Source organism: Balaenoptera physalus (genome assembly GCF_965194825.1).
Source record: "Balaenoptera physalus genome assembly, chromosome: 14".
Classification (NCBI taxonomy): Eukaryota; Metazoa; Chordata; class Mammalia; order Artiodactyla; family Balaenopteridae; genus Balaenoptera; species Balaenoptera physalus.
The window spans coordinates 100260856-100332944 of NC_138893.1; positions in this window are offsets into that span (position 1 = coordinate 100260856).

Below are 72089 nucleotides of genomic sequence, written 5' to 3' on the forward strand. Positions count from 1 at the left end.
TGGGTTTCTCATGCATGCTTTCGATGTAGGAAGATGCCCTTGAACCTGGAGATTTGGGACCCATGGGATGGGTACCACGCAGTATTACTTTAAAGGGTCTGCGTTTGCTCACCCAATCTCACCAAACCTCTCAGCCCCAAGAGTGTCCACCCTTATGTCTCAATCAACTGTGGGTCTAGATATGGTCAATCCAGGTGGCATCACAGCCCCTGAACGAATTTTGTAAGAATTTCTCTCTCTTTCACTGTCTTTGTTTCACGGGTTTTTAAAAGTAATTGATTTTTATAATGGGGTTTACCTGCTTTTCACTGCTGTGTTTTGGCCGCTTTACACCCACTGGACTCACTTACAGAGAGATATCAATGCATAGGTTTTAAGATTCTTACTAGTCAGATATATTCTTGGGCGGTGAATAGGGGGTGTTGAGTCCAATTCACTGAGCAAGGAGTAGGTCTTGTCTATTACCTATTGGGTTTATGGAACGGTATCTGAGCTAATTTGAAACCCTTGTTTTATGCATCACCCCACCTCACCTTTCCCGTTAAGCAGCCATAGTGTGTTTTCTAAACGTGTTACCCAGCTCTGATTTGTAATTCAGTTCAAGGGTAGCGGTTTTTATATTCCCTCTATAAGTGATATCTTATGATAAGTATCTTTTTCTGTGTGACTTATTTCACTTAGAATCGTCCTACCTAAATCCACTCATCTTGCTGCTACTAGCCTTATGACGTTGATTTCATGGCTGAGTGATATTCCATTGTACATAAGGACCACAACTTCTTTATCCATTTTTCTCTTTCCTGGGATATTTACGGTGTAACGAATTGGAGGTTCTTGTCAACAGAACAGCCCTAAACTTTGGGGTGCCTGTGTCTTGCTGATTTTTAGTTTTCCCAATTTATACGCCCATGATTGGAAGTGCCCTATGCTCCCTAAGCTGATTTTTTTCGATGTTTCAGGACACACCGTGCACTTCTCCAGAGTGGCTGTTGGCAATTTACATCCCGCCCATCAGTGTAGCCAGGCTCCCGTTTCTCCATGGCCTGTCTTGCATTTCTGGTTTTGACACTTTATTCAGCATGGCCCTTTTGACCGATGGGAAGCGAGACTTCTTTGTAGCGCTGATTTGCCTTTCCAGGTTGCTTGGTTGGCCAAAAAGGGCGTATGCGTTTTTTCCTGAATATATTCAGGAAAAAACGCATACGCCCTTTTTGGCCAAGGGCATCATTGTCGAGGTTTTTCCGCTTTTCCTGTGCTTTAAAGGCGATTCGAATCTCCCTCCTGAAATCTGTTTCCTGCAATTCTGCCTTGCTTTCCAATCCTCTTCGTTGCCTTCCCTGAATATATTTGTGGACGAGAGTCATCATTTATAAGTCTTCAGGTTTGTGAATTGCAGTGCCCCTGAGCTCCATTTTTCAACTCGCTTTCTTGGGAGCTGGCCGCAAAAGCGCAGGATTGCTTCAGGCCCTATTCCGGTCCAGGGCGGCAGGCTGAGCCTGTGGTTAATTCTTCTTCCTGATGGGAAAATAGAGTGACCTGTGCCTGTCCCAACACCTAGAGCTAGTCTCTCATTGGTTCCCCCTCTTCCCGTTCATCCTCAGGACAAATTGCAACCTGTACGGAACAGGAGGTTAAAGGTGCTGATTCTCCAAGGAGGGAGATTGCTAGTAAAGTGGCTGGAATGGCAAACCCGAGCACAAGGAGATGAGAAATGAGGTGCGTTTTGAAAACCTTTCGGGATCACACAGTGTACCATCTTCTGGGTTTCTCATGCATGCTTTCGATGTAGGAAGATGCCCTTGAACCTGGAGATTTGGGACCCATGGGATGGGTACCATGCAGTATAACTTTAAAGGGTCTGCGTTTGCTCACCCAACCTCACCACACCTCTCAGCCCCAAGAGTTTCCACCCTTATGTCTCAATCAGCTGTGGGTCTAGATATGGTCAATCCAGGTGGCATCACAGCCCCTGAACGAATTTTGTAAGAATTTCTCTCTCTTTCACTGTCTTTGTTTCACGGGTTTTTAAAAGTAATTGATTTTTATAATGGGGTTTACCAGCTTTTCACTGCTGTGTTTTTGCTGCTTTACACCCACCTGACTCACTTACAGAGAGATATCAATGCATAGGTTTTAAGATTCTTACTAGTCAGATATATTCTTGGGCGGTGAATAGGGGGTGTTGAGTCCAATTCACTGAGCAAGGAGTAGGTCTTGTCTATTACCTATTGGGTTTATGGAGCGGTATCTGAGCTAATTTGAAACCCTTGTTTTATGCATCACCCCACCTCACCTTTCCCGTTAAGCAGCCATAGTGTGTTTTCTAAACGTGTTACCCTGCTCTGATTTGTAATTCAGTTCAAGGGTAGCGGTTTTTATATTCCCTCTATAAGTGATATCTTATGATAAGTATCTTTTTCTGTGTGACTTATTTCACTTAGAATCGTCCTACCTAAATCCACTCACCTTGCTGCTACTAGCCTTATGACGTTGATTTCATAGCTGAGTGATATTCCATTGTACATAAGGACCACAACTTCTTTATCCATTTTTCTCTTTCCTGGGATATTTAAGGTGTAACGAAGTGGAGGTTCTTGTCAACAGAGCAGCCCTAAACTTTGGGGTGCCTGTGTCTTGCTGATTTTTAGTTTTCCCAGTTTATACGCCCATGAGTGGAAGTGCCCTATTCTCCCTAAGCTGATTTTTTTCGATGTTTCAGGACACACCGTGCACTTCTCCAGAGTGGCTGTTGGCAATTTACATCCCGCCCATCAGCGTAGCCAGGCTCCCGTTTCTCCATGGCCTGTCTTGCATTTCTGGTTTTGACACTTTATTCAGCATGGCCCTTTTGACCGATGGGAAGCGAGACTTCTTTGTAGCGCTGATTTGCCTTTCCAGGTTGCTTGGTTGGCCAAAAAGGGCGTATGCGTTTTTTCCTGAATATATTCAGGAAAAAACGCATACGCCCTTTTTGGCCAAGGGCATCATTGTCGAGGTTTTTCCGCTTTTCCTGTGCTTTAAAGGCGATTCGAATCTCCCTCCTGAAATCTGTTTCCTGCAATTCTGCCTTGCTTTCCAATCCTCTTCGTTGCCTTCCCTGAATATATTTGTGGACGAGAGTCATCATTTATAAGTCTTCAGGTTTGTGAATTGCAGTGCCCCTGAGCTCCATTTTTCAACTCGCTTTCTTGGGAGCTGGCCGCAAAAGCGCAGGATTGCTTCAGGCCCTATTCTGGTCCCGGGCGGCAGGCTGAGCCTGTGGTTAATTCTTCTTCCTGATGGGAAAATAGAGTGACCTGTGCCTGTCCCAACACCTAGAGCTAGTCTCTCATTGGTTCCCCCTCTTCCCGTTCATCCTCAGGACAAATTGCAACCTGTACGGAACAGGAGGTTAAAGGTGCTGATTCTCCAAGGAGGGAGATTGCTAGTAAAGTGGCTGGAATGGCAAACCCGAGCACAAGGAGATGAGAAATGAGGTGCGTTTTGAAAACCTTTCCGGATCACACAGTGTACCATCTTCTGGGTTTCTCATGCATGCTTTCGATGTAGGAAGATGCCCTTGAACCTGGAGATTTGGGACCCATGGGATGGGTACCATGCAGTATTACTTTAAAGGGTCTGCGTTTGCTCACCCAACCTCACCAAACCTCTCAGCCCCAAGAGTTTCCACCCTTATGTCTCAATCAGCTGTGGGTCTAGATATGGTCAATCCAGGTGGCATCACAGCCCCTGAACGAATTTTGTAAGAATTTCTCTCTCTTTAACTGTCTTTGTTTCACGGGTTTTTAAAAGTAATTGATTTTTATAGTGGGGTTTACCTGCTTTTCACTGCTGTGTTTTTGCCGCTTTACACCCACTTGACTCACTTACAGAGAGATATCAATGCATAGGTTTTAAGATTCTTACTAGTCAGATATATTCTTGGGCGGTGAATAGGGGGTGTTGAGTCCAATTCACTGAGCAAGGAGTAGGTCTTGTCTATTACCTATTGGGTTTATGGAACGGTATCTGAGCTAATTTGAAACCCTTGTTTTATGCATCACCCCACCTCACCTTTCCCGTTAAGCAGCCATAGTGTGTTTTCTAAACGTGTTACCCAGCTCTGATTTGTAATTCAGTTCAAGGGTAGCGGTTTTTATATTCCCTCTATAAGTGATATCTTATGATAAGTATCTTTTTCTGTGTGACTTATTTCACTTAGAATCGTCCTACCTAAATCCACTCATCTTGCTGCTACTAGCCTTATGACGTTGATTTCATGGCTGAGTGATATTCCATTGTACATAAGGACCACAACTTCTTTATCCATTTTTCTCTTTCCTGGGATATTTAAGGTGTAACGAAGTGGAGGTTCTTGTCAACAGAGCAGCCCTAAACTTTGGGGTGCCTGTGTCTTGCTGATTTTTAGTTTTCCCAATTTATACGCCCATGAGTGGAAGTGCCCTATGCTCCCTAAGCTGATTTTTTTCGATGTTTCAGGACACACCGTGCACTTCTCCAGAGTGGCTGTTGGCAATTTACATCCCGCCCATCAGCGTAGCCAGGCTCCCGTTTCTCCATGGCCTGTTTTGCATTTTTGGTTTTGACACTTTATTCACCATGGCCCTTTTGACCGATGGGAAGCGAGACTTCTTTGTAGCGCTGATTTGCCTTTCCAGGTTGCTTGGTTGGCCAAAAAGGGCGTATGCGTTTTTTCCTGAATATATTCAGGAAAAAACGCATACGCCCTTTTTGGCCAAGGGCATCATTGTCGAGGTTTTTCCGCTTTTCCTGTGCTTTAAAGGCGATTCGAATCTCCCTCCTGAAATCTGTTTCCTGCAATTCTGCCTTGCTTTCCAATCCTCTTCGTTGCCTTCCCTGAATATATTTGTGGACGAGAGTCATCATTTATAAGTCTGCAGGTTTGTGAATTGCAGTGCCCCTGAGCTCCATTTTTCAACTCGCTTTCTTGGGAGCTGGCCGCAAAAGCGCAGGATTGCTTCAGGCCCTATTCTGGTCCCGGGCGGCAGGCTGAGCCTGTGGTTAATTCTTCTTCCTGATGGGAAAATAGAGTGACCTGTGCCTGTCCCAACACCTAGAGCTAGTCTCTCATTGGTTCCCCCTCTTCCCGTTCATCCTCAGGACAAATTGCAACCTGTACGGAACAGGAGGTTAAAGGTGCTGATTCTCCAAGGAGGGAGATTGCTAGTAAAGCGGCTGGAATGGCAAACCCGAGCACAAGGAGATGAGAAATGAGGTGCGTTTTGAAAACCTTTCCGGATCACACGGTGTACCATCTTCTGGGTTTCTCATGCATGCTTTCGATGTAGGAAGATGCCCTTGAACCTGGAGATTTGGGACCCATGGGATGGGTACCACGCAGTATTACTTTAAAGGGTCTGCGTTTGCTCACCCAATCTCACCAAACCTCTCAGCCCCAAGAGTGTCCACCCTTATGTCTCAATCAACTGTGGGTCTAGATATGGTCAATCCAGGTGGCATCACAGCCCCTGAACGAATTTTGTAAGAATTTCTCTCTCTTTCACTGTCTTTGTTTCACGGGTTTTTAAAAGTAATTGATTTTTATAATGGGGTTTACCTGCTTTTCACTGCTGTGTTTTGGCCGCTTTACACCCACTGGACTCACTTACAGAGAGATATCAATGCATAGGTTTTAAGATTCTTACTAGTCAGATATATTCTTGGGCGGTGAATAGGGGGTGTTGAGTCCAATTCACTGAGCAAGGAGTAGGTCTTGTCTATTACCTATTGGGTTTATGGAACGGTATCTGAGCTAATTTGAAACCCTTGTTTTATGCATCACCCCACCTCACCTTTCCCGTTAAGCAGCCATAGTGTGTTTTCTAAACGTGTTACCCAGCTCTGATTTGTAATTCAGTTCAAGGGTAGCGGTTTTTATATTCCCTCTATAAGTGATATCTTATGATAAGTATCTTTTTCTGTGTGACTTATTTCACTTAGAATCGTCCTACCTAAATCCACTCATCTTGCTGCTACCAGCCTTATGACGTTGATTTCATGGCTGAGTGATATTCCATTGTACATAAGGACCACAACTTCTTTATCCATTTTTCTCTTTCCTGGGATATTTAAGGTGTAACGAAGTGGAGGTTCTTGTCAACAGAGCAGCCCTAAACTTTGGGGTGCCTGTGTCTTGCTGATTTTTAGTTTTCCCAATTTATACGCCCATGAGTGGAAGTGCCCTATGCTCCCTAAGCTGATTTTTTTCGATGTTTCAGGACACACCGTGCACTTCTCCAGAGTGGCTGTTGGCAATTTACATCCCGCCCATCAGCGTAGCCAGGCTCCCGTTTCTCCATGGCCTGTTTTGCATTTCTGGTTTTGACACTTTATTCAGCATGGCCCTTTTGACCGATGGGAAGCGAGACTTCTTTGTAGCGCTGATTTGCCTTTCCAGGTTGCTTGGTTGGCCAAAAAGGGCGTATGCGTTTTTTCCTGAATATATTCAGGAAAAAACGCATACGCCCTTTTTGGCCAAGGGCATCATTGTCGAGGTTTTGCCGCTTTTCCTGTGCTTTAAAGGCGATTCGAATCTCCCTCCTGAAATCTGTTTCCTGCAATTCTGCCTTGCTTTCCAATCCTCTTCGTTGCCTTCCCTCAATATATTTGTGGACGAGAGTCATCATTTAGAAGTCTGCAGGTTTGTGAATTGCAGTGCCCCTGAGCTCCATTTTTCAACTCGCTTTCTTGGGAGCTGGCCGCAAAAGCGCAGGATTGCTTCAGGCCCTATTCTGGTCCCGGGCGGCAGGCTGAGCCTGTGGTTAATTCTTCTTCCTGATGGGAAAATAGAGTGACCTGTGCCTGTCCCAACACCTAGAGCTAGTCTCTCATTGGTTCCCCCTCTTCCCGTTCATCCTCAGGACAAATTGCAACCTGTACGGAACAGGAGGTTAAAGGTGCTGATTCTCCAAGGAGGGAGATTGCTAGTAAAGCGGATGGAATGGCAAACCCGAGCACAAGGAGATGAGAAATGAGGTGCGTTTTGAAAACCTTTCCGGATCACACGGTGTACCATCTTCTGGGTTTCTCATGCATGCTTTCGATGTAGGAAGATGCCCTTGAACCTGGAGATTTGGGACCCATGGGATGGGTACCACGCAGTATTACTTTAAAGGGTCTGCGTTTGCTCACCCAATCTCACCAAACCTCTCAGCCCCAAGAGTGTCCACCCTTATGTCTCAATCAACTGTGGGTCTAGATATGGTCAATCCAGGTGGCATCACAGCCCCTGAACGAATTTTGTAAGAATTTCTCTCTCTTTCACTGTCTTTGTTTCACGGGTTTTTAAAAGTAATTGATTTTTATAATGGGATTTACCTGCTTTTCACTGCTGTGTTTTTGCCGCTTTACACCCACTGGACTCACTTACAGAGAGATATCAATGCATAGGTTTTAAGATTCTTACTAGTCAGATATATTCTTGGGCGGTGAATAGGGGGTGTTGAGTCCAATTCACTGAGCAAGGAGTAGGTCTTGTCTATTACCTATTGGGTTTATGGAACGGTATCTGAGCTAATTTGAAACCCTTGTTTTATGCATCACCCCACCTCACCTTTCCCGTTAAGCAGCCATAGTGTGTTTTCTAAACGTGTGACTCTATTCTGTTTTGTAATTCAGTTCAAGGGTAGCGGTTTTTATATTCCCTCTATAAGTGATATCTTATGATAAGTATCTTTTTCTGTGTGACTTATTTCACTTAGAATCGTCCTACCTAAATCCACTCATCTTGCTGCTACTAGCCTTATGACGTTGATTTCATGGCTGAGTGATATTCCATTGTACATAAGGACCACAACTTCTTTATCCATTTTTCTCTTTCCTGGGATATTTAAGGTGTAACGAAGTGGAGGTTCTTGTCAACAGAGCAGCCCTAAACTTTGGGGTGCCTGTGTCTTGCTGATTTTTAGTTTTCCCAATTTATACGCCCATGAGTGGAAGTGCCCTATGCTCCCTAAGCTGATTTTTTTCGATGTTTCAGGACACACCGTGCACTTCTCCAGAGTGGCTGTTGGCAATTTACATCCCGCCCATCAGCGTAGCCAGGCTCCCGTTTCTCCATGGCCTGTTTTGCATTTCTGGTTTTGACACTTTATTCAGCATGGCCCTTTTGACCGATGGGAAGCGAGACTTCTTTGTAGCGCTGATTTGCCTTTCCAGGTTGCTTGGTTGGCCAAAAAGGGCGTATGCGTTTTTTCCTGAATATATTCAGGAAAAAACGCATACGCCCTTTTTGGCCAAGGGCATCATTGTCGAGGTTTTGCCGCTTTTCCTGTGCTTTAAAGGCGATTCGAATCTCCCTCCTGAAATCTGTTTCCTGCAATTCTTCCTTGCTTTCCAATCCTCTTCGTTGCCTTCCCTCAATATATTTGTGGACGAGAGTCATCATTTAGAAGTCTGCAGGTTTGTGAATTGCAGTGCCCCTGAGCTCCATTTTTCAACTCGCTTTCTTGGGAGCTGGCCGCAAAAGCGCAGGATTGCTTCAGGCCCTATTCTGGTCCCGGGCGGCAGGCTGAGCCTGTGGTTAATTCTTCTTCCTGATGGGAAAATAGAGTGACCTGTGCCTGTCCCAACACCTAGAGCTAGTCTCTCATTGGTTCCCCCTCTTCCCGTTCATCCTCAGGACAAATTGCAACCTGTACGGAACAGGAGGTTAAAGGTGCTGATTCTCCAAGGAGGGAGATTGCTAGTAAAGCGGATGGAATGGCAAACCCGAGCACAAGGAGATGAGAAATGAGGTGCGTTTTGAAAACCTTTCCGGATCACACGGTGTACCATCTTCTGGGTTTCTCATGCATGCTTTCGATGTAGGAAGATGCCCTTGAACCTGGAGATTTGGGACCCATGGGATGGGTACAATGCAGTATTACTTTAAAGGGTCTGCGTTTGCTCACCCAACCTCACCAAACCTCTCAGCCCCAAGAGTTTCCACCCTTATGTCTCAATCAGCTGTGGGTCTAGATATGGTCAATCCAGGTGGCATCACAGCCCCTGAACGAATTTTGTAAGAATTTCTCTCTCTTTCACTGTCTTTGTTTCACGGGTTTTTAAAAGTAATTGATTTTTATAATGGGGTTTACCTGCTTTTCACTGCTGTGTTTTTGCCGCTTTACACCCACTTGACTCACTTACAGAGAGATATCAATGCATAGGTTTTAAGATTCTTACTAGTCAGATATATTCTTGGGCGGTGAATAGGGGGTGTTGAGTCCAATTCACTGAGCAAGGAGTAGGTCTTGTCTATTACCTATTGGGTTTATGGAACGGTATCTGAGCTAATTTGAAACCCTTGTTTTATGCATCACCCCACCTCACCTTTCCCGTTAAGCAGCCATAGTGTGTTTTCTAAACGTGTTACCCAGCTCTGATTTGTAATTCAGTTCAAGGGTAGCGGTTTTTATATTCCCTCTATAAGTGATATCTTATGATAAGTATCTTTTTCTGTGTGACTTATTTCACTTAGAATCGTCCTACCTAAATCCACTCATCTTGCTGCTACTAGCCTTATGACGTTGATTTCATGGCTGAGTGATATTCCATTGTACATAAGGACCACAACTTCTTTATCCATTTTTCTCTTTCCTGGGATATTTAAGGTGTAACGAAGTGGAGGTTCTTGTCAACAGAGCAGCCCTAAACTTTGGGGTGCCTGTGTCTTGCTGATTTTTAGTTTTCCCAATTTATACGCCCATGAGTGGAAGTGCCCTATGCTCCCTAAGCTGATTTTTTTCGATGTTTCAGGACACACCGTGCACTTCTCCAGAGTGGCTGTTGGCAATTTACATCCCGCCCATCAGCGTAGCCAGGCTCCCGTTTCTCCATGGCCTGTTTTGCATTTTTGGTTTTGACACTTTATTCACCATGGCCCTTTTGACCGATGGGAAGCGAGACTTCTTTGTAGCGCTGATTTGCCTTTCCAGGTTGCTTGGTTGGCCAAAAAGGGCGTATGCGTTTTTTCCTGAATATATTCAGGAAAAAACGCATACGCCCTTTTTGGCCAAGGGCATCATTGTCGAGGTTTTTCCGCTTTTCCTGTGCTTTAAAGGCGATTCGAATCTCCCTCCTGAAATCTGTTTCCTGCAATTCTGCCTTGCTTTCCAATCCTCTTCGTTGCCTTCCCTGAATATATTTGTGGACGAGAGTCATCATTTATAAGTCTGCAGGTTTGTGAATTGCAGTGCCCCTGAGCTCCATTTTTCAACTCGCTTTCTTGGGAGCTGGCCGCAAAAGCGCAGGATTGCTTCAGGCCCTATTCTGGTCCCGGGCGGCAGGCTGAGCCTGTGGTTAATTCTTCTTCCTGATGGGAAAATAGAGTGACCTGTGCCTGTCCCAACACCTAGAGCTAGTCTCTCATTGGTTCCCCCTCTTCCCGTTCATCCTCAGGACAAATTGCAACCTGTACGGAACAGGAGGTTAAAGGTGCTGATTCTCCAAGGAGGGAGATTGCTAGTAAAGCGGCTGGAATGGCAAACCCGAGCACAAGGAGATGAGAAATGAGGTGCGTTTTGAAAACCTTTCCGGATCACACGGTGTACCATCTTCTGGGTTTCTCATGCATGCTTTCGATGTAGGAAGATGCCCTTGAACCTGGAGATTTGGGACCCATGGGATGGGTACCACGCAGTATTACTTTAAAGGGTCTGCGTTTGCTCACCCAATCTCACCAAACCTCTCAGCCCCAAGAGTGTCCACCCTTATGTCTCAATCAACTGTGGGTCTAGATATGGTCAATCCAGGTGGCATCACAGCCCCTGAACGAATTTTGTAAGAATTTCTCTCTCTTTCACTGTCTTTGTTTCACGGGTTTTTAAAAGTAATTGATTTTTATAATGGGGTTTACCTGCTTTTCACTGCTGTGTTTTGGCCGCTTTACACCCACTGGACTCACTTACAGAGAGATATCAATGCATAGGTTTTAAGATTCTTACTAGTCAGATATATTCTTGGGCGGTGAATAGGGGGTGTTGAGTCCAATTCACTGAGCAAGGAGTAGGTCTTGTCTATTACCTATTGGGTTTATGGAACGGTATCTGAGCTAATTTGAAACCCTTGTTTTATGCATCACCCCACCTCACCTTTCCCGTTAAGCAGCCATAGTGTGTTTTCTAAACGTGTTACCCAGCTCTGATTTGTAATTCAGTTCAAGGGTAGCGGTTTTTATATTCCCTCTATAAGTGATATCTTATGATAAGTATCTTTTTCTGTGTGACTTATTTCACTTAGAATCGTCCTACCTAAATCCACTCATCTTGCTGCTACTAGCCTTATGACGTTGATTTCATGGCTGAGTGATATTCCATTGTACATAAGGACCACAACTTCTTTATCCATTTTTCTCTTTCCTGGGATATTTACGGTGTAACGAATTGGAGGTTCTTGTCAACAGAACAGCCCTAAACTTTGGGGTGCCTGTGTCTTGCTGATTTTTAGTTTTCCCAATTTATACGCCCATGATTGGAAGTGCCCTATGCTCCCTAAGCTGATTTTTTTCGATGTTTCAGGACACACCGTGCACTTCTCCAGAGTGGCTGTTGGCAATTTACATCCCGCCCATCAGTGTAGCCAGGCTCCCGTTTCTCCATGGCCTGTCTTGCATTTCTGGTTTTGACACTTTATTCAGCATGGCCCTTTTGACCGATGGGAAGCGAGACTTCTTTGTAGCGCTGATTTGCCTTTCCAGGTTGCTTGGTTGGCCAAAAAGGGCGTATGCGTTTTTTCCTGAATATATTCAGGAAAAAACGCATACGCCCTTTTTGGCCAAGGGCATCATTGTCGAGGTTTTTCCGCTTTTCCTGTGCTTTAAAGGCGATTCGAATCTCCCTCCTGAAATCTGTTTCCTGCAATTCTGCCTTGCTTTCCAATCCTCTTCGTTGCCTTCCCTGAATATATTTGTGGACGAGAGTCATCATTTATAAGTCTTCAGGTTTGTGAATTGCAGTGCCCCTGAGCTCCATTTTTCAACTCGCTTTCTTGGGAGCTGGCCGCAAAAGCGCAGGATTGCTTCAGGCCCTATTCCGGTCCAGGGCGGCAGGCTGAGCCTGTGGTTAATTCTTCTTCCTGATGGGAAAATAGAGTGACCTGTGCCTGTCCCAACACCTAGAGCTAGTCTCTCATTGGTTCCCCCTCTTCCCGTTCATCCTCAGGACAAATTGCAACCTGTACGGAACAGGAGGTTAAAGGTGCTGATTCTCCAAGGAGGGAGATTGCTAGTAAAGTGGCTGGAATGGCAAACCCGAGCACAAGGAGATGAGAAATGAGGTGCGTTTTGAAAACCTTTCGGGATCACACAGTGTACCATCTTCTGGGTTTCTCATGCATGCTTTCGATGTAGGAAGATGCCCTTGAACCTGGAGATTTGGGACCCATGGGATGGGTACCATGCAGTATAACTTTAAAGGGTCTGCGTTTGCTCACCCAACCTCACCACACCTCTCAGCCCCAAGAGTTTCCACCCTTATGTCTCAATCAGCTGTGGGTCTAGATATGGTCAATCCAGGTGGCATCACAGCCCCTGAACGAATTTTGTAAGAATTTCTCTCTCTTTCACTGTCTTTGTTTCACGGGTTTTTAAAAGTAATTGATTTTTATAATGGGGTTTACCAGCTTTTCACTGCTGTGTTTTTGCTGCTTTACACCCACCTGACTCACTTACAGAGAGATATCAATGCATAGGTTTTAAGATTCTTACTAGTCAGATATATTCTTGGGCGGTGAATAGGGGGTGTTGAGTCCAATTCACTGAGCAAGGAGTAGGTCTTGTCTATTACCTATTGGGTTTATGGAGCGGTATCTGAGCTAATTTGAAACCCTTGTTTTATGCATCACCCCACCTCACCTTTCCCGTTAAGCAGCCATAGTGTGTTTTCTAAACGTGTTACCCTGCTCTGATTTGTAATTCAGTTCAAGGGTAGCGGTTTTTATATTCCCTCTATAAGTGATATCTTATGATAAGTATCTTTTTCTGTGTGACTTATTTCACTTAGAATCGTCCTACCTAAATCCACTCACCTTGCTGCTACTAGCCTTATGACGTTGATTTCATAGCTGAGTGATATTCCATTGTACATAAGGACCACAACTTCTTTATCCATTTTTCTCTTTCCTGGGATATTTAAGGTGTAACGAAGTGGAGGTTCTTGTCAACAGAGCAGCCCTAAACTTTGGGGTGCCTGTGTCTTGCTGATTTTTAGTTTTCCCAGTTTATACGCCCATGAGTGGAAGTGCCCTATTCTCCCTAAGCTGATTTTTTTCGATGTTTCAGGACACACCGTGCACTTCTCCAGAGTGGCTGTTGGCAATTTACATCCCGCCCATCAGCGTAGCCAGGCTCCCGTTTCTCCATGGCCTGTCTTGCATTTCTGGTTTTGACACTTTATTCAGCATGGCCCTTTTGACCGATGGGAAGCGAGACTTCTTTGTAGCGCTGATTTGCCTTTCCAGGTTGCTTGGTTGGCCAAAAAGGGCGTATGCGTTTTTTCCTGAATATATTCAGGAAAAAACGCATACGCCCTTTTTGGCCAAGGGCATCATTGTCGAGGTTTTTCCGCTTTTCCTGTGCTTTAAAGGCGATTCGAATCTCCCTCCTGAAATCTGTTTCCTGCAATTCTGCCTTGCTTTCCAATCCTCTTCGTTGCCTTCCCTGAATATATTTGTGGACGAGAGTCATCATTTATAAGTCTTCAGGTTTGTGAATTGCAGTGCCCCTGAGCTCCATTTTTCAACTCGCTTTCTTGGGAGCTGGCCGCAAAAGCGCAGGATTGCTTCAGGCCCTATTCTGGTCCCGGGCGGCAGGCTGAGCCTGTGGTTAATTCTTCTTCCTGATGGGAAAATAGAGTGACCTGTGCCTGTCCCAACACCTAGAGCTAGTCTCTCATTGGTTCCCCCTCTTCCCGTTCATCCTCAGGACAAATTGCAACCTGTACGGAACAGGAGGTTAAAGGTGCTGATTCTCCAAGGAGGGAGATTGCTAGTAAAGTGGCTGGAATGGCAAACCCGAGCACAAGGAGATGAGAAATGAGGTGCGTTTTGAAAACCTTTCCGGATCACACAGTGTACCATCTTCTGGGTTTCTCATGCATGCTTTCGATGTAGGAAGATGCCCTTGAACCTGGAGATTTGGGACCCATGGGATGGGTACCATGCAGTATTACTTTAAAGGGTCTGCGTTTGCTCACCCAACCTCACCAAACCTCTCAGCCCCAAGAGTTTCCACCCTTATGTCTCAATCAGCTGTGGGTCTAGATATGGTCAATCCAGGTGGCATCACAGCCCCTGAACGAATTTTGTAAGAATTTCTCTCTCTTTAACTGTCTTTGTTTCACGGGTTTTTAAAAGTAATTGATTTTTATAGTGGGGTTTACCTGCTTTTCACTGCTGTGTTTTTGCCGCTTTACACCCACTTGACTCACTTACAGAGAGATATCAATGCATAGGTTTTAAGATTCTTACTAGTCAGATATATTCTTGGGCGGTGAATAGGGGGTGTTGAGTCCAATTCACTGAGCAAGGAGTAGGTCTTGTCTATTACCTATTGGGTTTATGGAACGGTATCTGAGCTAATTTGAAACCCTTGTTTTATGCATCACCCCACCTCACCTTTCCCGTTAAGCAGCCATAGTGTGTTTTCTAAACGTGTTACCCAGCTCTGATTTGTAATTCAGTTCAAGGGTAGCGGTTTTTATATTCCCTCTATAAGTGATATCTTATGATAAGTATCTTTTTCTGTGTGACTTATTTCACTTAGAATCGTCCTACCTAAATCCACTCATCTTGCTGCTACTAGCCTTATGACGTTGATTTCATGGCTGAGTGATATTCCATTGTACATAAGGACCACAACTTCTTTATCCATTTTTCTCTTTCCTGGGATATTTAAGGTGTAACGAAGTGGAGGTTCTTGTCAACAGAGCAGCCCTAAACTTTGGGGTGCCTGTGTCTTGCTGATTTTTAGTTTTCCCAATTTATACGCCCATGAGTGGAAGTGCCCTATGCTCCCTAAGCTGATTTTTTTCGATGTTTCAGGACACACCGTGCACTTCTCCAGAGTGGCTGTTGGCAATTTACATCCCGCCCATCAGCGTAGCCAGGCTCCCGTTTCTCCATGGCCTGTTTTGCATTTTTGGTTTTGACACTTTATTCACCATGGCCCTTTTGACCGATGGGAAGCGAGACTTCTTTGTAGCGCTGATTTGCCTTTCCAGGTTGCTTGGTTGGCCAAAAAGGGCGTATGCGTTTTTTCCTGAATATATTCAGGAAAAAACGCATACGCCCTTTTTGGCCAAGGGCATCATTGTCGAGGTTTTTCCGCTTTTCCTGTGCTTTAAAGGCGATTCGAATCTCCCTCCTGAAATCTGTTTCCTGCAATTCTGCCTTGCTTTCCAATCCTCTTCGTTGCCTTCCCTGAATATATTTGTGGACGAGAGTCATCATTTATAAGTCTGCAGGTTTGTGAATTGCAGTGCCCCTGAGCTCCATTTTTCAACTCGCTTTCTTGGGAGCTGGCCGCAAAAGCGCAGGATTGCTTCAGGCCCTATTCTGGTCCCGGGCGGCAGGCTGAGCCTGTGGTTAATTCTTCTTCCTGATGGGAAAATAGAGTGACCTGTGCCTGTCCCAACACCTAGAGCTAGTCTCTCATTGGTTCCCCCTCTTCCCGTTCATCCTCAGGACAAATTGCAACCTGTACGGAACAGGAGGTTAAAGGTGCTGATTCTCCAAGGAGGGAGATTGCTAGTAAAGCGGCTGGAATGGCAAACCCGAGCACAAGGAGATGAGAAATGAGGTGCGTTTTGAAAACCTTTCCGGATCACACGGTGTACCATCTTCTGGGTTTCTCATGCATGCTTTCGATGTAGGAAGATGCCCTTGAACCTGGAGATTTGGGACCCATGGGATGGGTACCACGCAGTATTACTTTAAAGGGTCTGCGTTTGCTCACCCAATCTCACCAAACCTCTCAGCCCCAAGAGTGTCCACCCTTATGTCTCAATCAACTGTGGGTCTAGATATGGTCAATCCAGGTGGCATCACAGCCCCTGAACGAATTTTGTAAGAATTTCTCTCTCTTTCACTGTCTTTGTTTCACGGGTTTTTAAAAGTAATTGATTTTTATAATGGGGTTTACCTGCTTTTCACTGCTGTGTTTTGGCCGCTTTACACCCACTGGACTCACTTACAGAGAGATATCAATGCATAGGTTTTAAGATTCTTACTAGTCAGATATATTCTTGGGCGGTGAATAGGGGGTGTTGAGTCCAATTCACTGAGCAAGGAGTAGGTCTTGTCTATTACCTATTGGGTTTATGGAACGGTATCTGAGCTAATTTGAAACCCTTGTTTTATGCATCACCCCACCTCACCTTTCCCGTTAAGCAGCCATAGTGTGTTTTCTAAACGTGTTACCCAGCTCTGATTTGTAATTCAGTTCAAGGGTAGCGGTTTTTATATTCCCTCTATAAGTGATATCTTATGATAAGTATCTTTTTCTGTGTGACTTATTTCACTTAGAATCGTCCTACCTAAATCCACTCATCTTGCTGCTACCAGCCTTATGACGTTGATTTCATGGCTGAGTGATATTCCATTGTACATAAGGACCACAACTTCTTTATCCATTTTTCTCTTTCCTGGGATATTTAAGGTGTAACGAAGTGGAGGTTCTTGTCAACAGAGCAGCCCTAAACTTTGGGGTGCCTGTGTCTTGCTGATTTTTAGTTTTCCCAATTTATACGCCCATGAGTGGAAGTGCCCTATGCTCCCTAAGCTGATTTTTTTCGATGTTTCAGGACACACCGTGCACTTCTCCAGAGTGGCTGTTGGCAATTTACATCCCGCCCATCAGCGTAGCCAGGCTCCCGTTTCTCCATGGCCTGTTTTGCATTTCTGGTTTTGACACTTTATTCAGCATGGCCCTTTTGACCGATGGGAAGCGAGACTTCTTTGTAGCGCTGATTTGCCTTTCCAGGTTGCTTGGTTGGCCAAAAAGGGCGTATGCGTTTTTTCCTGAATATATTCAGGAAAAAACGCATACGCCCTTTTTGGCCAAGGGCATCATTGTCGAGGTTTTGCCGCTTTTCCTGTGCTTTAAAGGCGATTCGAATCTCCCTCCTGAAATCTGTTTCCTGCAATTCTGCCTTGCTTTCCAATCCTCTTCGTTGCCTTCCCTCAATATATTTGTGGACGAGAGTCATCATTTAGAAGTCTGCAGGTTTGTGAATTGCAGTGCCCCTGAGCTCCATTTTTCAACTCGCTTTCTTGGGAGCTGGCCGCAAAAGCGCAGGATTGCTTCAGGCCCTATTCTGGTCCCGGGCGGCAGGCTGAGCCTGTGGTTAATTCTTCTTCCTGATGGGAAAATAGAGTGACCTGTGCCTGTCCCAACACCTAGAGCTAGTCTCTCATTGGTTCCCCCTCTTCCCGTTCATCCTCAGGACAAATTGCAACCTGTACGGAACAGGAGGTTAAAGGTGCTGATTCTCCAAGGAGGGAGATTGCTAGTAAAGCGGATGGAATGGCAAACCCGAGCACAAGGAGATGAGAAATGAGGTGCGTTTTGAAAACCTTTCCGGATCACACGGTGTACCATCTTCTGGGTTTCTCATGCATGCTTTCGATGTAGGAAGATGCCCTTGAACCTGGAGATTTGGGACCCATGGGATGGGTACCACGCAGTATTACTTTAAAGGGTCTGCGTTTGCTCACCCAATCTCACCAAACCTCTCAGCCCCAAGAGTGTCCACCCTTATGTCTCAATCAACTGTGGGTCTAGATATGGTCAATCCAGGTGGCATCACAGCCCCTGAACGAATTTTGTAAGAATTTCTCTCTCTTTCACTGTCTTTGTTTCACGGGTTTTTAAAAGTAATTGATTTTTATAATGGGATTTACCTGCTTTTCACTGCTGTGTTTTTGCCGCTTTACACCCACTGGACTCACTTACAGAGAGATATCAATGCATAGGTTTTAAGATTCTTACTAGTCAGATATATTCTTGGGCGGTGAATAGGGGGTGTTGAGTCCAATTCACTGAGCAAGGAGTAGGTCTTGTCTATTACCTATTGGGTTTATGGAACGGTATCTGAGCTAATTTGAAACCCTTGTTTTATGCATCACCCCACCTCACCTTTCCCGTTAAGCAGCCATAGTGTGTTTTCTAAACGTGTGACTCTATTCTGTTTTGTAATTCAGTTCAAGGGTAGCGGTTTTTATATTCCCTCTATAAGTGATATCTTATGATAAGTATCTTTTTCTGTGTGACTTATTTCACTTAGAATCGTCCTACCTAAATCCACTCATCTTGCTGCTACTAGCCTTATGACGTTGATTTCATGGCTGAGTGATATTCCATTGTACATAAGGACCACAACTTCTTTATCCATTTTTCTCTTTCCTGGGATATTTAAGGTGTAACGAAGTGGAGGTTCTTGTCAACAGAGCAGCCCTAAACTTTGGGGTGCCTGTGTCTTGCTGATTTTTAGTTTTCCCAATTTATACGCCCATGAGTGGAAGTGCCCTATGCTCCCTAAGCTGATTTTTTTCGATGTTTCAGGACACACCGTGCACTTCTCCAGAGTGGCTGTTGGCAATTTACATCCCGCCCATCAGCGTAGCCAGGCTCCCGTTTCTCCATGGCCTGTTTTGCATTTCTGGTTTTGACACTTTATTCAGCATGGCCCTTTTGACCGATGGGAAGCGAGACTTCTTTGTAGCGCTGATTTGCCTTTCCAGGTTGCTTGGTTGGCCAAAAAGGGCGTATGCGTTTTTTCCTGAATATATTCAGGAAAAAACGCATACGCCCTTTTTGGCCAAGGGCATCATTGTCGAGGTTTTGCCGCTTTTCCTGTGCTTTAAAGGCGATTCGAATCTCCCTCCTGAAATCTGTTTCCTGCAATTCTTCCTTGCTTTCCAATCCTCTTCGTTGCCTTCCCTCAATATATTTGTGGACGAGAGTCATCATTTAGAAGTCTGCAGGTTTGTGAATTGCAGTGCCCCTGAGCTCCATTTTTCAACTCGCTTTCTTGGGAGCTGGCCGCAAAAGCGCAGGATTGCTTCAGGCCCTATTCTGGTCCCGGGCGGCAGGCTGAGCCTGTGGTTAATTCTTCTTCCTGATGGGAAAATAGAGTGACCTGTGCCTGTCCCAACACCTAGAGCTAGTCTCTCATTGGTTCCCCCTCTTCCCGTTCATCCTCAGGACAAATTGCAACCTGTACGGAACAGGAGGTTAAAGGTGCTGATTCTCCAAGGAGGGAGATTGCTAGTAAAGCGGATGGAATGGCAAACCCGAGCACAAGGAGATGAGAAATGAGGTGCGTTTTGAAAACCTTTCCGGATCACACGGTGTACCATCTTCTGGGTTTCTCATGCATGCTTTCGATGTAGGAAGATGCCCTTGAACCTGGAGATTTGGGACCCATGGGATGGGTACCACGCAGTATTACTTTAAAGGGTCTGCGTTTGCTCACCCAATCTCACCAAACCTCTCAGCCCCAAGAGTGTCCACCCTTATGTCTCAATCAACTGTGGGTCTAGATATGGTCAATCCAGGTGGCATCACAGCCCCTGAACGAATTTTGTAAGAATTTCTCTCTCTTTCACTGTCTTTGTTTCACGGGTTTTTAAAAGTAATTGATTTTTATAATGGGATTTACCTGCTTTTCACTGCTGTGTTTTTGCCGCTTTACACCCACTGGACTCACTTACAGAGAGATATCAATGCATAGGTTTTAAGATTCTTACTAGTCAGATATATTCTTGGGCGGTGAATAGGGGGTGTTGAGTCCAATTCACTGAGCAAGGAGTAGGTCTTGTCTATTACCTATTGGGTTTATGGAACGGTATCTGAGCTAATTTGAAACCCTTGTTTTATGCATCACCCCACCTCACCTTTCCCGTTAAGCAGCCATAGTGTGTTTTCTAAACGTGTGACTCTATTCTGTTTTGTAATTCAGTTCAAGGGTAGCGGTTTTTATATTCCCTCTATAAGTGATATCTTATGATAAGTATCTTTTTCTGTGTGACTTATTTCACTTAGAATCGTCCTACCTAAATCCACTCATCTTGCTGCTACTAGCCTTATGACGTTGATTTCATGGCTGAGTGATATTCCATTGTACATAAGGACCACAACTTCTTTATCCATTTTTCTCTTTCCTGGGATATTTAAGGTGTAACGAAGTGGAGGTTCTTGTCAACAGAGCAGCCCTAAACTTTGGGGTGCCTGTGTCTTGCTGATTTTTAGTTTTCCCAATTTATACGCCCATGAGTGGAAGTGCCCTATGCTCCCTAAGCTGATTTTTTTCGATGTTTCAGGACACACCGTGCACTTCTCCAGAGTGGCTGTTGGCAATTTACATCCCGCCCATCAGCGTAGCCAGGCTCCCGTTTCTCCATGGCCTGTTTTGCATTTCTGGTTTTGACACTTTATTCAGCATGGCCCTTTTGACCGATGGGAAGCGAGACTTCTTTGTAGCGCTGATTTGCCTTTCCAGGTTGCTTGGTTGGCCAAAAAGGGCGTATGCGTTTTTTCCTGAATATATTCAGGAAAAAACGCATACGCCCTTTTTGGCCAAGGGCATCATTGTCGAGGTTTTGCCGCTTTTCCTGTGCTTTAAAGGCGATTCGAATCTCCCTCCTGAAATCTGTTTCCTGCAATTCTTCCTTGCTTTCCAATCCTCTTCGTTGCCTTCCCTCAATATATTTGTGGACGAGAGTCATCATTTAGAAGTCTGCAGGTTTGTGAATTGCAGTGCCCCTGAGCTCCATTTTTCAACTCGCTTTCTTGGGAGCTGGCCGCAAAAGCGCAGGATTGCTTCAGGCCCTATTCTGGTCCCGGGCGGCAGGCTGAGCCTGTGGTTAATTCTTCTTCCTGATGGGAAAATAGAGTGACCTGTGCCTGTCCCAACACCTAGAGCTAGTCTCTCATTGGTTCCCCCTCTTCCCGTTCATCCTCAGGACAAATTGCAACCTGTACGGAACAGGAGGTTAAAGGTGCTGATTCTCCAAGGAGGGAGATTGCTAGTAAAGCGGCTGGAATGGCAAACCCGAGCACAAGGAGATGAGAAATGAGGTGCGTTTTGAAAACCTTTCCGGATCACACGGTGTACCATCTTCTGGGTTTCTCATGCATGCTTTCGATGTAGGAAGATGCCCTTGAACCTGGAGATTTGGGACCCATGGGATGGGTACCACGCAGTATTACTTTAAAGGGTCTGCGTTTGCTCACCCAATCTCACCAAACCTCTCAGCCCCAAGAGTGTCCACCCTTATGTCTCAATCAACTGTGGGTCTAGATATGGTCAATCCAGGTGGCATCACAGCCCCTGAACGAATTTTGTAAGAATTTCTCTCTCTTTCACTGTCTTTGTTTCACGGGTTTTTAAAAGTAATTGATTTTTATAATGGGATTTACCTGCTTTTCACTGCTGTGTTTTTGCCGCTTTACACCCACTGGACTCACTTACAGAGAGATATCAATGCATAGGTTTTAAGATTCTTACTAGTCAGATATATTCTTGGGCGGTGAATAGGGGGTGTTGAGTCCAATTCACTGAGCAAGGAGTAGGTCTTGTCTATTACCTATTGGGTTTATGGAACGGTATCTGAGCTAATTTGAAACCCTTGTTTTATGCATCACCCCACCTCACCTTTCCCGTTAAGCAGCCATAGTGTGTTTTCTAAACGTGTGACTCTATTCTGTTTTGTAATTCAGTTCAAGGGTAGCGGTTTTTATATTCCCTCTATAAGTGATATCTTATGATAAGTATCTTTTTCTGTGTGACTTATTTCACTTAGAATCGTCCTACCTAAATCCACTCATCTTGCTGCTACTAGCCTTATGACGTTGATTTCATGGCTGAGTGATATTCCATTGTACATAAGGACCACAACTTCTTTATCCATTTTTCTCTTTCCTGGGATATTTAAGGTGTAACGAAGTGGAGGTTCTTGTCAACAGAGCAGCCCTAAACTTTGGGGTGCCTGTGTCTTGCTGATTTTTAGTTTTCCCAATTTATACGCCCATGAGTGGAAGTGCCCTATGCTCCCTAAGCTGATTTTTTTCGATGTTTCAGGACACACCGTGCACTTCTCCAGAGTGGCTGTTGGCAATTTACATCCCGCCCATCAGCGTAGCCAGGCTCCCGTTTCTCCATGGCCTGTTTTGCATTTCTGGTTTTGACACTTTATTCAGCATGGCCCTTTTGACCGATGGGAAGCGAGACTTCTTTGTAGCGCTGATTTGCCTTTCCAGGTTGCTTGGTTGGCCAAAAAGGGCGTATGCGTTTTTTCCTGAATATATTCAGGAAAAAACGCATACGCCCTTTTTGGCCAAGGGCATCATTGTCGAGGTTTTGCCGCTTTTCCTGTGCTTTAAAGGCGATTCGAATCTCCCTCCTGAAATCTGTTTCCTGCAATTCTTCCTTGCTTTCCAATCCTCTTCGTTGCCTTCCCTCAATATATTTGTGGACGAGAGTCATCATTTAGAAGTCTGCAGGTTTGTGAATTGCAGTGCCCCTGAGCTCCATTTTTCAACTCGCTTTCTTGGGAGCTGGCCGCAAAAGCGCAGGATTGCTTCAGGCCCTATTCTGGTCCCGGGCGGCAGGCTGAGCCTGTGGTTAATTCTTCTTCCTGATGGGAAAATAGAGTGACCTGTGCCTGTCCCAACACCTAGAGCTAGTCTCTCATTGGTTCCCCCTCTTCCCGTTCATCCTCAGGACAAATTGCAACCTGTACGGAACAGGAGGTTAAAGGTGCTGATTCTCCAAGGAGGGAGATTGCTAGTAAAGCGGCTGGAATGGCAAACCCGAGCACAAGGAGATGAGAAATGAGGTGCGTTTTGAAAACCTTTCCGGATCACACGGTGTACCATCTTCTGGGTTTCTCATGCATGCTTTCGATGTAGGAAGATGCCCTTGAACCTGGAGATTTGGGACCCATGGGATGGGTACCACGCAGTATTACTTTAAAGGGTCTGCGTTTGCTCACCCAATCTCACCAAACCTCTCAGCCCCAAGAGTGTCCACCCTTATGTCTCAATCAACTGTGGGTCTAGATATGGTCAATCCAGGTGGCATCACAGCCCCTGAACGAATTTTGTAAGAATTTCTCTCTCTTTCACTGTCTTTGTTTCACGGGTTTTTAAAAGTAATTGATTTTTATAATGGGATTTACCTGCTTTTCACTGCTGTGTTTTTGCCGCTTTACACCCACTGGACTCACTTACAGAGAGATATCAATGCATAGGTTTTAAGATTCTTACTAGTCAGATATATTCTTGGGCGGTGAATAGGGAGTGTTGAGTCCAATTCACTGAGCAAGGAGTAGGTCTTGTCTATTACCTATTGGGGTTATGGAACGGTATCTGAGCTAATTTGAAACCCTTGTTTTATGCATCACCCCACCTCACCTTTCCCGTTAAGCAGCCATAGTGTGTTTTCTAAACGTGTGACTCTATTCTGTTTTGTAATTCAGTTCAAGGGTAGCGGTTTTTATATTCCCTCTATAAGTGATATCTTATGATAAGTATCTTTTTCTGTGTGACTTATTTCACTTAGAATCGTCCTACCTAAATCCACTCATCTTGCTGCTACTAGCCTTATGACGTTGATTTCATGGCTGAGTGATATTCCATTGTACATAAGGACCACAACTTCTTTATCCATTTTTCTCTTTCCTGGGATATTTAAGGTGTAACGAAGTGGAGGTTCTTGTCAACAGAGCAGCCCTAAACTTTGGGGTGCCTGTGTCTTGCTGATTTTTAGTTTTCCCAATTTATACGCCCATGAGTGGAAGTGCCCTATGCTCCCTATGCTGATTTTTTTCGATGTTTCAGGACACACCGTGCACTTCTCCAGAGTGGCTGTTGGCAATTTACATCCCGCCCATCAGCGTAGCCAGGCTCCCGTTTCTCCATGGCCTGTCTTGCATTTCTGGTTTTGACACTTTATTCAGCATGGCCCTTTTGACCGATGGGAAGCGAGACTTCTTTGTAGCGCTGATTTGCCTTTCCAGGTTGCTTGGTTGGCCAAAAAGGGCGTATGCGTTTTTTCCTGAATATATTCAGGAAAAAACGCATACGCCCTTTTTGGCCAAGGGCATCATTGTCGAGGTTTTGCCGCTTTTCCTGTGCTTTAAAGGCGATTCGAATCTCCCTCCTGAAATCTGTTTCCTGCTATTCTGCCTTGCTTTCCAATCCTCTTCGTTGCCTTCCCTCAATATATTTGTGGACGAGAGTCATCATTTATAAGTCTGCAGGTTTGTGAATTGCAGTGCCCCTGAGCTCCATTTTTCAACTCGCTTTCTTGGGAGCTGGCCGCAAAAGCGCAGGATTGCTTCAGGCCCTATTCTGGTCCCGGGCGGCAGGCTGAGCCTGTGGTTAATTCTTCTTCCTGATGGGAAAATAGAGTGACCTGTGCCTGTCCCAACACCTAGAGCTAGTCTCTCATTGGTTCCCCCTCTTCCCGTTCATCCTCAGGACAAATTGCAACCTGTACGGAACAGGAGGTTAAAGGTGCTGATTCTCCAAGGAGGGAGATTGCTAGTAAAGCGGCTGGAATGGCAAACCCGAGCACAAGGAGATGAGAAATGAGGTGCGTTTTGAAAACCTTTCCGGATCACACGGTGTACCATCTTCTGGGTTTCTCATGCATGCTTTCGATGTAGGAAGATGCCCTTGAACCTGGAGATTTGGGACCCATGGGATGGGTACCACGCAGTATTACTTTAAAGGGTCTGCGTTTGCTCACCCAATCTCACCAAACCTCTCAGCCCCAATTGTGTCCACCCTTATGTCTCAATCAACTGTGGGTCTAGATATGGTCAATCCAGGTGGCATCACAGCCCCTGAACGAATTTTGTAAGAATTTCTCTCTCTTTCACTGTCTTTGTTTCACGGGTTTTTAAAAGTAATTGATTTTTATAATGGGGTTTACCTGCTTTTCACTGCTGTGTTTTTGCCGCTTTACACCCACTGGACTCACTTACAGAGAGATATCAATGCATAGGTTTTAAGATTCTTACTAGTCAGATATATTCTTGGGCGGTGAATAGGGGGTGTTGAGTCCAATTCACTGAGCAAGGAGTAGGTCTTGTCTATTACCTATTGGGTTTATGGAACGGTATCTGAGCTAATTTGAAACCCTTGTTTTATGCATCACCCCACCTCACCTTTCCAGTTAAGCAGCCATAGTGTGTTTTCTAAACGTGTGACTCTATTCTGTTTTGTAATTCAGTTCAAGGGTAGCGGTTTTTATATTCCCTCTATAAGTGATATCTTATGATAAGTATCTTTTTCTGTGTGACTTATTTCACTTAGAATCGTCCTACCTAAATCCACTCATCTTGCTGCTACTAGCCTTATGACGTTGATTTCATGGCTGAGTGATATTCCATTGTACATAAGGACCACAACTTCTTTATCCATTTTTCTCTTTCCTGGGATATTTAAGGTGTAACGAAGTGGAGGTTCTTGTCAACAGAGCAGCCCTAAACTTTGGGGTGCCTGTGTCTTGCTGATTTTTAGTTTTCCCAATTTATACGCCCATGAGTGGAAGTGCCCTATGCTCCCTAAGCTGATTTTTTTCGATGTTTCAGGACACACCGTGCACTTCTCCAGAGTGGCTGTTGGCAATTTACATCCCGCCCATCAGCGTAGCCAGGCTCCCGTTTCTCCATGGCCTGTTTTGCATTTCTGGTTTTGACACTTTATTCAGCATGGCCCTTTTGACCGATGGGAAGCGAGACTTCTTTGTAGCGCTGATTTGCCTTTCCAGGTTGCTTGGTTGGCCAAAAAGGGCGTATGCGTTTTTTCCTGAATATATTCAGGAAAAAACGCATACGCCCTTTTTGGCCAAGGGCATCATTGTCGAGGTTTTGCCGCTTTTCCTGTGCTTTAAAGGCGATTCGAATCTCCCTCCTGAAATCTGTTTCCTGCAATTCTGCCTTGCTTTCCAATCCTCTTCGTTGCCTTCCCTCAATATATTTGTGGACGAGAGTCATCATTTAGAAGTCTGCAGGTTTGCGAATTGCAGTGCCCCTGAGCTCCATTTTTCAACTCTCTTTCTTGGGAGCTGGCCGCAAAAGCGCAGGATTGCTTCAGGCCCTATTCTGGTCCCGGGCGGCAGGCTGAGCCTGTGGTTAATTCTTCTTCCTGATGGGAAAATAGAGTGACCTGTGCCTGTCCCAACACCTAGAGCTAGTTTCTCATTGGTTCCCCCTCTTCCCGTTCATCCTCAGGACAAATTGCAACCTGTACGGAACAGGAGGTTAAAGGTGCTGATTCTCCAAGGAGGGAGATTGCTAGTAAAGCGGCTGGAATGGCAAACCCGAGCACAAGGAGATGAGAAATTAGGTGCGTTTTGAAAACCTTTCCGGATCACACGGTGTACCATCTTCTGGGTTTCTCATGCTTGCTTTCGATGTAGGAAGATGCCCTTGAACCTGGAGATTTGGGACCCATGGGATGGGTACCACGCAGTATTACTTTAAAGGGTCTGCGTTTGTTCACCCAATCTCACCAAACCTCTCAGCCCCAAGAGTGTCCACCCTTATGCTTCAATCAACTGTGGGTCTAGATATGGTCAATCCAGGTGGCATCACAGCCCCTGAACGAATTTTGTAAGAATTTCTCTCTCTTTCACTGTCTTTGTTTCACGGGTTTTTAAAAGTAATTGATTTTTATAATGGGGTTTACCTGCTTTACACTGCTGTGTTTTTGCCGCTTTACACCCACTGGACTCACTTACAGAGAGATATCAATGCATAGGTTTTAAGATTCTTACTAGTCAGATATATTCTTGGGCGGTGAATAGGGGGTGTTGAGTCCAATTCATTGAGCAAGGAGTAGGTCTTGTCTATTACCTATTGGGTTTATGGAACGGTATCTGAGCTAATTTGAAACCCTTGTTTTATGCATCACCCCACCTCACCTTTCCCGTTAAGCAGCCATAGTGTGTTTTCTAAACGTGTGACTCTATTCTGTTTTGTAATTCAGTTCAAGGGTAGCGGTTTTTACATTCCCTCTATAAGTGATATCTTATGATAAGTATCTTTTTCTGTGTGACTTATTTCACTTAGAATCGTCCTACCTAAATCCACTCATCTTGCTGCTACTAGCCTTATGACGTTGATTTCATGGCTGAGTGATATTCCATTGTACATAAGGACCACAACTTCTTTATCCATTTTTCTCTTTCCTGGGATATTTAAGGTGTAACGAAGTGGAGGTTCTTGTCAACAGAGCAGCCCTAAACTTTGGGTTGCCTGTGTCTTGCTGATTTTTAGTTTTCCCAATTTATACGCCCATGAGTGGAAGTTCCCTATGCTCCGTAAGCTGAGTTTTTTCGATGTTTCAGGACACACCGTGCACTTCTCCAGCGTGGCTGTTGGCAATTTACATCCCGCCCATCAGCGTAGCCAGGCTCCCATTTCTCCATGGCCTGTCTTGCATTTCTGGTTTTGACACTTTATTCAGCATGGCCCTTTTGACCGATGGGAAGCGAGACTTCTTTGTAGCGCTGATTTGCCTTTCCAGGTTGCTTGGTTGGCCAAAAAGGGCGTATGCGTTTTTCCCTGAATATATTCAGGAAAAAACGCATACGCCCTTTTTGGCCAAGGGCATCATTGTCGAGGTTTTGCCGCTTTTCCTGTGCTTTAAAGGCGATTCGAATCTCCCTCCTGAAATCTGTTTCCTGCAATTCTGCCTTGCTTTCCAATCCTCTTCGTTGCCTTCCCTCAATAAATTTGTGGACGAGAGTCATCATTTATAAGTCTGCAGGTTTGTGAATTGCAGTGCCCCTGAGCTCCATTTTTCAACTCTCTTTCTTGGGAGCTGGCCGCAAAAGCGCAGGATTGCTTCAGGCCCTATTCTGGTCCCGGGCGGCAGGCTGAGCCTGTGGTTAATTCTTCTTCCTGATGGGAAAATAGAGTGACCTGTGCCTGTCCCAACACCTAGAGCTAGTCTCTCATTGGTTCCCCCTCTTCCCGTTCATCCTCAGGACAAATTGCAACCTGTACGGAACAGGAGGTTAAAGGTGCTGATTCTCCAAGGAGGGAGATTGCTAGTAAAGCGGCTGGAATGGCAAACCCGAGCACAAGGAGATGAGAAATGAGGTGCGTTTTGAAAACCTTTCCGGATCACACGGTGTACCATCTTCTGGGTTTCTCATGCATGCTTTCGATGTAGGAAGATGCCCTTGAACCTGGAGATTTGGGACCCATGGGATGGGTACCACGCAGTATTACTTTAAAGGGTCTGCGTTTGCTCACCCAATCTCACCAAACCTCTCAGCCCCAAGAGTGTCCACCCTTATGTCTCAATCAACTGTGGGTCTAGATATGGTCAATCCAGGTGGCATCACAGCCCCTGAACGAATTTTGTAAGAATTTCTCTCTCTTTCACTGTCTTTGTTTCACGGGTTTTTAAAAGTAATTGAATTTTATAATGGGGTTTACCTGCTTTTCACTGCTGTGTTTTTGCCGCTTTACACCCACTGGACTCACTTACAGAGAGATATCAATGCATAGGTTATAAGATTCTTACTAGTCAGATATATTCTTGGGCGGTGAATAGGGGGTGTTGAGTCCAATTCACTGAGCAAGGAGTAGGTCTTGTCTATTACCTATTGGGTTTATGGAACGGTATCTGAGCTAATTTGAAACCCTTGTTTTATGCATCACCCCACCTCACCTTTCCCGTTAAGCAGCCATAGTGTGTTTTCTAAACGTGTTACCCAGCTCTGATTTGTAATTCAGTTCAAGGGTAGCGGTTTTTATATTCCCTCTATAAGTGATATCTTATGATAAGTATCTTTTTCTGTGTGACTTATTTCACTTAGAATCGTCCTACCTAAATCCACTCATCTTGCTGCTACTAGCCTTATGACGTTGATTTCATGGCTGAGTGATATTCCATTGTACATAAGGACCACAACTTCTTTATCCATTTTTCTCTTTCCTGGGATATTTAAGGTGTAACGAAGTGGAGGTTCTTGTCAACAGAGCAGCCCTAAACTTTGGGGTGCCTGTGTCTTGCTGATTTTTAGTTTTCCCAATTTATACGCCCATGAGTGGAAGTGCCCTATGCTCCGTAAGCTGAGTTTTTTCGATGTTTCAGGACACACCGTGCACTTCTCCAGAGTGGCTGTTGGCAATTTACATCCCGCCCATCAGCGTAGCCAGGCTCCCATTTCTCCATGGCCTGTCTTGCATTTCTGGTTTTGACACTTTATTCAGCATGGCCCTTTTGACCGATGGGAAGCGAGACTTCTTTGTAGCGCTGATTTGCCTTTCCAGGTTGCTTGGTTGGCCAAAAAGGGCGTATGCGTTTTTTCCTGAATATATTCAGGAAAAAACGCATACGCCCTTTTTGGCCAAGGGCATCATTGTCGAGGTTTTGCCGCTTTTCCTGTGCTTTAAAGGCGATTCGAATCTCCCTCCTGAAATCTGTTTCCTGCAATTCTGCCTTGCTTTCCAATCCTCTTCGTTGCCTTCCCTCAATATATTTGTGGACGAGAGTCATCATTTATAAGTCTGCAGGTTTGTGAATTGCAGTGCCCCTGAGCTCCATTTTTCAACTCGCTTTCTTGGGAGCTGGCCGCAAAAGCGCAGGATTGCTTCAGGCCCTATTCTGGTCCCGGGCGGCAGGCTGAGCCTGTGGTTAATTCTTCTTCCTGATGGGAAAATAGAGTGACCTGTGCCTGTCCCAACACCTAGAGCTAGTCTCTCATTGGTTCCCCCTCTTCCCGTTCATCCTCAGGACAAATTGCAACCTGTACGGAACAGGAGGTTAAAGGTGCTGATTCTCCAAGGAGGGAGATTGCTAGTAAAGCGGCTGGAATGGCAAACCCGAGCACAAGGAGATGAGAAATGAGTGCGTTTTGAAAACCTTTCCGGATCACACGGTGTACCATCTTCTGGGTTTCTCATGCATGCTTTCGATGTAGGAAGATGCCCTTGAACCTGGAGATTTGGGAACCATGGGATGGGTACCACGCAGTATTACTTTAAAGGGTCTGCGTTTGCTCACCCAACCTCACCAAACCTCTCAGCCCCAAGAGTGTCCACCCTTATGTCTCAATCAGCTGTGGGTGTAGATATGGTCAATCCAGGTGGCATCACAGCCCCTGAACGAATTTTGTAAGAATTTCTCTCTCTTTCACTGTCTTTGTTTCACGGGTTTTTAAAAGTAATTGATTTTTATAATGGGGTTTACCTGCTTTTCACTGCTGTGTTTTTGCCGCTTTACACCCACTGGACTCACTTACAGAGAGATATCAATGCATAGGTTTTAAGATTCTTACTAGTCAGATATATTCTTGGGCGGTGAATAGGGGGTGTTGAGTCCAATTCACTGAGCAAGGAGTAGGTCTTGTCTATTACCTATTGGGTTTATGGAACGGTATCTGAGCTAATTTGAAACCCTTGTTTTATGCATCACCCCACCTCACCTTTCCCGTTAAGCAGCCATAGTGTGTTTTCTAAACGTGTTACCCAGCTCTGATTTGTAATTCAGTTCAAGGGTAGCGGTTTTTATATTCCCTCTATAAGTGATATCTTATGATAAGTATCTTTTTCTGTGTGACTTATTTCACTTAGAATCGTCCTACCTAAATCCACTCATCTTGCTGCTACTAGCCTTATGACGTTGATTTCATGGCTGAGTGATATTCCATTGTACATAAGGACCACAACTTCTTTATCCATTTTTCTCTTTCCTGGGATATTTAAGGTGTAACGAAGTGGAGGTTCTTGTCAACAGAGCAGCCCTAAACTTTGGGGTGCCTGTGTCTTGCTGATTTTTAGTTTTCCCAATTTATACGCCCATGAGTGGAAGTGCCCTATGCTCCGTAAGCTGAGTTTTTTCGATGTTTCAGGACACACCGTGCACTTCTCCAGAGTGGCTGTTGGCAATTTACATCCCGCCCATCAGCGTAGCCAGGCTCCCATTTCTCCATGGCCTGTCTTGCATTTCTGGTTTTGACACTTTATTCAGCATGGCCCTTTTGACCGATGGGAAGCGAGACTTCTTTGTAGCGCTGATTTGCCTTTCCAGGTTGCTTGGTTGGCCAAAAAGGGCGTATGCGTTTTTTCCTGAATATATTCAGGAAAAAACGCATACGCCCTTTTTGGCCAAGGGCATCATTGTCGAGGTTTTGCCGCTTTTCCTGTGCTTTAAAGGCGATTCGAATCTCCCTCCTGAAATCTGTTTCCTGCAATTCTGCCTTGCTTTCCAATCCTCTTCGTTGCCTTCCCTCAATATATTTGTGGACGAGAGTCATCATTTATAAGTCTGCAGGTTTGTGAATTGCAGTGCCCCTGAGCTCCATTTTTCAACTCGCTTTCTTGGGAGCTGGCCGCAAAAGCGCAGGATTGCTTCAGGCCCTATTCTGGTCCCGGGCGGCAGGCTGAGCCTGTGGTTAATTCTTCTTCCTGATGGGAAAATAGAGTGACCTGTGCCTGTCCCAACACCTAGAGCTAGTCTCTCATTGGTTCCCCCTCTTCCCGTTCATCCTCAGGACAAATTGCAACCTGTACGGAACAGGAGGTTAAAGGTGCTGATTCTCCAAGGAGGGAGATTGCTAGTAAAGCGGCTGGAATGGCAAACCCGAGCACAAGGAGATGAGAAATGAGTGCGTTTTGAAAACCTTTCCGGATCACACGGTGTACCATCTTCTGGGTTTCTCATGCATGCTTTCGATGTAGGAAGATGCCCTTGAACCTGGAGATTTGGGAACCATGGGATGGGTACCACGCAGTATTACTTTAAAGGGTCTGCGTTTGCTCACCCAACCTCACCAAACCTCTCAGCCCCAAGAGTGTCCACCCTTATGTCTCAATCAGCTGTGGGTGTAGATATGGTCAATCCAGGTGGCATCACAGCCCCTGAACGAATTTTGTAAGAATTTCTCTCTCTTTCACTGTCTTTGTTTCACGGGTTTTTAAAAGTAATTGATTTTTATAATGGGGTTTACCTGCTTTTCACTGCTGTGTTTTTGCCGCTTTACACCCACTGGACTCACTTACAGAGAGATATCAATGCATAGGTTTTAAGATTCTTACTAGTCAGATATATTCTTGGGCGGTGAATAGGGGGTGTTGAGTCCAATTCACTGAGCAAGGAGTAGGTCTTGTCTATTACCTATTGGGTTTATGGAACGGTATCTGAGCTAATTTGAAACCCTTGTTTTATGCATCACCCCACCTCACCTTTCCCGTTAAGCAGCCATAGTGTGTTTTCTAAACGTGTGACCATGCTCTGATTTGTAATTCAGTTCAAGGGTAGCGGTTTTAATATTCCCTCTATAAGTGATATCTTATGATAAGTATCTTTTTCTGTGTGACTTATTTCACTTAGAATCGTCCTACCTAAATCCACTCATCTTGCTGCTACTAGCCTTATGACGTTGATTTCATGGCTGAGTGATATTCCATTGTACATAAGGACCACAACTTCTTTATCCATTTTTCTCTTTCCTGGGATATTTAAGGTGTAACGAAGTGGAGGTTCTTGTCAACAGAGCAGCCCTAAACTTTGGGGTGCCTGTGTCTTGCTGATTTTTAGTTTTCCCAATTTATACGCCCATGAGTGGAAGTGCCCTATGCTCCGTAAGCTGAGTTTTTTAGATGTTTCAGGAAACACCGTGCACTTCTCCAGAGTGGCTGTTGGCAATTTACATCCCGCCCATCAGCGTAGCCAGGCTCCCATTTCTCCATGGCCTGTCTTGCATTTCTGGTTTTGACACTTTATTCAGCATGGCCCTTTTGACCGATGGGAAGCGAGACTTCTTTGTAGCGCTTATTTGCCTTTCCAGGTTGCTTGGTTGGCCAAAAAGGGCGTATGCGTTTTTCCCTGAATATATTCAGGAAAAAACGCATACGCCCTTTTTGGCCAAGGGCATCATTGTCGAGGTTTTGCCGCTTTTCCTGTGCTTTAAAGGCGATTCGAATCTCCCTCCTGAAATCTGTTTCCTGCAATTCTGCCTTGCTTTCCAATCCTCTTCGTTGCCTTCCCTCAATATATTTGTGGACGAGAGTCATCATTTATAAGTCTGCAGGTTTGTGAATTGCAGTGCCCCTGAGCTCCATTTTTCAACTCGCTTTCTTGGGAGCTGGCCGCAAAAGCGCAGGATTGCTTCAGGCCTTATTCTGGTCCCGGGCGGCAGGCTGAGCCTGTGGTTAATTCTTCTTCCTGATGGGAAAATAGAGTGACCTGTGCCTGTCCCAACACCTAGAGCTAGTCTCTCATTGGTTCCCCCTCTTCCCGTTCATCCTCAGGACAAATTGCAACCTGTACGGAACAGGAGGTTAAAGGTGCTGATTCTCCAAGGAGGGAGATTGCTAGTAAAGCGTCTGGAATGGCAAACCCGAGCACAAGGAAATGAGAAATGAGGTGCGTTTTGAAAACCTTTCCGGATCACACGGTGTACCATCTTCTGGGTTTCTCATGCATGTTTTCGATGTAGGAAGATGCCCTTGAACCTGGAGATTTGGAACCCATGGGATGGGTACCACGCAATATTAATTTAAAGGGACTGCGTTTGCTCACCCAACCTCACCAAACCTCTCAGCCCCAAGAGTGTCCACCCTTATGTCTCAATCAGCTGTGGGTCTAGATATGGTCAATCCAGGTGGCATCACAGCCCCTGAACGAATTTTGTAAGAATTTCTCTCTCTTTCACTGTCTTTGTTTCACGGGTTTTTAAAAGTAATTGATTTTTATAATGGGGTTTACCTGCTTTACACTGCTGTGTTTTTGCCGCTTTACACCCACTGGACTCACTTACAGAGAGATATCAATGCATAGGTTTTAAGATTCTTACTAGTCAGATATATTCTTGGGCGGTGAATAGGGGGTGTTGAGTCCAATTCATTGAGCAAGGAGTAGGTCTTGTCTATTACCTATTGGGTTTATGGAACGGTATCTGAGCTAATTTGAAACCCTTGTTTTATGCATCACCCCACCTCACCTTTCCCGTTAAGCAGCCATAGTGTGTTTTCTAAACGTGTGACTCTATTCTGTTTTGTAATTCAGTTCAAGGGTAGCGGTTTTTACATTCCCTCTATAAGTGATATCTTATGATAAGTATCTTTTTCTGTGTGACTTATTTCACTTAGAATCGTCCTACCTAAATCCACTCATCTTGCTGCTACTAGCCTTATGACGTTGATTTCATGGCTGAGTGATATTCCATTGTACATAAGGACCACAACTTCTTTATCCATTTTTCTCTTTCCTGGGATATTTAAGGTGTAACGAAGTGGAGGTTCTTGTCAACAGAGCAGCCCTAAACTTTGGGTTGCCTGTGTCTTGCTGATTTTTAGTTTTCCCAATTTATACGCCCATGAGTGGAAGTTCCCTATGCTCCGTAAGCTGAGTTTTTTCGATGTTTCAGGACACACCGTGCACTTCTCCAGCGTGGCTGTTGGCAATTTACATCCCGCCCATCAGCGTAGCCAGGCTCCCATTTCTCCATGGCCTGTCTTGCATTTCTGGTTTTGACACTTTATTCAGCATGGCCCTTTTGACCGATGGGAAGCGAGACTTCTTTGTAGCGCTGATTTGCCTTTCCAGGTTGCTTGGTTGGCCAAAAAGGGCGTATGCGTTTTTCCCTGAATATATTCAGGAAAAAACGCATACGCCCTTTTTGGCCAAGGGCATCATTGTCGAGGTTTTGCCGCTTTTCCTGTGCTTTAAAGGCGATTCGAATCTCCCTCCTGAAATCTGTTTCCTGCAATTCTGCCTTGCTTTCCAATCCTCTTCGTTGCCTTCCCTCAATAAATTTGTGGACGAGAGTCATCATTTATAAGTCTGCAGGTTTGTGAATTGCAGTGCCCCTGAGCTCCATTTTTCAACTCTCTTTCTTGGGAGCTGGCCGCAAAAGCGCAGGATTGCTTCAGGCCCTATTCTGGTCCCGGGCGGCAGGCTGAGCCTGTGGTTAATTCTTCTTCCTGATGGGAAAATAGAGTGACCTGTGCCTGTCCCAACACCTAGAGCTAGTCTCTCATTGGTTCCCCCTCTTCCCGTTCATCCTCAGGACAAATTGCAACCTGTACGGAACAGGAGGTTAAAGGTGCTGATTCTCCAAGGAGGGAGATTGCTAGTAAAGCGGCTGGAATGGCAAACCCGAGCACAAGGAGATGAGAAATGAGGTGCGTTTTGAAAACCTTTCCAGATCACACGGTGTACCATCTTCTGGGTTTCTCATGCATGCTTTCGATGTAGGAAGATGCCCTTGAACCTGGAGATTTGGGACCCATGGGATGGGTACCACGCAGTATTACTTTAAAGGGTCTGCGTTTGCTCACCCAATCTCACCAAACCTCTCAGCCCCAAGAGTGTCCACCCTTATGTCTCAATCAACTGTGGGTCTAGATATGGTCAATCCAGGTGGCATCACAGCCCCTGAACGAATTTTGTAAGAATTTCTCTCTCTTTCACTGTCTTTGTTTCACGGGTTTTTAAAAGTAATTGAATTTTATAATGGGGTTTACCTGCTTTTCACTGCTGTGTTTTTGCCGCTTTACACCCACTGGACTCACTTACAGAGAGATATCAATGCATAGGTTATAAGATTCTTACTAGTCAGATATATTCTTGGGCGGTGAATAGGGGGTGTTGAGTCCAATTCACTGAGCAAGGAGTAGGTCTTGTCTATTACCTATTGGGTTTATGGAACGGTATCTGAGCTAATTTGAAACCCTTGTTTTATGCATCACCCCACCTCACCTTTCCCGTTAAGCAGCCATAGTGTGTTTTCTAAACGTGTTACCCAGCTCTGATTTGTAATTCAGTTCAAGGGTAGCGGTTTTTATATTCCCTCTATAAGTGATATCTTATGATAAGTATCTTTTTCTGTGTGACTTATTTCACTTAGAATCGTCCTACCTAAATCCACTCATCTTGCTGCTACTAGCCTTATGACGTTGATTTCATGGCTGAGTGATATTCCATTGTACATAAGGACCACAACTTCTTTATCCATTTTTCTCTTTCCTGGGATATTTAAGGTGTAACGAAGTGGAGGTTCTTGTCAACAGAGCAGCCCTAAACTTTGGGGTGCCTGTGTCTTGCTGATTTTTAGTTTTCCCAATTTATACGCCCATGAGTGGAAGTGCCCTATGCTCCGTAAGCTGAGTTTTTTCGATGTTTCAGGACACACCGTGCACTTCTCCAGAGTGGCTGTTGGCAATTTACATCCCGCCCATCAGCGTAGCCAGGCTCCCATTTCTCCATGGCCTGTCTTGCATTTCTGGTTTTGACACTTTATTCAGCATGGCCCTTTTGACCGATGGGAAGCGAGACTTCTTTGTAGCGCTGATTTGCCTTTCCAGGTTGCTTGGTTGGCCAAAAAGGGCGTATGCGTTTTTTCCTGAATATATTCAGGAAAAAACGCATACGCCCTTTTTGGCCAAGGGCATCATTGTCGAGGTTTTGCCGCTTTTCCTGTGCTTTAAAGGCGATTCGAATCTCCCTCCTGAAATCTGTTTCCTGCAATTCTGCCTTGCTTTCCAATCCTCTTCGTTGCCTTCCCTCAATATATTTGTGGACGAGAGTCATCATTTATAAGTCTGCAGGTTTGTGAATTGCAGTGCCCCTGAGCTCCATTTTTCAACTCGCTTTCTTGGGAGCTGGCCGCAAAAGCGCAGGATTGCTTCAGGCCCTATTCTGGTCCCGGGCGGCAGGCTGAGCCTGTGGTTAATTCTTCTTCCTGATGGGAAAATAGAGTGACCTGTGCCTGTCCCAACACCTAGAGCTAGTCTCTCATTGGTTCCCCCTCTTCCCGTTCATCCTCAGGACAAATTGCAACCTGTACGGAACAGGAGGTTAAAGGTGCTGATTCTCCAAGGAGGGAGATTGCTAGTAAAGCGGCTGGAATGGCAAACCCGAGCACAAGGAGATGAGAAATGAGTGCGTTTTGAAAACCTTTCCGGATCACACGGTGTACCATCTTCTGGGTTTCTCATGCATGCTTTCGATGTAGGAAGATGCCCTTGAACCTGGAGATTTGGGAACCATGGGATGGGTACCACGCAGTATTACTTTAAAGGGTCTGCGTTTGCTCACCCAACCTCACCAAACCTCTCAGCCCCAAGAGTGTCCACCCTTATGTCTCAATCAGCTGTGGGTGTAGATATGGTCAATCCAGGTGGCATCACAGCCCCTGAACGAATTTTGTAAGAATTTCTCTCTCTTTCACTGTCTTTGTTTCACGGGTTTTTAAAAGTAATTGATTTTTATAATGGGGTTTACCTGCTTTTCACTGCTGTGTTTTTGCCGCTTTACACCCACTGGACTCACTTACAGAGAGATATCAATGCATAGGTTTTAAGATTCTTACTAGTCAGATATATTCTTGGGCGGTGAATAGGGGGTGTTGAGTCCAATTCACTGAGCAAGGAGTAGGTCTTGTCTATTACCTATTGGGTTTATGGAACGGTATCTGAGCTAATTTGAAACCCTTGTTTTATGCATCACCCCACCTCACCTTTCCCGTTAAGCAGCCATAGTGTGTTTTCTAAACGTGTGACCATGCTCTGATTTGTAATTCAGTTCAAGGGTAGCGGTTTTAATATTCCCTCTATAAGTGATATCTTATGATAAGTATCTTTTTCTGTGTGACTTATTTCACTTAGAATCGTCCTACCTAAATCCACTCATCTTGCTGCTACTAGCCTTATGACGTTGATTTCATGGCTGAGTGATATTCCATTGTACATAAGGACCACAACTTCTTTATCCATTTTTCTCTTTCCTGGGATATTTAAGGTGTAACGAAGTGGAGGTTCTTGTCAACAGAGCAGCCCTAAACTTTGGGGTGCCTGTGTCTTGCTGATTTTTAGTTTTCCCAATTTATACGCCCATGAGTGGAAGTGCCCTATGCTCCGTAAGCTGAGTTTTTTAGATGTTTCAGGAAACACCGTGCACTTCTCCAGAGTGGCTGTTGGCAATTTACATCCCGCCCATCAGCGTAGCCAGGCTCCCATTTCTCCATGGCCTGTCTTGCATTTCTGGTTTTGACAATTTATTCAGCATGGCCCTTTTGACCGATGGGAAGCGAGACTTCTTTGTAGCGCTTATTTGCCTTTCCAGGTTGCTTGGTTGGCCAAAAAGGGCGTATGCGTTTTTCCCTGAATATATTCAGGAAAAAACGCATACGCCCTTTTTGGCCAAGGGCATCATTGTCGAGGTTTTGCCGCTTTTCCTGTGCTTTAAAGGCGATTCGAATCTCCCTCCTGAAATCTGTTTCCTGCAATTCTGCCTTGCTTTCCAATCCTCTTCGTTGCCTTCCCTCAATATATTTGTGGACGAGAGTCATCATTTATAAGTCTGCAGGTTTGTGAATTGCAGTGCCCCTGAGCTCCATTTTTCAACTCGCTTTCTTGGGAGCTGGCCGCAAAAGCGCAGGATTGCTTCAGGCCTTATTCTGGTCCCGGGCGGCAGGCTGAGCCTGTGGTTAATTCTTCTTCCTGATGGGAAAATAGAGTGACCTGTGCCTGTCCCAACACCTAGAGCTAGTCTCTCATTGGTTCCCCCTCTTCCCGTTCATCCTCAGGACAAATTGCAACCTGTACGGAACAGGAGGTTAAAGGTGCTGATTCTCCAAGGAGGGAGATTGCTAGTAAAGCGTCTGGAATGGCAAACCCGAGCACAAGGAAATGAGAAATGAGGTGCGTTTTGAAAACCTTTCCGGATCACACGGTGTACCATCTTCTGGGTTTCTCATGCATGTTTTCGATGTAGGAAGATGCCCTTGAACCTGGAGATTTGGAACCCATGGGATGGGTACCACGCAATATTAATTTAAAGGGACTGCGTTTGCTCACCCAACCTCACCAAACCTCTCAGCCCCAAGAGTGTCCACCCTTATGTCTCAATCAGCTGTGGGTCTAGATATGGTCAATCCAGGTGGCATCACAGCCCCTGAATGAATTTTGTAAGAATTTCTCTCTCTTTCACTGTCTTTGTTTCACGGGTTTTTAAAAGTAATTGATTTTTATAATGGGGTTTACCTGCTTTTCACTGCTGTGTTTTTGCCGCTTTACACCCACTGGACTCACTTACAGAGAGATATCAATGCATAGGTTTTAAGATTCTTACTAGTCAGATATATTCTTGGGCGGTGAATAGGGGGTGTTGAGTCCAATTCACTGAGCAAGGAGTAGGTCTTGTCTATTACCTATTGGGTTTATGGAACGGTATCTGAGCTAATTTGAAACCCTTGTTTTATGCATCACCCCACCTCACATTTCCCGTTAAGCAGCCATAGTGTGTTTTCTAAACGTGTGACTCTATTCTGTTTTGTAATTCAGTTCAAGGGTAGCGGTTTTTATATTCCCTCTATAAGTGATATCTTATGATAAGTATCTTTTTCTGTGTGACTTATTTCACTTAGAATCGTCCTACCTAAATCCACTCATCTTGCTGCTACTAGCCTTATGACGTTGATTTCATGGCTGAGTGATATTCCATTGTACATAAGGACCACAACTTCTTTATCCATTTTTCTCTTTCCTGGGATATTTAAGGTGTAACGAAGTGGAGGTTCTTGTCAACAGAGCAGCCCTAAACTTTGGGGTGCCTGTGTCTTGCTGATTTTTAGTTTTCCCAATTTATACGCCCATGAGTGGAAGTGCCCTATGCTCCGTAAGCTGAGTTTTTTAGATGTTTCAGGACACACCGTGCACTTCTCCAGAGTGGCTGTTGGCAATTTACATCCCGCCCATCAGCGTAGCCAGGCTCCCATTTCTCCATGGCCTGTCTTGCATTTCTGGTTTTGACACTTTATTCAGCATGGCCCTTTTGACCGATGGGAAGCGAGACTTCTTTGTAGCGCTGATTTGCCTTTCCAGTTTGCTTGGTTGGCCAAAAAGGGCGTATGCGTTTTTCCCTGAATATATTCAGGAAAAAACGCATACGCCCTTTTTGGCCAAGGGCATCATTGTCGAGGTTTTGCCGCTTTTCCTGTGCTTTAAAGGCGATTCGAATCTCCCTCCTGAAATCTGTTTCCTGCAATTCTGCCTTGCTTTCCAATCCTCTTCGTTGCCTTCCCTCAATATATTTGTGGACGAGAGTCATCATTTAGAAGTCTGCAGGTTTGTGAATTGCAGTGCCCCTGAGCTCCATTTTTCAACTCGCTTTCTTGGGAGCTGGCCGCAAAAGCGCAGGATTGCTTCAGGCCCTATTCTGGTCCCGGGCGGCAGGCTGAGCCTGTGGTTAATTCTTCTTCCTGATGGGAAAATAGAGTGACCTGTGCCTGTCCCAACACCTAGAGCTAGTCTCTCATTGGTTCCCCCTCTTCCCGTTCATCCTCAGGACAAATTGCAACCTGTACGGAACAGGAGGTTAAAGGTGCTGATTCTCCAAGGAGGGAGATTGCTAGTAAAGCGGCTGGAATGGCAAACCCGAGCACAAGGAGACGAGAAATGAGGTGCGTTTTGAAAACCTTTCCGGATCACACGGTGTACCATCTTCTGGGTTTCTCATGCATGTTTTCGATGTAGGAAGATGCCCTTGAACCTGGAGATTTGGGACCCATGGGATGGGTACCACGCAGTATTACTTTAAAGGGTCTGCGTTTGCTCACCCAACCTCACCAAACCTCTCAGCCCCAAGAGTGTCCACCCTTATGTCTCAATCAGCTGTGGGTCTAGATATGGTCAATCCAGGTGGCATCACAGCCCCTGAATGAATTTTGTAAGAATTTTTCTCTCTTTCACTGTCTTTGTTTCACGGGTTTTTAAAAGTAATTGATTTTTATAATGGGGTTTACCTGCTTTTCACTGCTGTGTTTTTGCCGCTTTACACCCACTGGACTCACTTACAGAGAGATATCAATGCATAGGTTTTAAGATTCTTACTAGTCAGATATATTCTTGGGCGGTGAATAGGGGGTGTTGAGTCCAATTCACTGAGCAAGGAGTAGGTCTTGTCTATTACCTATTGGTTTTATGGAACGGTATCTGAGCTAATTTGAAACCCTTGTTTTATGCATCACCCCACCTCACCTTTCCCGTTAAGCAGCCATAGTGTGTTTTCTAAACGTGTTACCCTGCTCTGATTTGTAATTCAGTTCAAGGGTAGCGGTTTTTATATTCGCTCTATAAGTGATATCTTATGATAAGTATCTTTTTCTGTGTGACTTATTTCACTTAGAATCGTCCTACCTAAATCCACTCATCTTGCTGCTACTAGCCTTATGACGTTGATTTCATGGCTGAGTGATATTCCATTGTACATAAGGACCACAACTTCTTTATGCATTTTTCTCTGTCCTGGGATATTTAAGGTGTAACGAAGTGGAGGTTCTTGTCAACAGAGCAGCCCTAAACTTTGGGGTGCCTGTGTCTTGCTGATTTTTAGTTTTCCCAATTTATACGCCCATGAGTGGAAGTGCCCTATGCTCCCTAAGCTGATTTTTTTCGATGTTTCAGGACACACCGTGCACTTCTCCAGAGTGGCTGTTGGCAATTTACATCCCGCCCATCAGCGTAGCCAGGCTCCCGTTTCTCCATGGCCTGTCTTGCATTTCTGGTTTTGACACTTTATTCAGCATGGCCCTTTTGACCGATGGGAAGCGAGACTTCTTTGTAGCGCTGATTTGCCTTTCCAGGTTGCTTGGTTGGCCAAAAAGGGCGTATGCGTTTTTTCCTGAATATATTCAGGAAAAAACGCATACGCCCTTTTTGGCCAAGGGCATCATTGTCGAGGTTTTGCCGCTTTTCCTGTGCTTTAAAGGCGATTCGAATCTCCCTCCTGAAATCTGTTTCCTGCAATTCTGCCTTGCTTTCCAATCCTCTTCGTTGCCTTCCCTCAATATATTTGTGGACGAGAGTCATCATTTATAAGTCTGCAGGTTTGTGAATTGCAGTGCCCCTGAGCTCCATTTTTCAACTCTCTTTCTTGGGAGCTGGCCGCAAAAGCGCAGGATTCCTTCAGGCCCTATTCTGGTCCCGGGCGGCAGCCTGAGCCTGTGGTTAATTCTTCTTCCTGATGGGAAAATAGAGTGACCTGTGCCTGTCCCAACACCTAGAGCTAGTCTCTCATTGGTTCCCCCTCTTCCCGTTCATCCTCAGGACAAATTGCAACCTGTACGGAACAGGAGGTTAAAGGTGCTGATTCTCCAAGGAGGGAGATTGCTAGTAAAGCGGCTGGAATGGCAAACCCGAGCACAAGGAGATGAGAAATGAGGTGCGTTTTGAAAACCTTTCCGGATCACACGGTGTACCATCTTCTGGGTTTCTCATGCATGCTTTCGATGTAGGAAGATGCCCTTGAACCTGGAGATTTGGGACCCATGGGATGGGTACCACGCAGTATTACTTTAAAGGGTCTGCGTTTGCTCACCCAATCTCACCAAACCTCTCAGCCCCAAGAGTGTCCACCCTTATGTCTCAATCAACTGTGGGTCTAGATATGGTCAATCCAGGTGGCATCACAGCCCCTGAACGAATTTTGTAAGAATTTCTCTCTCTTTCACTGTCTTTGTTTCACGGGTTTTTAAAAGTAATTGATTTTTATAATGGGGTTTACCTGCTTTTCACTGCTGTGTTTTGGCCGCTTTACACCCACTGGACTCACTTACAGAGAGATATCAATGCATAGGTTTTAAGATTCTTACTAGTCAGATATATTCTTGGGCGGTGAATAGGGGGTGTTGAGTCCAATTCACTGAGCAAGGAGTAGGTCTTGTCTATTACCTATTGGGTTTATGGAACGGTATCTGAGCTAATTTGAAACCCTTGTTTTATGCATCACCCCACCTCACCTTTCCCGTTAAGCAGCCATAGTGTGTTTTCTAAACGTGTGACTCTATTCTGTTTTGTAATTCAGTTCAAGGGTAGCGGTTTTTATATTCCCTCTATAAGTGATATCTTATGATAAGTATCTTTTTCTGTGTGACTTATTTCACTTAGAATCGTCCTACCTAAATCCACTCATCTTGCTGCTACTAGCCTTATGACGTTGATTTCATGGCTGAGTGATATTCCATTGTACATAAGGACCACAACTTCTTTATCCATTTTTCTCTTTCCTGGGATATTTAAGGTGTAACGAAGTGGAGGTTCTTGTCAACAGAGCAGCCCTAAACTTTGGGGTGCCTGTGTCTTGCTGATTTTTAGTTTTCCCAATTTATACGCCCATGAGTGGAAGTGCCCTATGCTCCGTAAGCTGAGTTTTTTAGATGTTTCAGGAAACACCGTGCACTTCTCCAGAGTGGCTGTTGGCAATTTACATCCCGCCCATCAGCGTAGCCAGGCTCCCATTTCTCCATGGCCTGTCTTGCATTTCTGGTTTTGACACTTTATTCAGCATGGCCCTTTTGACCGATGGGAAGCGAGACTTCTTTGTAGCGCTGATTTGCCTTTCCAGGTTGCTTGGTTGGCCAAAAAGGGCGTATGCGTTTTTCCCTGAATATATTCAGGAAAAAACGCATACGCCCTTTTTGGCCAAGGGCATCATTGTCGAGGTTTTGCCGCTTTTCCTGTGCTTTAAAGGCGATTCGAATCTCCCTCCTGAAATCTGTTTCCTGCAATTCTGCCTTGCTTTCCAATCCTCTTCGTTGCCTTCCCTCAATATATTTGTGGACGAGAGTCATCATTTATAAGTCTGCAGGTTTGTGAATTGCAGTGCCCCTGAGCTCCATTTTTCAACTCGCTTTCTTGGGAGCTGGCCGCAAAAGCGCAGGATTGCTTCAGGCCCTATTCTGGTCCCAGGCGGCAGGCTGAGCCTGTGGTTAATTCTTCTTCCTGATGGGAAAATAGAGTGACCTGTGCCTGTCCCAACACCTAGAGCTAGTCTCTCATTGGTTCCCCCTCTTCCCGTTCATCCTCAGGACAAATTGCAACCTGTACGGAACAGGAGGTTAAAGGTGCTGATTCTCCAAGGAGGGAGATTGCTAGTAAAGCGGCTGGAATGGCAAACCCGAGCACAAGGAAATGAGAAATGAGGTGCGTTTTGAAAACCTTTCCGGATCACACGGTGTACCATCTTCTGGGTTTCTCATGCATGTTTTCGATGTAGGAAGATGCCCTTGAACCTGGAGATTTGGAACCCATGGGATGGGTACCACGCAATATTAATTTAAAGGGACTGCGTTTGCTCACCCAACCTCACCAAACCTCTCAGCCCCAAGAGTGTCCACCCTTATGTCTCAATCAGCTGTGGGTCTAGATATGGTCAATCCAGGTGGCATCACAGCCCCTGAATGAATTTTGTAAGAATTTCTCTCTCTTTCACTGTCTTTGTTTCACGGGTTTTTAAAAGTAATTGATTTTTATAATGGGGTTTACCTGCTTTTCACTGCTGTGTTTTTGCCGCTTTACACCCACTGGACTCACTTACAGAGAGATATCAATGCATAGGTTTTAAGATTCTTACTAGTCAGATATATTCTTGGGCGGTGAATAGGGGGTGTTGAGTCCAATTCACTGAGCAAGGAGTAGGTCTTGTCTATTACCTATTGGGTTTATGGAACGGTATCTGAGCTAATTTGAAACCCTTGTTTTATGCATCACCCCACCTCACCTTTCCCGTTAAGCAGCCATATTGTGTTTTCTAAACGTGTTACCCAGCTCTGATTTGTAATTCAGTTCAAGGGTAGCGGTTTTTATATTCCCTCTATAAGTGATATCTTATGATAAATATCTTTTTCTGTGTGACTTATTTCACTTAGAATCGTCCTACCTAAATCCACTCATCTTGCTGCTACTAGCCTTATGACGTTGATTTCATGGCTGAGTGATATTCCATTGTACATAAGGACCACAACTTCTTTATCCATTTTTCTCTTTCCTGGGATATTTAAGGTGTAACGAAGTGGAGGTTCTTGTCAACAGAGCAGACCTAAACTTTGGGGTGCCTGTGTCTTGCTGATTTTTAGTTTTCCCAATTTATACGCCCATGAGTGGAAGTGCCCTATGCTCCGTAAGCTGAGTTTTTTAGATGTTTCAGGAAACACCGTGCACTTCTCCAGAGTGGCTGTTGGCAATTTACATCCCGCCCATCAGCGTAGCCAGGCTCCCATTTCTCCATGGCCTGTCTTGCATTTCTGGTTTTGACACTTTATTCAGCATGGCCCTTTTGACCGATGGGAAGCGAGACTTCTTTGTAGCGCTTATTTGCCTTTCCAGGTTGCTTGGTTGGCCAAAAAGGGCGTATGCGTTTTTCCCTGAATATATTCAGGAAAAAACGCATACGCCCTTTTTGGCCAAGGGCATCATTGTCGAGGTTTTGCCGCTTTTCCTGTGCTTTAAAGGCGATTCGAATCTCCCTCCTGAAATCTGTTTCCTGCAATTCTGCCTTGCTTTCCAATCCTCTTCGTTGCCTTCCCTCAATATATTTGTGGACGAGAGTCATCATTTATAAGTCTGCAGGTTTGTGAATTGCAGTGCCCCTGAGCTCCATTTTTCAACTCGCTTTCTTGGGAGCTGGCCGCAAAAGCGCAGGATTGCTTCAGGCCTTATTCTGGTCCCGGGCGGCAGGCTGAGCCTGTGGTTAATTCTTCTTCCTGATGGGAAAATAGAGTGACCTGTGCCTGTCCCAACACCTAGAGCTAGTCTCTCATTGGTTCCCCCTCTTCCCGTTCATCCTCAGGACAAATTGCAACCTGTACGGAACAGGAGGTTAAAGGTGCTGATTCTCCAAGGAGGGAGATTGCTAGTAAAGCGGCTGGAATGGCAAACCCGAGCACAAGGAAATGAGAAATGAGGTGCGTTTTGAAAACCTTTCCGGATCACACGGTGTACCATCTTCTGGGTTTCTCATGCATGTTTTCGATGTAGGAAGATGCCCTTGAACCTGGAGATTTGGAACCCATGGGATGGGTACCACGCAATATTAATTTAAAGGGACTGCGTTTGCTCACCCAACCTCACCAAACCTCTCAGCCCCAAGAGTGTCCACCCTTATGTCTCAATCAGCTGTGGGTCTAGATATGGTCAATCCAGGTGGCATCACAGCCCCTGAATGAATTTTGTAAGAATTTCTCTCTCTTTCACTGTCTTTGTTTCACGGGTTTTTAAAAGTAATTGATTTTTATAATGGGGTTTACCTGCTTTTCACTGCTGTGTTTTTGCCGCTTTACACCCACTGGACTCACTTACAGAGAGATATCAATGCATAGGTTTTAAGATTCTTACTAGTCAGATATATTCTTGGGCGGTGAATAGGGGGTGTTGAGTCCAATTCACTGAGCAAGGAGTAGGTCTTGTCTATTACCTATTGGGTTTATGGAACGGTATCTGAGCTAATTTGAAACCCTTGTTTTATGCATCACCCCACCTCACCTTTCCCGTTAAGCAGCCATATTGTGTTTTCTAAACGTGTTACCCAGCTCTGATTTGTAATTCAGTTCAAGGGTAGCGGTTTTTATATTCCCTCTATAAGTGATATCTTATGATAAATATCTTTTTCTGTGTGACTTATTTCACTTAGAATCGTCCTACCTAAATCCACTCATCTTGCTGCTACTAGCCTTATGACGTTGATTTCATGGCTGAGTGATATTCCATTGTACATAAGGACCACAACTTCTTTATCCATTTTTCTCTTTCCTGGGATATTTAAGGTGTAACGAAGTGGAGGTTCTTGTCAACAGAGCAGCCCTAAACTTTGGGGTGCCTGTGTCTTGCTGATTTTTAGTTTTCCCAATTTATACGCCCATGAGTGGAAGTGCCCTATGCTCCGTAAGCTGAGTTTTTTAGATGTTTCAGGAAACACCGTGCACTTCTCCAGAGTGGCTGTTGGCAATTTACATCCCGCCCATCAGCGTAGCCAGGCTCCCATTTCTCCATGGCCTGTCTTGCATTTCTGATTTTGACACTTTATTCAGCATGGCCCTTTTGACCGATGGGAAGCGAGACTTCTTTGTAGCGCTTATTTGCCTTTCCAGGTTGCTTGGTTGGCCAAAAAGGGCGTATGCGTTTTTCCCTGAATATATTCAGGAAAAAACGCATACGCCCTTTTTGGCCAAGGGCATCATTGTCGAGGTTTTGCCGCTTTTCCTGTGCTTTAAAGGCGATTCGAATCTCCCTCCTGAAATCTGTTTCCTGCAATTCTGCCTTGCTTTCCAATCCTCTTCGTTGCCTTCCCTCAATATATTTGTGGACGAGAGTCATCATTTATAAGTCTGCAGGTTTGTGAATTGCAGTGCCCCTGAGCTCCATTTTTCAACTCGCTTTCTTGGGAGCTGGCCGCAAAAGCGCAGGATTGCTTCAGGCCTTATTCTGGTCCCGGGCGGCAGGCTGAGCCTGTGGTTAATTCTTCTTCCTGATGGGAAAATAGAGTGACCTGTGCCTGTCCCAACACCTAGAGCTAGTCTCTCATTGGTTCCCCCTCTTCCCGTTCATCCTCAGGACAAATTGCAACCTGTACGGAACAGGAGGTTAAAGGTGCTGATTCTCCAAGGAGGGAGATTGCTAGTAAAGCGTCTGGAATGGCAAACCCGAGCACAAGGAAATGAGAAATGAGGTGCGTTTTGAAAACCTTTCCGGATCACACGGTGTACCATCTTCTGGGTTTCTCATGCATGTTTTCGATGTAGGAAGATGCCCTTGAACCTGGAGATTTGGAACCCATGGGATGGGTACCACGCAATATTAATTTAAAGGGACTGCGTTTGCTCACCCAACCTCACCAAACCTCTCAGCCCCAAGAGTGTCCACCCTTATGTCTCAATCAGCTGTGGGTCTAGATATGGTCAATCCAGGTGGCATCACAGCCCCTGAATGAATTTTGTAAGAATTTCTCTCTCTTTCACTGTCTTTGTTTCACGGGTTTTTAAAAGTAATTGATTTTTATAATGGGGTTTACCTGCTTTTCACTGCTGTGTTTTTGCCGCTTTACACCCACTGGACTCACTTACAGAGAGATATCAATGCATAGGTTTTAAGATTCTTACTAGTCAGATATATTCTTGGGCGGTGAATAGGGGGTGTTGAGTCCAATTCACTGAGCAAGGAGTAGGTCTTGTCTATTACCTATTGGTTTTATGGAACGGTATCTGAGCTAATTTGAAACCCTTGTTTTATGCATCACCCCACCTCACCTTTCCCGTTAAGCAGCCATAGTGTGTTTTCTAAACGTGTTACCCTGCTCTGATTTGTAATTCAGTTCAAGGGTAGCGGTTTTTATATTCGCTCTATAAGTGATATCTTATGATAAGTATCTTTTTCTGTGTGACTTATTTCACTTAGAATCGTCCTACCTAAATCCACTCATCTTGCTGCTACTAGCCTTATGACGTTGATTTCATGGCTGAGTGATATTCCATTGTACATAAGGACCACAACTTCTTTATGCATTTTTCTCTGTCCTGGGATATTTAAGGTGTAACGAAGTGGAGGTTCTTGTCAACAGAGCAGCCCTAAACTTTGGGGTGCCTGTGTCTTGCTGATTTTTAGTTTTCCCAATTTATACGCCCATGAGTGGAAGTGCCCTATGCTCCCTAAGCTGATTTTTTTCGATGTTTCAGGACACACCGTGCACTTCTCCAGAGTGGCTGTTGGCAATTTACATCCCGCCCATCAGCGTAGCCAGGCTCCCGTTTCTCCATGGCCTGTCTTGCATTTCTGGTTTTGACACTTTATTCAGCATGGCCCTTTTGACCGATGGGAAGCGAGACTTCTTTGTAGCGCTGATTTGCCTTTCCAGGTTTCTTGGTTGGCCAAAAAGGGCGTATGCGTTTTTTCCTGAATATATTCAGGAAAAAACGCATACGCCCTTTTTGGCCAAGGGCATCATTGTCGAGGTTTTGCCGCTTTTCCTGTGCTTTAAAGGCGATTCGAATCTCCCTCCTGAAATCTGTTTCCTGCAATTCTGCCTTGCTTTCCAATCCTCTTCGTTGCCTTCCCTCAATATATTTGTGGACGAGAGTCATCATTTATAAGTCTGCAGGTTTGTGAATTGCAGTGCCCCTGAGCTCCATTTTTCAACTCTCTTTCTTGGGAGCTGGCCGCAAAAGCGCAGGATTCCTTCAGGCCCTATTCTGGTCCCGGGCGGCAGCCTGAGCCTGTGGTTAATTCTTCTTCCTGATGGGAAAATAGAGTGACCTGTGCCTGTCCCAACACCTAGAGCTAGTCTCTCATTGGTTCCCCCTCTTCCCGTTCATCCTCAGGACAAATTGCAACCTGTACGGAACAGGAGGTTAAAGGTGCTGATTCTCCAAGGAGGGAGATTGCTAGTAAAGCGGCTGGAATGGCAAACCCGAGCACAAGGAGATGAGAAATGAGGTGCGTTTTGAAAACCTTTCCGGATCACACGGTGTACCATCTTCTGGGTTTCTCATGCATGCTTTCGATGTAGGAAGATGCCCTTGAACCTGGAGATTTGGGACCCATGGGATGGATACCACGCAGTATTACTTTAAAGGGTCTGCGTTTGCTCACCCAATCTCACCAAACCTCTCAGCCCCAAGAGTGTCCACCCTTATGTCTCAATCAACTGTGGGTCTAGATATGGTCAATCCAGGTGGCATCACAGCCCCTGAACGAATTTTGTAAGAATTTCTCTCTCTTTCACTGTCTTTGTTTCACGGGTTTTTAAAAGTAATTGATTTTTATAATGGGGTTTACCTGCTTTTCACTGCTGTGTTTTGGCCGCTTTACACCCACTGGACTCACTTACAGAGAGATATCAATGCATAGGTTTTAAGATTCTTACTAGTCAGATATATTCTTGGGCGGTGAATAGGGGGTGTTGAGTCCAATTCACTGAGCAAGGAGTAGGTCTTGTCTATTACCTATTGGGTTTATGGAACGGTATCTGAGCTAATTTGAAACCCTTGTTTTATGCATCACCCCACCTCACCTTTCCCGTTAAGCAGCCATAGTGTGTTTTCTAAACGTGTGACTCTATTCTGTTTTGTAATTCAGTTCAAGGGTAGCGGTTTTTATATTCCCTCTATAAGTGATATCTTATGATAAGTATCTTTTTCTGTGTGACTTATTTCACTTAGAATCGTCCTACCTAAATCCACTCATCTTGCTGCTACTAGCCTTATGACGTTGATTTCATGGCTGAGTGATATTCCATTGTACATAAGGACCACAACTTCTTTATCCATTTTTCTCTTTCCTGGGATATTTAAGGTGTAACGAAGTGGAGGTTCTTGTCAACAGAGCAGCCCTAAACTTTGGGGTGCCTGTGTCTTGCTGATTTTTAGTTTTCCCAATTTATACGCCCATGAGTGGAAGTGCCCTATGCTCCGTAAGCTGAGTTTTTTAGATGTTTCAGGAAACACCGTGCACTTCTCCAGAGTGGCTGTTGGCAATTTACATCCCGCCCATCAGCGTAGCCAGGCTCCCATTTCTCCATGGCCTGTCTTGCATTTCTGGTTTTGACACTTTATTCAGCATGGCCCTTTTGACCGATGGGAAGCGAGACTTCTTTGTAGCGCTGATTTGCCTTTCCAGGTTGCTTGGTTGGCCAAAAAGGGCGTATGCGTTTTTCCCTGAATATATTCAGGAAAAAACGCATACGCCCTTTTTGGCCAAGGGCATCATTGTCGAGGTTTTGCCGCTTTTCCTGTGCTTTAAAGGCGATTCGAATCTCCCTCCTGAAATCTGTTTCCTGCAATTCTGCATTGCTTTCCAATCCTCTTCGTTGCCTTCCCTCAATATATTTGTGGACGAGAGTCATCATTTATAAGTCTGCAGGTTTGTGAATTGCAGTGCCCCTGAGCTCCATTTTTCAACTCGCTTTCTTGGGAGCTGGCCGCAAAAGCGCAGGATTGCTTCAGGCCCTATTCTGGTCCCGGGCGGCAGGCTGAGCCTGTGGTTAATTCTTCTTCCTGATGGGAAAATAGAGTGACCTGTGCCTGTCCCAACACCTAGAGCTAGTCTCTCATTGGTTCCCCCTCTTCCCGTTCATCCTCAGGACAAATTGCAACCTGTACGGAACAGGAGGTTAAAGGTGCTGATTCTCCAAGGAGGGAGATTGCTAGTAAAGCGGCTGGAATGGCAAACCCGAGCACAAGGAAATGAGAAATGAGGTGCGTTTTGAAAACCTTTCCGGATCACACGGTGTACCATCTTCTGGGTTTCTCATGCATGTTTTCGATGTAGGAAGATGCCCTTGAACCTGGAGATTTGGAACCCATGGGATGGGTACCACGCAATATTAATTTAAAGGGACTGCGTTTGCTCACCCAACCTCACCAAACCTCTCAGCCCCAAGAGTGTCCACCCTTATGTCTCAATCAGCTGTGGGTCTAGATATGGTCAATCCAGGTGGCATCACAGCCCCTGAATGAATTTTGTAAGAATTTCTCTCTCTTTCACTGTCTTTGTTTCACGGGTTTTTAAAAGTAATTGATTTTTATAATGGGGTTTACCTGCTTTTCACTGCTGTGTTTTTGCCGCTTTACACCCACTGGACTCACTTACAGAGAGATATCAATGCATAGGTTTTAAGATTCTTACTAGTCAGATATATTCTTGGGCGGTGAATAGGGGGTGTTGAGTCCAATTCACTGAGCAAGGAGTAGGTCTTGTCTATTACCTATTGGGTTTATGGAACGGTATCTGAGCTAATTTGAAACCCTTGTTTTATGCATCACCCCACCTCACCTTTCCCGTTAAGCAGCCATATTGTGTTTTCTAAACGTGTTACCCAGCTCTGATTTGTAATTCAGTTCAAGGGTAGCGGTTTTTATATTCCCTCTATAAGTGATATCTTATGATAAATATCTTTTTCTGTGTGACTTATTTCACTTAGAATCGTCCTACCTAAATCCACTCATCTTGCTGCTACTAGCCTTATGACGTTGATTTCATGGCTGAGTGATATTCCATTGTACATAAGGACCACAACTTCTTTATCCATTTTTCTCTTTCCTGGGATATTTAAGGTGTAACGAAGTGGAGGTTCTTGTCAACAGAGCAGCCCTAAACTTTGGGGTGCCTGTGTCTTGCTGATTTTTAGTTTTCCCAATTTATACGCCCATGAGTGGAAGTGCCCTATGCTCCGTAAGCTGAGTTTTTTCGATGTTTCAGGACACACCGTGCACTTCTCCAGAGTGGCTGTTGGCAATTTACATCCCGCCCATCAGCGTAGCCAGGCTCCCATTTCTCCATGGCCTGTCTTGCATTTCTGGTTTTGACACTTTATTCAGCATGGCCCTTTTGACCGATGGGAAGTGAGACTTCTTTGTAGCGCTGATTTGCCTTTCCAGGTTGCTTGGTTGGCCAAAAAGGGCGTATGCGTTTTTCCCTGAATATATTCAGGAAAAAACGCATACGCCCTTTTTGGCCAAGGGCATCATTGTCGAGGTTTTGCCGCTTTTCCTGTGCTTTAAAGGCGATTCGAATCTCCCTCCTGAAATCTGTTTCCTGCAATTCTGCCTTGCTTTCCAATCCTCTTCGTTGCCTTCCCTCAATATATTTGTGGACGAGAGTCATCATTTATAAGTCTGCAGGTTTGTGAATTGCAGTGCCCCTGAGCTCCATTTTTCAACTCGCTTTCTTGGGAGCTGGCCGCAAAAGCGCAGGATTGCTTCAGGCCCTATTCTGGTCCCGGGCGGCAGGCTGAGCCTGTGGTTAATTCTTCTTCCTGATGGGAAAATAGAGTGACCTGTGCCTGTCCCAACACCTAGAGCTAGTCTCTCATTGGTTCCCCCTCTTCCCGTTCATCCTCAGGACAAATTGCAACCTGTACGGAACAGGAGGTTAAAGGTGCTGATTCTCCAAGGAGGGAGATTGCTAGTAAAGCGGCTGGAATGGCAAACCCGAGCACAAGGAAATGAGAAATGAGGTGCGTTTTGAAAACCTTTCCGGATCACACGGTGTACCATCTTCTGGGTTTCTCATGCATGTTTTCGATGTAGGAAGATGCCCTTGAACCTGGAGATTTGGGACCCATGGGATGGGTACCACGCAGTATTACTTTAAAGGGTCTGCGTTTGCTCACCCAACCTCACCAAACCTCTCAGCCCCAAGAGTGTCCACCCTTATGTCTCAATCAGCTGTGGGTCTAGATATGGTCAATCCAGGTGGCATCACAGCCCCTGAATGAATTTTGTAAGAATTTCTCTCTCTTTCACTGTCTTTGTTTCACGGGTTTTTAAAAGTAATTGATTTTTATAATGGGGTTTACCTGCTTTTCACTGCTGTGTTTTTGCCGCTTTACACCCACTGGACTCACTTACAGAGAGATATCAATGCATAGGTTTTAAGATTCTTACTAGTCAGATATATTCTTGGGTGGTGAATAGGGGGTGTTGAGTCCAATTCACTGAGCAAGGAGTAGGTCTTGTCTATTACTTATTGGTTTTATGGAACGGTATCTGAGCTAATTTGAAACCCTTGTTTTATGCATCACCCCACCTCACCTTTCCCGTTAAGCAGCCATAGTGTGTTTTCTAAACGTGTTACCCTGCTCTGATTTGTATTTCAGTTCAAGGGTAGCGGTTTTTATATTCCCTCTATAAGTGATATCTTATGATAAGTATCTTTTTCTGTGTGACTTATTTCACTTAGAATCGTCCTACCTAAATCCACTCATCTTGCTGCTACTAGCCTTATGACGTTGATTTCATGGCTGAGTGATATTCCATTGTACATAAGGACCACAACTTCTTTATCCATTTTTCTCTTTCCTGGGATATTTAAGGTGTAACGAAGTGGAGGTTCTTGTCAACAGAGCAGCCCTAAACTTTGGGGTGCCTGTGTCTTGCTGATTTTTAGTTTTCCCAATTTATACGCCCATGAGTGGAAGTGCCCTATGCTCCGTAAGCTGAGTTTTTTAGATGTTTCAGGACACACCGTGCACTTCTCCAGAGTGGCTGTTGGCAATTTACATCCCTCCCATCAGCGTAGCCAGGCTCCCATTTCTCCATGGCCTGTCTTGCATTTCTGGTTTTGACACTTTATTCAGCATGGCCCTTTTGACCGATGGGAAGCGAGACTTCTTTGTAGCGCTGATTTGCCTTTCCAGTTTGCTTGGTTGGCCAAAAAGGGCGTATGCGTTTTTCCCTGAATATATTCAGGAAAAAACGCATACGCCCTTTTTGGCCAAGGGCATCATTGTCGAGGTTTTGCCGCTTTTCCTGTGCTTTAAAGGCGATTCGAATCTCCCTCCTGAAATCTGTTTCCTGCAATTCTGCCTTGCTTTCCAATCCTCTTCGTTGCCTTCCCTCAATATATTTGTGGACGAGAGTCATCATTTAGAAGTCTGCAGGTTTGTGAATTGCAGTGCCCCTGAGCTCCATTTTTCAACTCGCTTTCTTGGGAGCTGGCCGCAAAAGCGCAGGATTGCTTCAGGCCCTATTCTGGTCCCGGGCGGCAGGCTGAGCCTGTGGTTAATTCTTCTTCCTGATGGGAAAATACAGTGACCTGTGCCTGTCCCAACACCTAGAGCTAGTCTCTCATTGGTTCCCCCTCTTCCCGTTCATCCTCAGGACAAATTGCAACCTGTACGGAACAGGAGGTTAAAGGTGCTGATTCTCCAAGGAGGGAGATTGCTAGTAAAGCGGCTGGAATGGCAAACCCGAGCACAAGGAGACGAGAAATGAGGTGCGTTTTGAAAACCTTTCCGGATCACACGGTGTACCATCTTCTGGGTTTCTCATGCATGTTTTCGATGTAGGAAGATGCCCTTGAACCTGGAGATTTGGGACCCATGGGATGGGTACCACGCAGTATTACTTTAAAGGGTCTGCGTTTGCTCACCCAACCTCACCAAACCTCTCAGCCCCAAGAGTGTCCACCCTTATGTCTCAATCAGCTGTGGGTCTAGATATGGTCAATCCAGGTGGCATCACAGCCCCTGAATGAATTTTGTAAGAATTTTTCTCTCTTTCACTGTCTTTGTTTCACGGGTTTTTAAAAGTAATTGATTTTTATAATGGGGTTTACCTGCTTTTCACTGCTGTGTTTTTGCCGCTTTACACCCACTGGACTCACTTACAGAGAGATATCAATGCATAGGTTTTAAGATTCTTACTAGTCAGATATATTCTTGGGCGGTGAATAGGGGGTGTTGAGTCCAATTCACTGAGCAAGGAGTAGGTCTTGTCTATTACCTATTGGGTTTATGGAACGGTATCTGAGCTAATTTGAAACCCTTGTTTTATGCATCACCCCACCTCACCTTTCCCGTTAAGCAGCCATAGTGTGTTTTCTAAACGTGTTACCCTGCTCTGATTTGTAATTCAGTTCAAGGGTAGCGGTTTTTATATTCGCTCTATAAGTGATATCTTATGATAAGTATCTTTTTCTGTGTGACTTATTTCACTTAGAATCGTCCTACCTAAATCCACTCATCTTGCTGCTACTAGCCTTATGACGTTGATTTCATGGCTGAGTGATATTCCATTGTACATAAGGACCACAACTTCTTTATGCATTTTTCTCTGTCCTGGGATATTTAAGGTGTAACGAAGTGGAGGTTCTTGTCAACAGAGCAGCCCTAAACTTTGGGGTGCCTGTGTCTTGCTGATTTTTAGTTTTCCCAATTTATACGCCCATGAGTGGAAGTGCCCTATGCTCCCTAAGCTGATTTTTTTCGATGTTTCAGGACACACCGTGCACTTCTCCAGAGTGGCTGTTGGCAATTTACATCCCGCCCATCAGCGTAGCCAGGCTCCCGTTTCTCCATGGCCTGTCTTGCATTTCTGGTTTTGACACTTTATTCAGCATGGCCCTTTTGACCGATGGGAAGCGAGACTTCTTTGTAGCGCTGATTTGCCTTTCCAGGTTGCTTGGTTGGCCAAAAAGGGCGTATGCGTTTTTTCCTGAATATATTCAGGAAAAAACGCATACGCCCTTTTTGGCCAAGGGCATCATTGTCGAGGTTTTGCCGCTTTTCCTGTGCTTTAAAGGCGATTCGAATCTCCCTCCTGAAATCTGTTTCCTGCAATTCTGCCTTGCTTTCCAATCCTCTTCGTTGCCTTCCCTCAATATATTTGTGGACGAGAGTCATCATTTATAAGTCTGCAGGGTTGTGAATTGCAGTGCCCCTGAGCTCCATTTTTCAACTCTCTTTCTTTGGAGCTGGCCGCAAAAGCGCAGGATTCCTTCAGGCCCTATTCTGGTCCCGGGCGGCAGCCTGAGCCTGTGGTTAATTCTTCTTCCTGATGGGAAAATAGAGTGACCTGTGCCTGTCCCAACACCTAGAGCTAGTCTCTCATTGGTTCCCCCTCTTCCCGTTCATCCTCAGGACAAATTGCAACCTGTACGGAACAGGAGGTTAAAGGTGCTGATTCTCCAAGGAGGGAGATTGCTAGTAAAGCGGCTGGAATGGCAAACCCGAGCACAAGGAGATGAGAAATGAGGTGCGTTTTGAAAACCTTTCCGGATCACACGGTGTACCATCTTCTGGGTTTCTCATGCATGCTTTCGATGTAGGAAGATGCCCTTGAACCTGGAGATTTGGGACCCATGGGATGGATACCACGCAGTATTACTTTAAAGGGTCTGCGTTTGCTCACCCAATCTCACCAAACCTCTCAGCCCCAAGAGTGTCCACCCTTATGTCTCAATCAACTGTGGGTCTAGATATGGTCAATCCAGGTGGCATCACAGCCCCTGAACGAATTTTGTAAGAATTTCTCTCTCTTTCACTGTCTTTGTTTCACGGGTTTTTAAAAGTAATTGATTTTTATAATGGGGTTTACCTGCTTTTCACTGCTGTGTTTTGGCCGCTTTACACCCACTGGACTCACTTACAGAGAGATATCAATGCATAGGTTTTAAGATTCTTACTAGTCAGATATATTCTTGGGCGGTGAATAGGGGGTGTTGAGTCCAATTCACTGAGCAAGGAGTAGGTCTTGTCTATTACCTATTGGGTTTATGGAACGGTATCTGAGCTAATTTGAAACCCTTGTTTTATGCATCACCCCACCTCACCTTTCCCGTTAAGCAGCCATAGTGTGTTTTCTAAACGTGTGACTCTATTCTGTTTTGTAATTCAGTTCAAGGGTAGCGGTTTTTATATTCCCTCTATAAGTGATATCTTATGATAAGTATCTTTTTCTGTGTGACTTATTTCACTTAGAATCGTCCTACCTAAATCCACTCATCTTGCTGCTACTAGCCTTATGACGTTGATTTCATGGCTGAGTGATATTCCATTGTACATAAGGACCACAACTTCTTTATCCATTTTTCTCTTTCCTGGGATATTTAAGGTGTAACGAAGTGGAGGTTCTTGTCAACAGAGCAGCCCTAAACTTTGGGGTGCCTGTGTCTTGCTGATTTTTAGTTTTCCCAATTTATACGCCCATGAGTGGAAGTGCCCTATGCTCCGTAAGCTGAGTTTTTTAGATGTTTCAGGAAACACCGTGCACTTCTCCAGAGTGGCTGTTGGCAATTTACATCCCGCCCATCAGCGTAGCCAGGCTCCCATTTCTCCATGGCCTGTCTTGCATTTCTGGTTTTGACACTTTATTCAGCATGGCCCTTTTGACCGATGGGAAGCGAGACTTCTTTGTAGCGCTGATTTGCCTTTCCAGGTTGCTTGGTTGGCCAAAAAGGGCGTATGCGTTTTTCCCTGAATATATTCAGGAAAAAACGCATACGCCCTTTTTGGCCAAGGGCATCATTGTCGAGGTTTTGCCGCTTTTCCTGTGCTTTAAAGGCGATTCGAATCTCCCTCCTGAAATCTGTTTCCTGCAATTCTGCCTTGCTTTCCAATCCTCTTCGTTGCCTTCCCTCAATATATTTGTGGACGAGAGTCATCATTTATAAGTCTGCAGGTTTGTGAATTGCAGTGCCCCTGAGCTCCATTTTTCAACTCGCTTTCTTGGGAGCTGGCCGCAAAAGCGCAGGATTGCTTCAGGCCCTATTCTGGTCCCGGGCGGCAGGCTGAGCCTGTGGTTAATTCTTCTTCCTGATGGGAAAATAGAGTGACCTGTGCCTGTCCCAACACCTAGAGCTAGTCTCTCATTGGTTCCCCCTCTTCCCGTTCATCCTCAGGACAAATTGCAACCTGTACGGAACAGGAGGTTAAAGGTGTTGATTCTCCAAGGAGGGAGATTGCTAGTAAAGCGGCTGGAATGGCAAACCTGAGCACAAGGAGATGAGAAATGAGGTGCGTTTTGAAAACCTTTCCGGATCACACGGTGTACCATCTTCTGGGTTTCTCATGCATGCTTACGATGTAGGAAGATGCCCTTGAACCTGGAGATTTGGGACCCATGGGATGGATACCACGCAGTATTACTTTAAAGGGTCTGCGTTTGCTCACCCAATCTCACCAAACCTCTCAGCCCCAAGAGTGTCCACCCTTATGTCTCAATCAACTGTGGGTCTAGATATGGTCAATCCAGGTGGCATCACAGCCCTTGAACGAATTTTGTAAGAATTTCTCTCTCTTTCACTGTCTTTGTTTCACGGGTTTTTAAAAGTAATTGATTTTTATAATGGGGTTTACCTGCTTTTCACTGCTGTGTTTTGGCCGCTTTACACCCACTGGACTCACTTACAGAGAGATATCAATGCATAGGTTTTAAGATTCTTACTAGTCAGATATATTCTTGGGCGGTGAATAGGGGGTGTTGAGTCCAATTCACTGAGCAAGGAGTAGGTCTTGTCTATTACCTATTGGGTTTATGGAACGGTATCTGAGCTAATTTGAAACCCTTGTTTTATGCATCACCCCACCTCACCTTTCCCGTTAAGCAGCCATAGTGTGTTTTCTAAACGTGTGACTCTATTCTGTTTTGTAATTCAGTTCAAGGGTAGCGGTTTTTATATTCCCTCTATAAGTGATATCTTATGATAAGTATCTTTTTCTGTGTGACTTATTTCACTTAGAATCGTCCTACCTAAATCCACTCATCTTGCTGCTACTAGCCTTATGACGTTGATTTCATGGCTGAGTGATATTCCATTGTACATAAGGACCACAACTTCTTTATCCATTTTTCTCTTTCCTGGGATATTTAAGGTGTAACGAAGTGGAGGTTCTTGTCAACAGAGCAGCCCTAAACTTTGGGGTGCCTGTGTCTTGCTGATTTTTAGTTTTCCCAATTTATACGCCCATGAGTGGAAGTGCCCTATGCTCCGTAAGCTGAGTTTTTTCGATGTTTCAGGACACACCGTGCACTTCTCCAGAGTGGCTGTTGGCAATTTACATCCCGCCCATCAGCGTAGCCAGGCTCCCATTTCTCCATGGCCTGTCTTGCATTTCTGGTTTTGACACTTTATTCAGCATGGCCCTTTTGACCGATGGGAAGCGAGACTTCTTTGTAGCGCTGATTTGCCTTTCCAGGTTGCTTGGTTGGCCAAAAAGGGCGTATGCGTTTTTCCCTGAATATATTCAGGAAAAAACGCATACGCCCTTTTTGGCCAAGGGCATCATTGTCGAGGTTTTGCCGCTTTTCCTGTGCTTTAAAGGCGATTCGAATCTCCCTCCTGAAATCTGTTTCCTGCAATTCTGCCTTGCTTTCCAATCCTCTTCGTTGCCTTCCCTCAATATATTTGTGGACGAGAGTCATCATTTATAAGTCTGCAGGTTTGTGAATTGCAGTGCCCCTGAGCTCCATTTTTCAACTCGCTTTCTTGGGAGCTGGCCGCAAAAGCGCAGGATTGCTTCAGGCCCTATTCTGGTCCCGGGCGGCAGGCTGAGCCTGTGGTTAATTCTTCTTCCTGATGGGAAAATAGAGTGACCTGTGCCTGTCCCAACACCTAGAGCTAGTCTCTCATTGGTTCCCCCTCTTCCCGTTCATCCTCAGGACAAATTGCAACCTGTACGGAACAGGAGGTTAAAGGTGCTGATTCTCCAAGGAGGGAGATTGCTAGTAAAGCGGCTGGAATGGCAAACCCGAGCACAAGGAAATGAGAAATGAGGTGCGTTTTGAAAACCTTTCCGGATCACACGGTGTACCATCTTCTGGGTTTCTCATGCATGCTTTCGATGTAGGAAGATGCCCTTGAACCTGGAGATTTGGAACCCATGGGATGGGTACCACGCAATATTAATTTAAAGGGTCTGCGTTTGCTCACCCAACCTCACCAAACCTCTCAGCCCCAAGAGTGTCCACCCTTATGTCTCAATCAGCTGTGGGTCTAGATATGGTCAATCCAGGTGGCATCACAGCCCCTGAATGAATTTTGTAAGAATTTCTCTCTCTTTCACTGTCTTTGTTTCACGGGTTTTTAAAAGTAATTGATTTTTATAATGGGGTTTACCTGCTTTTCACTGCTGTGTTTTTGCCGCTTTACACCCACTGGACTCACTTACAGAGAGATATCAATGCATAGGTTTTAAGATTCTTACTAGTCAGATATATTCTTGGGCGGTGAATAGGGGGTGTTGAGTCCAATTCACTGAGCAAGGAGTAGGTCTTGTCTATTACCTATTGGGTTTATGGAACGGTATCTGAGCTAATTTGAAACCCTTGTTTTATGCATCACCCCACCTCACCTTTCCCGTTAAGCAGCCATAGTGTGTTTTCTAAACGTGTTACCCAGCTCTGATTTGTAATTCAGTTCAAGGGTAGCGGTTTTTGTATTCCCTCTATAAGTGATATCTTATGATAAATATCTTTTTCTGTGTGACTTATTTCACTTAGAATCGTCCTACCTAAATCCACTCATCTTGCTGCTACTAGCCTTATGACGTTGATTTCATGGCTGAGTGATATTCCATTGTACATAAGGACCACAACTTCTTTATCCATTTTTCTCTTTCCTGGGATATTTAAGGTGTAACGAAGTGGAGGTTCTTGTCAACAGAGCAGCCCTAAACTTTGGGGTGCCTGTGTCTTGCTGATTTTTAGTTTTCCCAATTTATACGCCCATGAGTGGAAGTGCCCTATGCTCCGTAAGCTGAGTTTTTTAGATGTTTCAGGACACACCGTGCACTTCTCCAGAGTGGCTGTTGGCAATTTACATCCCGCCCATCAGCGTAGCCAGGCTCCCATTTCTCCATGGCCTGTCTTGCATTTCTGGTTTTGACACTTTATTCAGCATGGCCCTTTTGACCGATGGGAAGCGAGACTTCTTTGTAGCGCTGATTTGCCTTTCTAGGTTGCTTGGTTGGCCAAAAAGGGCGTATGCGTTTTTCCCTGAATATATTCAGGAAAAAACGCATACGCCCTTTTTGGCCAAGGGCATCATTGTCGAGGTTTTGCCGCTTTTCCTGTGCTTTAAAGGCGATTCGAATCTCCCTCCTGAAATCTGTTTCCTGCAATTCTGCCTTGCTTTCCAATCCTCTTCGTTGCCTTCCCTCAATATATTTGTGGACGAGAGTCATCATTTATAAGTCTGCAGGTTTGTGAATTGCAGTGCCCCTGAGCTCCATTTTTCAACTCGCTTTCTTGGGAGCTGGCCGCAAAAGCGCAGGATTGCTTCAGGCCCTATTCTGGTCCCGGGCGGCAGGCTGAGCCTGTGGTTAATTCTTCTTCCTGATGGGAAAATAGAGTGACCTGTGCCTGTCCCAACACCTAGAGCTAGTCTCTCATTGGTTCCCCCTCTTCCCGTTCATCCTCAGGACAAATTGCAACCTGTACGGAACAGGAGGTTAAAGGTGCTGATTCTCCAAGGAGGGAGATTGCTAGTAAAGCGGCTGGAATGGCAAACCCGAGCACAAGGAAATGAGAAATGAGGTGCGTTTTGAAAACCTTTCCGGATCACACGGTGTACCATCTTCTGGGTTTCTCATGCATGTTTTCGATGTAGGAAGATGCCCTTGAACCTGGAGATTTGGGACCCATGGGATGGGTACCACGCAGTATTACTTTAAAGGGTCTGCGTTTGCTCACCCAACCTCACCAAACCTCTCAGCCCCAAGAGTGTCCACCCTTATGTCTCAATCAGCTGTGGGTCTAGATATGGTCAATCCAGGTGGCATCACAGCCCCTGAATGAATTTTGTAAGAATTTCTCTCTCTTTCACTGTCTTTGTTTCACGGGTTTTTAAAAGTAATTGATTTTTATAATGGGGTTTACCTGCTTTTCACTGCTGTGTTTTTGCCGCTTTACACCCACTGGACTCACTTACAGAGAGATATCAATGCATAGGTTTTAAGATTCTTACTAGTCAGATATATTCTTGGGCGGTGAATAGGGGGTGTTGAGTCCAATTCACTGAGCAAGGAGTAGGTCTTGTCTATTACCTATTGGTTTTATGGAACGGTATCTGAGCTAATTTGAAACCCTTGTTTTATGCATCACCCCACCTCACCTTTCCCGTTAAGCAGCCATAGTGTGTTTTCTAAACGTGTTACCCTGCTCTGATTTGTAATTCAGTTCAAGGGTAGCGGTTTTTATATTCGCTCTATAAGTGATATCTTATGATAAGTATCTTTTTCTGTGTGACTTATTTCACTTAGAATCGTCCTACCTAAATCCACTCATCTTCCTGCTACTAGCCTTATGACGTTGATTTCATGGCTGAGTGATATTCCATTGTACATAAGGACCACAACTTCTTTATGCATTTTTCTCTTTCCTGGGATATTTAAGGTGTAACGAAGTGGAGGTTCTTGTCAACAGAGCAGCCCTAAACTTTGGGGTGCCTGTGTCTTGCTGATTTTTAGTTTTCCCAATTTATACGCCCATGAGTGGAAGTGCCCTATGCTCCCTAAGCTGATTTTTTTCGATGTTTCAGGACACACCGTGCACTTCTCCAGAGTGGCTGTTGGCAATTTACATCCCGCCCATCAGCGTAGCCAGGCTCCCGTTTCTCCATGGCCTGTCTTGCATTTCTGGTTTTGACACTTTATTCAGCATGGCCCTTTTGACCGATGGGAAGCGAGACTTCTTTGTAGCGCTGATTTGCCTTTCCAGGTTGCTTGGTTGGCCAAAAAGGGCGTATGCGTTTTTTCCTGAATATATTCAGGAAAAAACGCATACGCCCTTTTTGGCCAAGGGCATCATTGTCGAGGTTTTGCCGCTTTTCCTGTGCTTTAAAGGCGATTCGAATCTCCCTCCTGAAATCTGTTTCCTGCAATTCTGCCTTGCTTTCCAATCCTCTTCGTTGCCTTCCCTCAATATATTTGTGGACGAGAGTCATCATTTATAAGTCTGCAGGTTTGTGAATTGCAGTGCCCCTGAGCTCCATTTTTCAACTCTCTTTCTTGGGAGCTGGCCGCAAAAGCGCAGGATTGCTTCAGGCCCTATTCTGGTCCCGGGCGGCAGGCTGAGCCTGTGGTTAATTCTTCTTCCTGATGGGAAAATAGAGTGACCTGTGCCTGTCCCAACACCTAGAGCTAGTCTCTCATTGGTTCCCCCTCTTCCCGTTCATCCTCAGGACAAATTGCAACCTGTACGGAACAGGAGGTTAAAGGTGCTGATTCTCCAAGGAGGGAGATTGCTAGTAAAGCGGCTGGAATGGCAAACCCGAGCACAAGGAGATGAGAAATGAGGTGCGTTTTGAAAACCTTTCCGGATCACACGGTGTACCATCTTCTGGGTTTCTCATGCATGCTTTCGATGTAGGAAGATGCCCTTGAACCTGGAGATTTGGGACCCATGGGATGGATACCACGCAGTATTACTTTAAAGGGTCTGCGTTTGCTCACCCAATCTCACCAAACCTCTCAGCCCCAAGAGTGTCCACCCTTATGTCTCAATCAACTGTGGGTCTAGATATGGTCAATCCAGGTGGCATCACAGCCCCTGAACGAATTTTGTAAGAATTTCTCTCTCTTTCACTGTCTTTGTTTCACGGGTTTTTAAAAGTAATTGATTTTTATAATGGGGTTTACCTGCTTTTCACTGCTGTGTTTTTGCCGCTTTACACCCACTGGACTCACTTACAGAGAGATATCAATGCATAGGTTTTAAGATTCTTACTAGTCAGATATATTCTTGGGCGGTGAATAGGGGGTGTTGAGTCCAATTCACTGAGCAAGGAGTAGGTCTTGTCTATTACCTATTGGGTTTATGGAACGGTATCTGAGCTAATTTGAAACCCTTGTTTTATGCATCACCCCACCTCACCTTTCCCGTTAAGCAGCCATAGTGTGTTTTCTAAACGTGTGACTCTATTCTGTTTTGTAATTCAGTTCAAGGGTAGCGGTTTTTATATTCCCTCTATAAGTGATATCTTATGATAAGTATCTTTTTCTGTGTGACTTATTTCACTTAGAATCGTCCTACCTAAATCCACTCATCTTGCTGCTACTAGCCTTATGACGTTGATTTCATGGCTGAGTGATATTCCATTGTACATAAGGACCACAACTTCTTTATCCATTTTTCTCTTTCCTGGGATATTTAAGGTGTAACGAAGTGGAGGTTCTTGTCAACAGAGCAGCCCTAAACTTTGGGGTGCCTGTGTCTTGCTGATTTTTAGTTTTCCCAATTTATACGCCCATGAGTGGAAGTGCCCTATGCTCCGTAAGCTGAGTTTTTTAGATGTTTCAGGAAACACCGTGCACTTCTCCAGAGTGGCTGTTGGCAATTTACATCCCGCCCATCAGCGTAGCCAGGCTCCCATTTCTCCATGGCCTGTCTTGCATTTCTGGTTTTGACACTTTATTCAGCATGGCCCTTTTGACCGATGGGAAGCGAGACTTCTTTGTAGCGCTGATTTGCCTTTCCAGGTTGCTTGGTTGGCCAAAAAGGGCGTATGCGTTTTTCCCTGAATATATTCAGGAAAAAACGCATACGCCCTTTTTGGCCAAGGGCATCATTGTCGAGGTTTTGCCGCTTTTCCTGTGCTTTAAAGGCGATTCGAATCTCCCTCCTGAAATCTGTTTCCTGCAATTCTGCCTTGCTTTCCAATCCTCTTCGTTGCCTTCCCTCAATATATTTGTGGACGAGAGTCATCATTTATAAGTCTGCAGGTTTGTGAATTGCAGTGCCCCTGAGCTCCATTTTTCAACTCGCTTTCTTGGGAGCTGGCCGCAAAAGCGCAGGATTGCTTCAGGCCCTATTCTGGTCCCGGGCGGCAGGCTGAGCCTGTGGTTAATTCTTCTTCCTGATGGGAAAATAGAGTGACCTGTGCCTGTCCCAACACCTAGAGCTAGTCTCTCATTGGTTCCCCCTCTTCCCGTTCATCCTCAGGACAAATTGCAACCTGTACGGAACAGGAGGTTAAAGGTGCTGATTCTCCAAGGAGGGAGATTGCTAGTAAAGCGGCTGGAATGGCAAACCCGAGCACAAGGAGATGAGAAATGAGGTGCGTTTTGAAAACCTTTCCGGATCACACGGTGTACCATCTTCTGGGTTTCTCATGCATGCTTTCGATGTAGGAAGATGCCCTTGAACCTGGAGATTTGGGACCCATGGGATGGATACCACGCAGTATTACTTTAAAGGGTCTGCGTTTGCTCACCCAATCTCACCAAACCTCTCAGCCCCAAGAGTGTCCACCCTTATGTCTCAATCAACTGTGGGTCTAGATATGGTCAATCCAGGTGGCATCACAGCCCCTGAACGAATTTTGTAAGAATTTCTCTCTCTTTCACTGTCTTTGTTTCACGGGTTTTTAAAAGTAATTGATTTTTATAATGGGGTTTACCTGCTTTTCACTGCTGTGTTTTTGCCGCTTTACACCCACTGGACTCACTTACAGAGAGATATCAATGCATAGGTTTTAAGATTCTTACTAGTCAGATATATTCTTGGGCGGTGAATAGGGGGTGTTGAGTCCAATTCACTGAGCAAGGAGTAGGTCTTGTCTATTACCTATTGGGTTTATGGAACGGTATCTGAGCTAATTTGAAACCCTTGTTTTATGCATCACCCCACCTCACCTTTCCCGTTAAGCAGCCATAGTGTGTTTTCTAAACGTGTGACTCTATTCTGTTTTGTAATTCAGTTCAAGGGTAGCGGTTTTTATATTCCCTCTATAAGTGATATCTTATGATAAGTATCTTTTTCTGTGTGACTTATTTCACTTAGAATCGTCCTACCTAAATCCACTCATCTTGCTGCTACTAGCCTTATGACGTTGATTTCATGGCTGAGTGATATTCCATTGTACATAAGGACCACAACTTCTTTATCCATTTTTCTCTTTCCTGGGATATTTAAGGTGTAACGAAGTGGAGGTTCTTGTCAACAGAGCAGCCCTAAACTTTGGGGTGCCTGTGTCTTGCTGATTTTTAGTTTTCCCAATTTATACGCCCATGAGTGGAAGTGCCCTATGCTCCGTAAGCTGAGTTTTTTAGATGTTTCAGGAAACACCGTGCACTTCTCCAGAGTGGCTGTTGGCAATTTACATCCCGCCCATCAGCGTAGCCAGGCTCCCATTTCTCCATGGCCTGTCTTGCATTTCTGGTTTTGACACTTTATTCAGCATGGCCCTTTTGACCGATGGGAAGCGAGACTTCTTTGTAGCGCTGATTTGCCTTTCCAGGTTGCTTGGTTGGCCAAAAAGGGCGTATGCGTTTTTCCCTGAATATATTCAGGAAAAAACGCATACGCCCTTTTTGGCCAAGGGCATCATTGTCGAGGTTTTGCCGCTTTTCCTGTGCTTTAAAGGCGATTCGAATCTCCCTCCTGAAATCTGTTTCCTGCAATTCTGCCTTGCTTTCCAATCCTCTTCGTTGCCTTCCCTCAATATATTTGTGGACGAGAGTCATCATTTATAAGTCTGCAGGTTTGTGAATTGCAGTGCCCCTGAGCTCCATTTTTCAACTCGCTTTCTTGGGAGCTGGCCGCAAAAGCGCAGGATTGCTTCAGGCCCTATTCTGGTCCCGGGCGGCAGGCTGAGCCTGTGGTTAATTCTTCTTCCTGATGGGAAAATAGAGTGACCTGTGCCTGTCCCAACACCTAGAGCTAGTCTCTCATTGGTTCCCCCTCTTCCCGTTCATCCTCAGGACAAATTGCAACCTGTACGGAACAGGAGGTTAAAGGTGCTGATTCTCCAAGGAGGGAGATTGCTAGTAAAGCGGCTGGAATGGCAAACCCGAGCACAAGGAAATGAGAAATGAGGTGCGTTTTGAAAACCTTTCCGGATCACACGGTGTACCATCTTCTGGGTTTCTCATGCATGCTTTCGATGTAGGAAGATGCCCTTGAACCTGGAGATTTGGAACCCATGGGATGGGTACCACGCAATATTAATTTAAAGGGTCTGCGTTTGCTCACCCAACCTCACCAAACCTCTCAGCCCCAAGAGTGTCCACCCTTATGTCTCAATCAGCTGTGGGTCTAGATATGGTCAATCCAGGTGGCATCACAGCCCCTGAATGAATTTTGTAAGAATTTCTCTCTCTTTCACTGTCTTTGTTTCACGGGTTTTTAAAAGTAATTGATTTTTATAATGGGGTTTACCTGCTTTTCACTGCTGTGTTTTTGCCGCTTTACACCCACTGGACTCACTTACAGAGAGATATCAATGCATAGGTTTTAAGATTCTTACTAGTCAGATATATTCTTGGGCGGTGAATAGGGGGTGTTGAGTCCAATTCACTGAGCAAGGAGTAGGTCTTGTCTATTACCTATTGGGTTTATGGAACGGTATCTGAGCTAATTTGAAACCCTTGTTTTATGCATCACCCCACCTCACCTTTCCCGTTAAGCAGCCATATTGTGTTTTCTAAACGTGTTACCCAGCTCTGATTTGTAATTCAGTTCAAGGGTAGCGGTTTTTATATTCCCTCTATAAGTGATATCTTATGATAAATATCTTTTTCTGTGTGACTTATTTCACTTAGAATCGTCCTACCTAAATCCACTCATCTTGCTGCTACTAGCCTTATGACGTTGATTTCATGGCTGAGTGATATTCCATTGTACATAAGGACCACAACTTCTTTATCCATTTTTCTCTTTCCTGGGATATTTAAGGTGTAACGAAGTGGAGGTTCTTGTCAACAGAGCAGCCCTAAACTTTGGGGTGCCTGTGTCTTGCTGATTTTTAGTTTTCCCAATTTATACGCCCATGAGTGGAAGTGCCCTATGCTCCGTAAGCTGAGTTTTTTCGATGTTTCAGGACACACCGTGCACTTCTCCAGAGTGGCTGTTGGCAATTTACATCCCGCCCATCAGCGTAGCCAGGCTCCCATTTCTCCATGGCCTGTCTTGCATTTCTGGTTTTGACACTTTATTCAGCATGGCCCTTTTGACCGATGGGAAGCGAGACTTCTTTGTAGCGCTGATTTGCCTTTCCAGGTTGCTTGGTTGGCCAAAAAGGGCGTATGCGTTTTTCCCTGAATATATTCAGGAAAAAACGCATACGCCCTTTTTGGCCAAGGGCATCATTGTCGAGGTTTTGCCGCTTTTCCTGTGCTTTAAAGGCGATTCGAATCTCCCTCCTGAAATCTGTTTCCTGCAATTCTGCCTTGCTTTCCAATCCTCTTCGTTGCCTTCCCTCAATATATTTGTGGACGAGAGTCATCATTTATAAGTCTGCAGGTTTGTGAATTGCAGTGCCCCTGAGCTCCATTTTTCAACTCGCTTTCTTGGGAGCTGGCCGCAAAAGCGCAGGATTGCTTCAGGCCCTATTCTGGTCCCGGGCGGCAGGCTGAGCCTGTGGTTAATTCTTCTTCCTGATGGGAAAATAGAGTGACCTGTGCCTGTCCCAACACCTAGAGCTAGTCTCTCATTGGTTCCCCCTCTTCCCGTTCATCCTCAGGACAAATTGCAACCTGTACGGAACAGGAGGTTAAAGGTGCTGATTCTCCAAGGAGGGAGATTGCTAGTAAAGCGGCTGGAATGGCAAACCCGAGCACAAGGAAATGAGAAATGAGGTGCGTTTTGAAAACCTTTCCGGATCACACGGTGTACCATCTTCTGGGTTTCTCATGCATGTTTTCGATGTAGGAAGATGCCCTTGAACCTGGAGATTTGGGACCCATGGGATGGGTACCACGCAGTATTACTTTAAAGGGTCTGCGTTTGCTCACCCAACCTCACCAAACCTCTCAGCCCCAAGAGTGTCCACCCTTATGTCTCAATCAGCTGTGGGTCTAGATATGGTCAATCCAGGTGGCATCACAGCCCCTGAATGAATTTTGTAAGAATTTCTCTCTCTTTCACTGTCTTTGTTTCACGGGTTTTTAAAAGTAATTGATTTTTATAATGGGGTTTACCTGCTTTTCACTGCTGTGTTTTTGCCGCTTTACACCCACTGGACTCACTTACAGAGAGATATCAATGCATAGGTTTTAAGATTCTTACTAGTCAGATATATTCTTGGGCGGTGAATAGGGGGTGTTGAGTCCAATTCACTGAGCAAGGAGTAGGTCTTGTCTATTACTTATTGGTTTTATGGAACGGTATCTGAGCTAATTTGAAACCCTTGTTTTATGCATCACCCCACCTCACCTTTCCCGTTAAGCAGCCATAGTGTGTTTTCTAAACGTGTTACCCTGCTCTGATTTGTATTTCAGTTCAAGGGTAGCGGTTTTTATATTCGCTCTATAAGTGATATCTTATGATAAGTATCTTTTTCTGTGTGACTTATTTCACTTAGAATCGTCCTACCTAAATCCACTCATCTTGCTGCTACTAGCCTTATGACGTTGATTTCATGGCTGAGTGATATTCCATTGTACATAAGGACCACAACTTCTTTATCCATTTTTCTCTTTCCTGGGATATTTAAGGTGTAACGAAGTGGAGGTTCTTGTCAACAGAGCAGCCCTAAACTTTGGGGTGCCTGTGTCTTGCTGATTTTTAGTTTTCCCAATTTATACGCCCATGAGTGGAAGTGCCCTATGCTCCGTAAGCTGAGTTTTTTAGATGTTTCAGGAAACACCGTGCACTTCTCCAGAGTGGCTGTTGGCAATTTACATCCCGCCCATCAGCGTAGCCAGGCTCCCATTTCTCCATGGCCTGTCTTGCATTTCTGGTTTTGACACTTTATTCAGCATGGCCCTTTTGACCGATGGGAAGCGAGACTTCTTTGTAGCGCTGATTTGCCTTTCCAGGTTGCTTGGTTGGCCAAAAAGGGCGTATGCGTTTTTCCCTGAATATATTCAGGAAAAAACGCATACGCCCTTTTTGGCCAAGGGCATCATTGTCGAGGTTTTGCCGCTTTTCCTGTGCTTTAAAGGCGATTCGAATCTCCCTCCTGAAATCTGTTTCCTGCAATTCTGCCTTGCTTTCCAATCCTCTTCGTTGCCTTCCCTCAATATATTTGTGGACGAGAGTCATCATTTATAAGTCTGCAGGTTTGTGAATTGCAGTGCCCCTGAGCTCCATTTTTCAACTCGCTTTCTTGGGAGCTGGCCGCAAAAGCGCAGGATTGCTTCAGGCCCTATTCTGGTCCCGGGCGGCAGGCTGAGCCTGTGGTTAATTCTTCTTCCTGATGGGAAAATAGAGTGACCTGTGCCTGTCCCAACACCTAGAGCTAGTCTCTCATTGGTTCCCCCTCTTCCCGTTCATCCTCAGGACAAATTGCAACCTGTACGGAACAGGAGGTTAAAGGTGCTGATTCTCCAAGGAGGGAGATTGCTAGTAAAGCGGCTGGAATGGCAAACCCGAGCACAAGGAAATGAGAAATGAGGTGCGTTTTGAAAACCTTTCCGGATCACACGGTGTACCATCTTCTGGGTTTCTCATGCATGCTTTCGATGTAGGAAGATGCCCTTGAACCTGGAGATTTGGAACCCATGGGATGGGTACCACGCAATATTAATTTAAAGGGTCTGCGTTTGCTCACCCAACCTCACCAAACCTCTCAGCCCCAAGAGTGTCCACCCTTATGTCTCAATCAGCTGTGGGTCTAGATATGGTCAATCCAGGTGGCATCACAGCCCCTGAATGAATTTTGTAAGAATTTCTCTCTCTTTCACTGTCTTTGTTTCACGGGTTTTTAAAAGTAATTGATTTTTATAATGGGGTTTACCTGCTTTTCACTGCTGTGTTTTTGCCGCTTTACACCCACTGGACTCACTTACAGAGAGATATCAATGCATAGGTTTTAAGATTCTTACTAGTCAGATATATTCTTGGGCGGTGAATAGGGGGTGTTGAGTCCAATTCACTGAGCAAGGAGTAGGTCTTGTCTATTACCTATTGGGTTTATGGAACGGTATCTGAGCTAATTTGAAACCCTTGTTTTATGCATCACCCCACCTCACCTTTCCCGTTAAGCAGCCATATTGTGTTTTCTAAACGTGTTACCCAGCTCTGATTTGTAATTCAGTTCAAGGGTAGCGGTTTTTATATTCCCTCTATAAGTGATATCTTATGATAAATATCTTTTTCTGTGTGACTTATTTCACTTAGAATCGTCCTACCTAAATCCACTCATCTTGCTGCTACTAGCCTTATGACGTTGATTTCATGGCTGAGTGATATTCCATTGTACATAAGGACCACAACTTCTTTATCCATTTTTCTCTTTCCTGGGATATTTAAGGTGTAACGAAGTGGAGGTTCTTGTCAACAGAGCAGCCCTAAACTTTGGGGTGCCTGTGTCTTGCTGATTTTTAGTTTTCCCAATTTATACGCCCATGAGTGGAAGTGCCCTATGCTCCGTAAGCTGAGTTTTTTCGATGTTTCAGGACACACCGTGCACTTCTCCAGAGTGGCTGTTGGCAATTTACATCCCGCCCATCAGCGTAGCCAGGCTCCCATTTCTCCATGGCCTGTCTTGCATTTCTGGTTTTGACACTTTATTCAGCATGGCCCTTTTGACCGATGGGAAGCGAGACTTCTTTGTAGCGCTGATTTGCCTTTCCAGGTTGCTTGGTTGGCCAAAAAGGGCGTATGCGTTTTTCCCTGAATATATTCAGGAAAAAACGCATACGCCCTTTTTGGCCAAGGGCATCATTGTCGAGGTTTTGCCGCTTTTCCTGTGCTTTAAAGGCGATTCGAATCTCCCTCCTGAAATCTGTTTCCTGCAATTCTGCCTTGCTTTCCAATCCTCTTCGTTGCCTTCCCTCAATATATTTGTGGACGAGAGTCATCATTTATAAGTCTGCAGGTTTGTGAATTGCAGTGCCCCTGAGCTCCATTTTTCAACTCGCTTTCTTGGGAGCTGGCCGCAAAAGCGCAGGATTGCTTCAGGCCCTATTCTGGTCCCGGGCGGCAGGCTGAGCCTGTGGTTAATTCTTCTTCCTGATGGGAAAATAGAGTGACCTGTGCCTGTCCCAACACCTAGAGCTAGTCTCTCATTGGTTCCCCCTCTTCCCGTTCATCCTCAGGACAAATTGCAACCTGTACGGAACAGGAGGTTAAAGGTGCTGATTCTCCAAGGAGGGAGATTGCTAGTAAAGCGGCTGGAATGGCAAACCC